This window comes from Nelumbo nucifera, chromosome 1, assembly GCF_055504915.1.
Source record: "Nelumbo nucifera cultivar China Antique chromosome 1, China Antique-T2T, whole genome shotgun sequence".
NCBI lineage: Eukaryota > Viridiplantae > Streptophyta > Magnoliopsida > Proteales > Nelumbonaceae > Nelumbo > Nelumbo nucifera.
Genome location: NC_142649.1, coordinates 65,841,645 through 65,913,733, shown reverse-complemented (window position 1 = coordinate 65,913,733; position 72,089 = coordinate 65,841,645). Strand labels below are relative to the sequence as shown.

At 39.0% G+C, this 72,089-nt stretch overlaps 4 protein-coding genes and 1 non-coding gene across 6 annotated transcripts; 2 read left to right on the top strand and 3 right to left on the bottom strand.

Moving 5' to 3' along the window:
* Positions 1-16,904: 16,904 nt before the first annotated feature.
* Positions 16,905-19,212, top strand: LOC104594195 (uncharacterized). Its single transcript, XM_010254381.3, has 2 exons — positions 16,905-18,435; positions 18,746-19,212. Exons 1-2 carry the CDS (start codon positions 17,128-17,130, stop codon positions 18,806-18,808), a joined length of 1,371 nt encoding a protein of 456 aa, XP_010252683.1. The 5' UTR covers positions 16,905-17,127; the 3' UTR covers positions 18,809-19,212.
* Positions 19,213-35,755: 16,543 nt separating this feature from the next.
* On the bottom strand, positions 35,756-35,836 carry TRNAL-CAG (transfer RNA leucine (anticodon CAG)). Its single transcript has one exon. It is a non-coding gene; the product is annotated as a tRNA-Leu (tRNA).
* An 8,429-nt stretch (positions 35,837-44,265) lies between these two features.
* On the top strand, positions 44,266-46,711 carry LOC104594197 (Calcium-dependent lipid-binding (CaLB domain) family protein). Its single transcript, XM_010254384.3, has 2 exons — positions 44,266-44,709; positions 44,847-46,711. Exon 2 carries the CDS (start codon positions 45,156-45,158, stop codon positions 46,461-46,463), a length of 1,308 nt encoding a protein of 435 aa, XP_010252686.1. The 5' UTR covers positions 44,266-44,709; positions 44,847-45,155; the 3' UTR covers positions 46,464-46,711.
* A 131-nt stretch (positions 46,712-46,842) lies between these two features.
* On the bottom strand, positions 46,843-52,442 carry TRN1 (tornado 1). Its single transcript, XM_010254382.3, has 3 exons — positions 50,423-52,442; positions 48,970-50,213; positions 46,843-48,398 (listed from the first exon to the last, which is right to left on the bottom strand). The coding sequence occupies exons 1-3, from the start codon at positions 51,921-51,923 to the stop codon at positions 46,983-46,985; spliced, it is 4,161 nt and encodes a 1,386-aa protein (XP_010252684.1). The 5' UTR covers positions 51,924-52,442; the 3' UTR covers positions 46,843-46,982.
* Positions 52,443-54,936: 2,494 nt separating this feature from the next.
* LOC104594198 (RNA-binding (RRM/RBD/RNP motifs) family protein) lies at positions 54,937-61,726 on the bottom strand. 2 transcript variants are annotated; one of them, XM_010254385.3, is made up of 5 exons: positions 61,421-61,726; positions 61,162-61,282; positions 60,716-60,941; positions 59,182-60,379; positions 54,937-55,500 (listed from the first exon to the last, which is right to left on the bottom strand). In XM_010254385.3, the coding sequence occupies exons 3-5, from the start codon at positions 60,935-60,937 to the stop codon at positions 55,487-55,489; spliced, it is 1,434 nt and encodes a 477-aa protein (XP_010252687.1). In that variant the 5' UTR covers positions 60,938-60,941; positions 61,162-61,282; positions 61,421-61,726; the 3' UTR covers positions 54,937-55,486. The 2 variants fall into 2 exon arrangements, with proteins under 2 accessions (XP_010252687.1, XP_088755904.1); XM_088899778.1 differs by having other exon boundaries at positions 58,660-60,379; positions 61,421-61,719.
* Positions 61,727-72,089: the final 10,363 nt, after the last annotated feature.

The following is a 72,089-nucleotide window of genomic DNA, read 5'->3' as shown; positions in this document are numbered from 1 at the left end:
CACCTGAGCATCACTTAGCTGGTCAATCACCATGACATCCAGAACACAAGGAGTAAAAGGAGGAATGTCAGAGAGATAAGGGCCCGCCTCCCACGCAGGCTCAGGGATAGTATAATACGGCTCAGCAAGCATCGGGTCCACCTCACCTTCCAGGTCAACAAGGGGGGGGGGGGGGGGGGGGGGGGGGGGGCGGACGAGGAAGCACCCCACGATAGCCTACGCTTAGCTCGACGCTTTTTGTGAACAAATCTCTGCTCAACAGACATCGTGGACGCCAAGCTCGCCATACCTAGAAAAGTGAAAAAGCACCAATTATCAAAACAAGGGGAAAGTTTAAATAGACAAGCGACCTGAACTAAATGTACTATAAGTGGTGAAGCATCTGACCCACCTATTCGGCTCAGGCCTGCTTGCGTAAACATCGGTTTGACTAGAAAATCCTCAATTTAACATGTTCACGGATGAGACACTGAACGACAGCCCACAGCTTATCATCCTTTCACTCAAGAACATTTTGAGGACAGTTGTACCAAGCGGTACTACAGCCCCAACCTCGTGCCTTCTCAAGAAAAAGGAAATGATTCCTCCAATTCCTAACCTTATTTGGGAAGTTAAACATTTTCTTCCCACTACAAAAGGGGAATTAAAAATAGAAGGTACCCGAAACCTGCTTCATATGCACTAAAGCCAAGAGGGCTTCAATGCTCAAAGGAAAACCGCAGTGATGAAACAAACTGATTATCCCAACCAGTGCCCTAACCTCGTTAGGGGCGAGCAGGCCCAGGGACACCCAATACCGCATTAGGATAAAAATGATGAAGGGATGAAGGGGAAAATGAAGGCTAGCCGCCAAAGGCTCTTCGTAGACACATAAACTTTCTGGGCCATTCTCTCAAGGATAATGACCAGGACCAGGCATAATCCATTGGTACTCATCTAGGATCTCGTTTCTATGACACGACTCTACCACCACATCCCCTGACAACTTGGTTCCCCCAAAATAAGTTGTCATAGCCTCGACTTCCTCCCTTCCACCGATCATCGCCCCATCATAGAAAACCTCGAAGGAATTCTCATCGGAGGAGCTAGATTTGAATCATATTCAGATCTGAACTCTCTGACTGGGTAGGATTAAGACCATATCCTATCTGCTAATCCATCTCAGAATTCGCCCCTTTAATTAACTAAATGAATAGCCCAGTTCGAAATGGGCTTTAGGTCCATCAAGCTTATGTGCTCACTTAAGCTTCCTAACTGCTGCCCAGTTGGGCTTCCTTGTATGGCATGGGACCCAAGCATTGATCTACACATCAGCCACATGGGTTCGGCCCAGCCTTTGTTACAAGGCCTGGCCAAATACACTGTTAAAGACAGTGCACCCCTGAAACCCATCGAATGGGCTCTATGGGCCCAACACTTACCCTAAGTGGTCCTTGGGCCAAGCCACCTTGTAACGCCCAGGGACTGTGGACAGATGCAATATTAGCCCATCTGGTATTATCCTCAATGGTCTTACACTTAACCTCTCAGCCCATAATGATCATACACTGCCCGACAAGAGATGACCTCTCCCTCGGTTGCAAGGAACAGTGTTGCACTCTTCACTTATATGGATCCCGGGAATTAAAACCCTTTTGCAAACATTTGAGAAACTATAATATATATACTTTTATATCTCATATAAAATATACTTTGCAAAACAAATCTCAACGGTTGAAATCGGCTGCCGGCAATCTTGGTTTCCATCAGTGAGAGTGCATCCCCGATCATTACCTTTGTCCGACAAAGGGGCTGATCCTGTCACTATGATCACCCACTTAGATGAATTCTTGTACTTTCCCAACATACCCAGGTTTTGACCCCCGCTAAGGATCTCATTGATTGGTATATCAAAGACAGCCCAATCCGACACCTAGTGCAGTATCTTTATCAAGTCTAGGGGTCGGGTGTAACTTTCCAGTTTTGCCCATCAATCTCCAAGGTCCAGGGCAATACTGGAAATCTGGTCCAGTTCAAAGATTCAATTAACCCTACACTGTATGTGCCTAGGGTCTCACCCTGGCAGCTGAGACAGGCCACCCCAACTGACTTGGTGGCACCACAGTGTCAACCTTGTCAGGATAGGTCTCCCCAGACCGACCCACTGGCTGTGAACATTCTAAACTAACACAAGTCTCATTAAGTGTCCAGTTTAAAGGTATTACACAGAAACAAACCAAGGGAACATGAATCAAATATGCACTTTTATTCATTTACAATAAACTCATAAAGTACATCATTCTGATTGAAGTTAAGGGCATAGAAAACTATCTAACACCTCCTCCGGGGTCAAAGGCTCCTCATCCACATGCGTGACGATCTCAAGCAGAACTTTGCGTGTTGTGATGGAGTTGACATCGAGATCAGGGTATAGGGACTTCAGATAACGGTGACATAGCTTGAATCCCCTTTTCATCGAAGGGATACCATCTAATGCCTTCTGATTCCCGTATGTCGGGGACTGTAAGTAAGAATTAACAACCTTCTCCCTAGCTCACTCAGCTCCTGGGCACACTTCGACCGTGACTGGGTCAACTTGCGCTGGGACTGGGTCAACTTGCGCTGGGACTGGGTCAACTTGCACTGTAGACCCAGGTTCGCATTGTATAGGCATTGGCGTTCCAAACACTCCCCCTTTGAATCAATCCTAAGTTTCTGCACCTCAACGTTGAGCAGACTAATATTAGCCTGCATGCTAGCCTTTTCTTTCTGCCCAGAGTGAGCTCGGTCCAGCAGGACCTGACTATAAATGTTCGCCTGCAAAAATAAAAAACAAAGTAAGATGTTACACAAAAATAAATCAAGAAGTTTTTAGCAGAGAAAGAAACAAACCTAGATGATACACTAGGCCAACAAGGCCCTAGTCTCGATGAGGTCCGTTTCGCTGAACCGCTGCATGTCCTCAGGAAGAAGTATGCCCCTATCCAACCAAAGAGCATTATGAGCATCGCTCGACCGATCGATCACATTCACATCAAGGATGCTAGGGATAAACGGAGGGATATCGAGCATGTAAGGGCCGGCCTCCGCTCCTCCTAGGCGACTTGCGACTCTGGCAGGTGTTGCTTAGTGTACATCAGGTCCCCTTTCTCCTCCAGGTCGACAACTAGAGGGGTCCCAGACAAAGAAACCTTTCCCCTGGATGAACTACGCTTAGCTCGATGCTTCTTGCAGGAAGACCTCAGTTGACATCATAGAAGACAAGTTCGTCGTACCTGCAAGCAAAGACAGAACATCAGTAACCAAGTTAACAGAAAATGGGGAATAAGTAAATGCACAACCTGAAGAAAACATGCAACATGCGACCTGATAACCGACCCACCTATACGACTCAGTCCCGCCTCACAAGCATCAGCTCATCCATAAACTCTCCAACCTTAACACGCTCTTGGGCGATCTGCTAGATAGCAGCCTATAGCTCGACATCCTTGCACTCAATAACTTTCTAGGGACTACTGTACCAGGCGGTGTTGACATCCCAACCGCCATCCTTCTCAAAGAAAAAGAACCTCTACTTCCAGCCCCTAACCTTGTTAGGAAAATTAAAAATCTTCCTCCCGCTACGGAAAGGAAGGTGAAAACAAAATGGGCTAGAAATTCTTTTCATCTACACCAAAGCCGAGAAGGCCTCGAGACTCAAAGGGAAGCCCCGGTGGTGTCATAAGCAGATCAACCCAACCAGTGTCCTAACCCCGTTTGGGGCGAGCTGACCCAGTGACAACGGCTCCTCTTAGACACACAACCCTTCCTCGCCGTGATCCCAAGGATAGTAACTAGTAGGAGGCTCAATCCAATGATACTCATTGGAAACCTCGTATCTCTAACATAGTTCAACTATCTCCTCCCCAGACAGCTAGTTGGGTTGGCTCGAGTGCATCTATCACAACCTCTACTTCCTCCCTCTTGCCCCCTAGGGCCCCACCATAAAAGGACTCATATGAACCTTCGCCAGATGAGCTAGATTCCTCATCCGACCTACCACCGAATATCCTATCTTCGTTAAAACTATGGGACATGAAGAAAAGACAAAAAAATACTCACCCGGAAACCAGATACGACAGCAGCAGTGCTCGAGGTAAGAAGAAAGAATAGCTCGCTACCAAGAAACAAAGCTTGCCTCAGTAGTTCGGTGCTGGAAACCAACTAGGAGAACACATTCTTCCTCCGGGAAAGTCTAAAAACAATGAATATGTGGACCTCATCAGAGGCCCCCATATTTATAGCTCGTGAGAAGCGGAATCGACTGCTCAGATGGGAACTGCAGCTAGCAGAGGCTCGCAGCCAGGAATCCAATGACACAAGTGCTGGACAGCCTGGCAACAGTTCGAAAACAAGTGCACCAATTTGAAAATTCAAAAACTAGTGTGCACGCTCAACTTGAATTTAGGTGCACATTTAAATTCAAATTGCCCGCCACGAACACCGCGTGCACGAAGCTACCTGCTCTAGAAGATTCTAGAAGAAGCGGCTTGAACCAAGCCCAAACCGGGTGAACTGAACCACCAACAAAAGCAATCTGAACTTCCAACAAAGGCGAGCAAAGGCCCCAGAAGTTCCTACTCTCTTCGTTCACTAAGTAGCAGCTCGAGATTGCAGGGCAATTGATGAGGTGCATTTTGGTCACCCTACACAACTACCAACATGTGGATGTTGTTAACAACACAACGTCCAAGTCAGCAAGACAACTTGACAAGTCAACACGTGGCAACCAACATTAGGTGAGCGGCTGAGCTGGGGTGAGCTCGGCCCGCCGACAACACAACTTGTCTAAAACCATTTCGTGCACCGTGCCCACACGAGTACTGTTACCACGACCATCGGAACAGCTTGCTGAACTGTACGCCACAAGACCCGCGGGCGACCTGTAACCACCATGCGAATCTAGCAACCGACGCTCTAGCATGCCTCAAACTGCAGAAATAGCTCTGCAGAAGACTCAGAGACGTTTCCTGATGGCACCTGAACCTCAGATAGCTATAAAAAGACTCCAAATCTACCCTAAAAGGTATGTACACTGAAGCACTTAAACTCTCTCACAAATTTTCACAAAATCCCCATTCTGACTTAAGCATCAGAGTGTTGTCCTGGGTAAAATCTACCCAGACATTCTAATCTTTCTTTCTTTACAGATCTTTCCAGCTCGGACGCACAGATACCAACTCGGCACTATCAGATCAGAACTTTGTTCTCGTCCAATCATTGAACACGACGGAGCGAGCAGATCGCGCATCATCATCATCCATTACTCGTTCTTTCTACACGAAAATGAATAAATGAATAAATAAAAAATCTGATGATCTGATTCACAAAAGAACATCGGTTCCTTCGATCCTTGGTTACATTGTTACCTTGGCTGTTCATGTTTAACAGCCTGTGCTGTTTCCAAGACTCCATCTTTGATACTTTAATCCATAAAACTATGCCTCCAGTGCTGTCACTGTTGTACAGTATGAAATTTATATGGACCATCGTGTCATGCGCGCAGGAGAGTGCTGTGGACAAACTGTTAAATGTACAGCCAAATATTTCCCCCTGAATTCTAAACTGTAATCTGCCTTTAAAATCAGGCACCTGGTCTCCTAACACCTGCAAAATCTTGGGCGTTCACCTACAAAAAAGACCCATAATTATAGAAAAAATCTGTTACAACTTTGATGGCATGCCACCCCAATAATAAATGGCATACACACGAAATAAAAAATCAGCTGGAGTTGGAGTGTGACAAATACACCTGCGACTGTGGTCATAGATACTACCAACATAATTATCATTGACAGTGATTCAAAGCTTGTTATTGATTGACTGAAAAACATCAATGTCCCCATGTGAAATTTTTAAGACTATCATCTGGTCTTTTTATAATTCATGTCAAAGCTTTGTGAAATTTTAAGCTCGATTGGCACGAAAAATGGGTAGTCCTAAGACAAGATGCAGCTTCGCAAGCATCCTGTCTTAAGGGTACACCTACATGCATTTAAGTGGGGTCAATTGATCCTTAATGAAGATCAAGGAAGAGGCACAAGTTAATGAATTATCTCAAGCTTTTCAACCCACTTTCCCATTGATCCCAATAAAATTTTTTAGCAAATATATACATATATTATGGAACTTCAAATTATCATGTGACCCATTAGAAAAAAAAAAAATTCTAGACTAGCTACGCCCTAATATTTTACATTAGAATGATCGTCAGGGCCCACCATTGATGATGATGATTAGACAAAGAATCAACTTAAAAATCTTATCTAAGATATGTGCGTCGGAAACAAACATATGGATGGTTGTCAAAAGTTCCATTATAATAGCTCTAACAATAATGCATGAATAGATCTGATCATTCTGATCTTTTATACTTTTCTTTTAGGTAGGATCCATCTAATGATGGACCCTGATCTTCTAGCGTCTTCCAACTAATAAGTTTTGAGAGCACTAGCTCTCCTATATATATGTATTGCTACACCAAGGCCATTCCATAACACTGTCAACTCGAACAATCAGTTCATGTGTAAAATTCTAATAAAAATAAAAGGAAGTTTTATTTTCAGGAGAGTGAAGAAGCAAGCAAGAAAATGTCTTTAGACCCATCAATGCTAAGCAGTAATACTACACTTGTTGCAAAAAAGATTGCATAAGAGAAAAAGAGGAAAAGGCAAATCAGAAGGAGAGAGAAAACAAAAGAAAAGTTTTTCTTTGGCAGAGGGTGGGGCCAATTTTGTTTCCTCTTGGCTCTTGCTCTCCATTATTTTAATTTCTTTGAGCTTTCTCTATCAATAATAGAGGCTAGGGAGGAAAATTACCTTCACTATTTGTCTTGTCATCTTTCGTTTTTCTTTTGGTTTCCCTTGTCACTCAAACTAAAGAAAGTCACTTTTTAGACTTTGGACTCATTTTTTCCATTTTATTTGCAACCAAACAGAATATTATTATGAAAGAAATACTATACATTGCTCTGAGTAGTATGAACTAGAGAAAATAAGAGAGAATCTAGAATTAATACACGGAAAGAGAAAAGGAGAGCATTCTATTTATAGATGGTGATCTCTCTTTAGAAGTTTAGCAGTTTAAATGATATATCAGAAACGATCGAGAGATGCTTTTAATATGGATGTGCTATGAGATGTTGTGGGGGGCTGATTGGGTCTCCAAGTTTGGAGAGTCTTTCTTGAACAATATATTTTTTTCCTAACACCTTTCAATATGATTTGTGTCCCCACATCTCACCATGGTGGGCCCTAATTTTATAGTGAGATGCGAAGACATAGATCATGTTAGGAGTTGGAAAAGAATTTTATTATAAACAGACCTGAACTCTTTTTTCTTTGTAGTTTGCTATTAATATCATCTCTGCTGCTGACTGCAGGGGCAAGGCTTCACCGGTAGATGTTGCTTTTCTTCGATCTTTGACACAAAAATGAAAAAGTGTTGAATTAGTTGGGGCTACCATTACCAAGCGTAATGCACTGGACGTGTTCATTATAGTTGGCCAATTTTTTGTACCCTCTCGGTTGATCCAATCCAACTAAATAAAATTTGAAGATTCCCCAATTCCCCATCAACCAAATGCTAAATGTTGTTCTCTCTCTCTTCGTGCAATGGAAATGTCAAAATCATCATAGGAATTGACGGTTCAACCGTTGGAATCAATCTGATCAAATCAATGATTTTTGGCCAAATCCCAAGCCAAAGATGAAATGAAATCGATTGTCTAAATGATTTTCGAGTCAATCGGTCCGACCGTCCGGTTTTAAAAATCTAGTTCTGACTCAAGCTGTGGTGACTTCCACGTCCTTGTATACCCCCAACTCCCCAAGATTTGGAATTCCTTTGTCCATCAAAGTAAAAAATTGGTTAAGTTGGGGATTTTGTCAAATTCTTTTCCTGATGGCTGTTGGTTGGTCAGCTGTGAGAGCACCGCCTTCTGGCTTCTCTCTTTTTTCATTATTTTATTACTTTTATTTATTTATACTCACTAACTTCTCTCCATTACTATATGTGCATGAGCATGAATGGGTTTTCAGTTTGTTCCATCCGGCCACCATGCATTTCTGAAATCTCTTCTGCATCTGGATAGATCTACACGTCAATTACTTCTTATTTTCAAAATAGCTACTATTATTAATCTTTATTTTTTAACTTAAATCAAACATGATCACCACCATTGATTATTGTTATTATTATTATTATTTTTGTTGAGTGTTTATCAATTTAATCTCATCAACTCTTTAACATGAAAATTAATTAATTTTCTCAAATATGACCATTACGCGTTTTAATCTAACCTTCTTAGTTCATGCGATTAACATTAAAATAATGAACTTAATTACGAAATCCCAGAGGATCCAGAACAAATCTTCTTCAAAGAATCGAAGGAAAAGGATCAAAATAAAAGGACAAATCCTTTGAGTCTTTGACATACACACGTGTGTGTGAGTCAATTATGACAAAGAGCCCCCCATCTTTCCTTCAGGCGCCCACATGGTTGTTAAATCTCAAACCCTTTTTCTCTATTACTGATTTAATATTTAATATTTAATCGTCAGTATCTATTTGGCTTCTCTGAAATCTGTGAACGAGATAAACATTTAAAAAAAAAAAAAGAGCATGCGCTTCGTGTATTATCATTAGCCTCACCTTCACAAATCACAAGCGCAGTACTCCTAACCATAAACCACCTAATCCTAGTGTATTATATTAAGGTTTTGTTTATCTACGTAAATATAGTTATTTGGATAAGTTTTTTTTATTTATTCGGATAAATGTATTTATTCATGTTCTTTTATTTCTTATATAAATAAGGTAATACTATTTTAGTCATAAAAATTCATTATTAGAAAGGGTATTTTTGTCCCATTTAAGTGTTATCAACTTTCCCCCTAGGTGGGAAAGTTATTTATCCACCTAGGAAATGAGTATCACTTACCCGGGTATGTAGATACCCAGGAAAATAAATCTACCCTTGGTCCCCACATAAATCTGAAAAAAGAACATGAGATTCTTGGTTAATGGAAACCAAAACCCCATTGACCAACTTTCCCCCTCTCAAAATGCGAAGAAAGAACATCCCTTAAATGCTAAGCTAAGCATAATCTTATTTTAATCAAAATTTCAAGAGTAATAGGTGGCGTTTGCAAGTGTTTTCCCCATGGTTTTCAAAACCAGACCGGACCAGATGGTCGGACTGGAAAAACCAAGAATTGGTTAGATGATCGGTTTCGCTTTACCCCAAAACCGTTATTTCCCAAAAAACCGTTGATTTGGTCAACAAATCACTGACCTGAGTAGTCAAACCATTCGAACTGTTCAATGGTTTGGCTGGTTTTTATTTTTTTGTCAGAACGGGCCATTCGTTCAGTTTGAACGGTTGGACCATTTTACCTAGGAACCAGACCCCTAACTGGTTCGTTGTCCAATTCGGTTTTAAAAACCTTGATTTTCCTAGAATCTTTTAGGCTTTTACAAGTTTGAAAGACCAAAAATCGATCTTTTTTATTTGGTAATAAAAAAACTGGAAAGATGAGAAGATACATGTATGTATGAAAAGACCTTAAAAGGTCGAAAACACCTATTTTGAAAATTTTCAAATGAAATCTTGTGATAGATAACTTTTAAACGCATTTTTAAAAGCCCATTAGATTCAACCGTTGATCAAATGGTCTTTGTCTTTAAAAAAGACCCCCAAAATTTAATGTCTTTTAACTATTTTCTATTTTTTTTTTCTCTTTCTTCTAATAATATATCATATCATCGTCACAAATATAGAGTTGAGCTTGCCATGATGGACACGGCACGGCTACCCGTCAGTCGGGTCTAATCTCTGCACTCATTGGAGCCTTTAATTTGTTAAACCTTTGTTGTTTTGTCTCAGAATGATTTCACCATTAAAAAAAAATAAAAAGAAAGCTAAACCAAGTAAAGAAAGCAAACTGTATGTAATAGAGACGACCAGGCTGCTACATCCTTTATATTTTAGGATTTCTTTTTCTAGCTGATATCAGCGACAATGAACATATTTTATGCATAAAATTAAATAATTATTAAAATTTAAAGTTAATGTCATATCTTGCTGCTTCTAAGTTCTAACTTGCTAATATATTGTTGATTCTTCATTTTAAAAATGAAAAAAAAAAAGATAGAATTCTTCGAATAATTACTTCCCCTAGATTAAAATAAAATTAAAAATCAATATTTGAAAACGTAACGGACTTGAATATGACTGAAGTATCGTTATCACAATAGAGAAGTGATGAGGAAGCACACCACGTGGACAGAAACCTACTAATCTAGAAATTTTAAGTCAATAATCCGTCTGCAGACGCAATTTTCTTGCTTAGGTTATCCCAGCTAGCTTTGAAAACTACAAGCTGGAAGCCCGAATAAGAATATTAATGCAGCCCCAGTTTATTGTATTCGGGGTGCATATCTACGTGCCCGTCGCTTTTGATTTTGACCATTAATCAGGTTAATCTCATTTGTCCCGTCACACTTTGGCAGTTTGCATTCACTTTCACCCCCATGAAATATCAAATATCTCCTCCATTAACGTAACAACACCCAATGAATTGGGTGATTATATTCCATTAACTTGGTCGGCCGCCCCTCCTTTGCATCATAGGTAATTTGTATCATATTACCTATGTAATCATGAAGGATATAAGTGGAAGTGTTTTTATATGGTATTGAAAATTGGTCTTTTTTTTTATGAGTGTGTGGAAAGATTAAAAAAAGACTGAAAATGTCAAATTTTAGGAAGCTTTAAATGAGGTATTTTAGTTTTTCTGTATGTTAATTAGAAATTCTATTTTGTTATATACATATATATATATATATATGTATAATAAGGAAGTCTAGAAAGTTTTTTCTTTTTTTGAAATTTAAAATTTTTTAATTCATGTCATTTTTTAAACTACCAATTACAAACTCTACTTTTCTCAAAAAAATCTTCCTAAAATCTCTCCCTCTTCTAAATAATATAATATCCTAAAATTTCTCCTAAACAATCTCCCCCACTATCCCCAACTTTTTCCTAAGCTATCTCTAATTTAGTACAGAATTTCTCTCCTAAATTATCTCTAATTCTTATTTATCTCCTCCCCCACTTTTTATCTACATCTATCTAAAAAAGTTTGAATTAAAAAATTTAAGAATTGTTTAAATATTTTCATAAAATTATATAATAACATTAAAATATTTATTAAAACGACAAAAATAATTATAATTGATTTAATAATATTCATATTATTAATAATTATATATTTTTACAAAGTTCATCACAAAATTATGTACAAACAATATTAATTATGATTTTCTGGATTATTCAATCTAAATGTTATTCAAATAATAAAACTCTAACATTAAAAATAAAATATTTTTTAAATATTTCAATAACAAAATGTTAAGATTAGTATTTTAAATCAATTAATAATATATTTTAAATAGTTACTATATAACTTTCAATTACAATAAATGGATTAAGATTTTAAATATTTAGTCAAATAACTAAATATTTTAAATAACCAAAATATTTAACATAACTAGATTTTAAATAGTTAAAATAAAAAAATTATGTATTAATAGTACTATAATTTTATGGATTATTAAATTCTACAAGTAATTAATATTTAACATTTAAATAATGATATTGTTTCAATAATTAAATAATATTATAAATAACTAATTTCATTTATAAGAATTAATAATTCTAGACAATAACTTTCAAAAAATATTGTTTATTAATAATAATTTTAAAAACCTAATCTTTATTTATTATATATTTACCTATACTAAAATTAATATTTATTGTATTTCAGTAAATATTTATTGTTTTTTTGTGATAAATATATTTTCAATAATTATGTATAAATATATTTTTTTATTTTTTTATTTAATAGAAAATTTTCAATAATTATTAGAGTTTAAACTACTGTTACTTAGATTTTTAAATATAATTTATTATGTATTTTCACTATAAATTTTTAATAATTATTGGAGATTAAACTATTGTTCATGGGTTGGTTCAGTTTAGTTGTAGGTTGTTTGACCAACCAAATCAACTTGGTCAGATTGGAGGATTAGTCACTTAGGTTATATCAGTTTGGGTCAATTTTTGGTTTGGTCAATCGGTTTAAAATTTTAAACTTAAAAAATTAAATTTAAAAATTAAGTTTAAATTTTAAAAATTTATAATGGCATTATTTAAAAATTAAATTTATGATATAAACTATTTTAGCCTAGGAAATATTAGAATTTTCCTACTTTCTAGTATTAAAAAAATATATTTAAAATATAAAATATTAATATATATCTATGGTCAGGTCATTCGATTTTAGTTAGTTTACAAATGGCCAAAGTAAAACTAATCCAACCCAGTTAGGTTGGGAAATTGTTGAACTAAAGCCGACTGGAATTACTAAATATAGGGTTGGTCAGTTTCATTAGTTTGATTCGAAATAGCAATGAGGCGAGGCAGGGACAAGGAGCCTCTCCCCATCCCCATCCCCATGAAAATCCCCAACCATGTCCTCGTCCCCATCCCCGCTAATTGGGACAAAGTCATCCCCATCCCCATCTCCATGGGGTCCCCACTCCCTATGATTCTTTATAATGTCAACCATTATGTTTTTGTTCTTTTATTTTTGTTTAAAAAATAAAAATAAAATAATTAAAATTTATAATCCTATTAGAAAAGATTCAAACATATTCAATCATATTTTTAAAAATATTAACATATAGACTATGTGTACATATATACATATATATAAACGTATGCGTACATATATATTAGCGGGGATCCCATGGGGCGGGGTCAGGGTCCACGCAGGGTAAGGAGTGCTCTCCCCATCCCTACACGTCGCCATCACCGTCCCCACAGGGGGGAAAATCATCCCCATCCTTGCCCCATTTGGGGCAGATCCCCATGGGGATTAGAGAAATGGAAAAAATTGCCATCCCTAAGTTAGATAAACAACCCTATCTAAAATTAATTATTGTTATTTTTGTATTATAAAAAAATTATTAAAAGTAGTATATAAAATATAGATGATTATTAATTATTATATAAAACAATTGTGTACTCTTACATGTTTTTATTGTTTATCTTACGGGTCCCCGTTAGTGTTTTTTTAAAATACATGAATTAAGAACAATAGTGAAATCTCAAATTGGCAAGAGTCACAACGAGAGATCAAATATGAGAGCGACCACTTTGTGTAAAAAATGTAGCTCAGGCCAGCATTGGATAATGGCTTTTTAATCCAATTTCATAATGTTTAACACTAAATCAGTTTAGTTGGTGTGTCTCATCAAATTTGTTTAACAAAACCCTAATCACTAGCTGGGCATTGGGCACTTTGAGTTGTTTCTAGGGATGAACAAACAAGTAGATTCGGTTCTACCTAGAACTGAATGAAACCAACCTTGAACCAGTCTTTAATCAGCCCTATCCAATTTGTTATTAGGTAGGATCTAAGTCCAAATTTTTGGAATTGATGATACCTACCTTGGCCGGTTCCAGGTTTAGAGGTTTACCCCTACTTGAACCTATCCAAAGAATTGGCCTACAAACTAAATTTTTCTTGAAATAAATCCCAAAATATGTTGATGATATAAAAATTTGAACCCAAACACTCATAATTATAAAAGAACATAGTCTCACTTTATCATTGATTCACTTAAGTGGTTTAATCATTCTTCTTCAATTAGATATTTGATTTTATATAATAAGTAATATAAAAGATAATATATACGTAATATATTATGATAAAATCTACAAATTAAATTACTTAATTTAATCAACAAAAGTAATATAAGCAAAAGACATGCTCTATTTTTTTAATAAAACAATAAAAACAAATTCCACGAATAAAATCCTGCGAAAGCCAAAACGAACCCTAAGACCCCGATCAAAACGGAAAGGCATGATGCTTACCCTGGTTAAGAAGAGAGGAGGGTTTGTCGTTTTATGACTTGCTGCTGCCCGTAATGCCTAGTGTTTAAGTGTTGTTCAGATGTTCTTCTTTCACTTATCAGTAATCACCACACTTGTTATTGAACGAGATAGTTTGGACTTGGGAGGCGTGCGTGGAAATAGTGAAGTCGTGTGGGTCAGACTTATGTAAGATGTCATTATATTAGAATCCCTTTTAAGAGGAAGGAGATTTAACAGAACAACAAACTAAGGCATCACCACCGACACACCCCTGCACATAAATGGATTTTGCAAATTGTCCTATGATCCTTGTCGCACAGATGAGTCTATTCTATTTCTGCTTTTACCGTCTTTGTGGGTCGGGTAGAACTTAGAAGATGCTCCATCTGGACTCTAAATGGCCCATATGTTGGCCACTTTTTTAACTTTTAAACCCGGGATGATGATTACCAAATACCAAATACCAACACAATGTGCAAGTGTTCGCACGCTTCAAGCCAAAACAGTGACAGATAGAAACCCTTTTTGTTGGGAGAGACCCCTCACCCCTTGTTTTTGGTCTTTAGCTTTAGGGCTATATTTTTACAACCCTGGTTAACCACATCAACTTGGCCATTACCATTCTTTATCTATGCTTACGTCGCTGCCTGTGACACGTGTCAAAACACAAGTGCATAGATGGCAGTATATATGGATGCCTTCTCCTAAGGATGGCAATTTTCCTCACTGGCGCCCTGCCCTGTCTTGCCTTTTCCTAAGAAAAGAGTTGGTTTTCCCTATTCTTAGATGAGGATTGAGGACAATGAGGAAAATATTTTTGTCCCAAATCGGAGATGTGGCTGACGGGGTTTGTATATAGTTCTCTAAACCCACTCTAAATCGATGTTAAATTAACAAAATATTAGGGATGTAAATGAATCGGATTGGATTTGAATCAAGGTATATTCAAATACAATTAAACATTGTTCATGTCAGATCTGGTCCAATTCGAAGATTCGATCGAATCTGATAGGATTCGATCTTTGGACCTTTGGATCTTTGGGTTTTATAGTGAGACCGAGATTCCTCTGAAATCCACCCCACAAACATTTGAGACCCTCTGCATTCTCGTCCATCAAGCCAAACTGACCTCTACCTAGTTCCTTTCCGAACGTGTAATGAGCTTTAACACTTATGAACAAGGGAACGAGGAGAAGACTTTACTGGCGCGGTGGCCGGTGGCTGAGGCCAGCGACTTTCGGGTGATGGGTGGGTCTGCAGGGTAGGAATTTTGGGTTAACAATAGACCCTCTGCATTCTCGTCCATCAAATCAAACCGGCGCTCGGACAGGCAATCTGAAAGGATCAGATTTCTAAAGTAGAGAAAAGAAGGGGGAGGGTGGCAGAGATCTACACCTGCCTACGCACGCTCCACCGTTTGGTAGTCTTCGTAGCCCACCTAGACAAGCTATGGTTTTCCTCTGTTTTTCAGTTAGGATTTTCAACTTGATTTATTACCCGTAATAATACTCTTCTTTTGATGTTTCATGGGATCATCAGCTTATTTTTTTTATTTGATTGTTTGACTCATTTCATGGCTATCGTTAATGAGCATTTTAGAGATGCTATTAAGTGCCTGTAATTGAACCAAAAGGAGTTCTCAATTACATGATAGAATTGATAATTCAGCAGAAATAAGAAAAAAACGAAAAATATCAACAAAGAAAATTATAGACCTTTAAGGGCCTTGAATTTGGGTTGCTGAACGTGTTTAAAAGTAATGAAAAGTGAATGTTTTATTTTGAAAATTTGAAGAAAAATAAAAGATAAAATAATATTTTTTTGTCTTTGAACATTAAAATAAGATAGTCAATTATCAAAACAGTAAAAATAACATTAATCAATTTACAAACAATAAAGGTACACTTGGTGAATTAGCTAATTAAGAAATTTACCCTATTTATCACATACTCCAATCATTCATCCTTGATTACTATTGATGATTTCAATGTGAAAGCTATTGTTGGCCCTCCAATTAACCCACCCGGCACCCACCATGGTTTCGATACTTTGATCTTATAAGTTACCTTCTCAGCTGATCAATCCATACATACATGTTTTAATTTGTTTATCCAAAAGAGGTGAGAACGCTACTAAAAAGCTAGTTTGTGCAGCTCTTCGATCCAAGAGTAGCATGGAGTCTGTTGCATTCTGAACCGGGACAGCAGTCAACAGACGGGTTACCGTTTACCCAACGAGGGCGCTCTCAGCTCTCTTAGGTCTTAGGTGTGGCCGTGTGGATGGTGGTATCGGGTACTCGGGTCAAAAGTTCTCGTCCCGAAAAACACGTGAGGCGTACGTACTGTTGTATGGCATTTGACGTCCGTGCGAATCTCTCTATACTGCGAATTTCGAGGGCATTTTTTTATCCAACGGTTTATACCCGAGGAAGACTTATCTGCACAGTTGAAACCGTCTGATCTACGCGCTAGGCCAGCAAATCCCAGTCCATCAGGCTCGTACTCTTAGGCACCACGTGTATTTCTTCGAGTTCAACCAGACTCGGCCGAGACCGGATCTATTCCTCACTCCTCACGCCTCACAGGCGCCTCACATGCACATCCTATCATGCATTTAAAAACATCTACCGTAGTTATTAGTTATTATTTACGGGAGATGTTTACAATGCATGATGGATGTGCCTGGCGCCTATTTGTGAGGAGCAGATGCCGTCACGACTCGGTCATAACACCGAATCTTTCCTCATCAGCACTCAGCAGCTGTAAATAAAATCTCAAATTAAAATACCTTATTTTCTGACAATCTTTAACAGATAACAGAGGACATTTTTGTAACTTCACTAGTAAAATTCGCGAAGGGCGAAGCCGACAAGTTGAGTGGAGAGGGGTCCCACGTTCCATCAGAGCCACCAGATTAAAATCACCAATTCCCTCTGTCACTCACTCAAAAACCTGACTCTTCACAGCTTTCCCTTCTTTTTACAGAAAACCACCACCATTATCTCATCTTTCGAGCAGCTCTTCTTTCCATTGATTTTAACCAGAAAAAAAAAAAAGGAAAAAAGAAACCATGAACTTCTCTTGAAATCCATTCACAAGCTTGAAATCCTTCATTTGCATAAGCATTAACCTGAAATTGCTGGTTCAAACGTTATCCCTGCTGCCATGGTTTCGTTAGGTGATTCCCGCTCCAGCCAACTTCCTGCTACGCGGACTCACTGCTCTTCCTCTACTTCTTCTCAGTCTTCATCTAAAGTTCAGAGGCCCTTAGGTCGATCCATGCGAACATTTCGGTCCAATTTATTCCAGAAAGAAAACACCTGCTCATTTCCAGGTCCGGACACCGATAAATCTTCCGACATCTCGGAAAACTTAACGGAATCCATCATCGATTTCAGACTTAGAGAGCTTGTATTGGAGAACAACAAACCAGTCAAGTCCCCAGTTCCTGACTCCGATTTACTTGAACTATCTCAAGCTTTCAGTGATTTCTCGGCCTGTAGTAGCGACATTTCAGGGGAGCTGCAAAGGTTGGCTTCTCTTCCATCATCTGAAGAACAACACAACTGCGAATCCTCTGATCTGGAGCCTGAGCCATGGTTAGGATTTCTGCAGCGGGAGAATCTCTCATCGGAGATCTTCGAGAACATTTCTCCGGAAAATCTCGAACCAGCGGTGAAGATCTGCGTGGACGGTCTTCAATCGCCGTCAGTTGCCGTAAAACGCTCAGCCGCAGCGAAATTGCGCCTCTTGGCGAAGAATAGATCCGAAAACCGAGCACTGATCGGTGAATCCGGCGCCATCCCAGCATTGATACCTCTCCTTCGCTGTACCGATCCCTGGACACAAGAGCACGCGGTAACTGCTTTGTTAAACCTCTCTCTCCACGAAGGGAACAAGTCCCCCATCACGAATGCCGGAGCCATAAAGCCTCTCGTTTACGTTTTGAAAACCGGTACAGAGGTGTCGAAGCAGAACGCCGCATGTGCTCTACTCAGCCTCTCGTTAATCGAAGACAACAAGGTTTCAATCGGTGCTTGCGGAGCGATCCCGCCGCTGGTCTCTTTGCTCCTGAGCGGATCAAATCGAGGGAAGAAAGACGCACTTACGACGCTCTACAAGCTCTGTTCTATGAAACAGAACAAAGAGAGGGCCGTTAATGCAGGAGCCGTGAAACCGCTGGTGGACTTGATTTCAGAGCAGGGGAGCGGTTTGACGGAGAAGGCGATGGTGGTTCTGAGCAGCTTAGCTGCAATTCCAGAGGGAAGAACTGCCATAGTCGAAGAAGGAGGGATTGCAGTTTTGGTTGAAGCGATCGAAGACGGGTCGGTGAAAGGGAAAGAGTTTGCGGTACTGACGCTTCTGCAACTATGCGCGGATAGTGTACGGAACAGAGGATTGTTGGTGAGAGAAGGTGGGATCCCGCCGCTTGTTGCGCTCTCTCAGACGGGCACGGCTCGAGCGAAGCAGAAGGTATTTTCCGTTCATCATTGCCCTTTTAAGCTTTAATCTTTATGGTGTTCCCATCACTCGCTCGACATTGTGAGTCACTGAGTTGTGACTCGTGTTCCGGTCTCTGAGAGGAAAATGAAGAACCTCTCTCTACTAACTGACCTCTAATGGCCTGGCGTGCTTTGCATTATCTCTACGGCGGGATATTGATGGATGCAGAAAGCGTCTGATTGTGGTTGTGGTAGAGATGAGGCGAAGCATGAAGTATTCTGGATCATGAATCACTCTTTATCATAGTTGGATTTTAATATTTAATCTACTGTTTGGACAGGCCGAAACGCTGCTCGGGTACTTGAGAGAGCCCAGGCAAGAGGCATCGTCGTCGAGTCCTTGACTTATTTACAGAGGTAATGCATTACCCAGCTAGTGTTTTATTTTTTTTGGTTGATTTTTGTTCTTTGTATATGATCGAGTGGTTTTAAATTTTAATGGGCTTGTACAGTGTGCCAGAGGGAGAGAGAGAGAGAGAGAGAGAGAGAGAGAGATGGAAGTTGGACATTATTGTAGCAGAAAGAAACTGACATTAGGTTTAGAAATATGGTCGCTTTAGGAGTTTTGTGGTGATTTTGGGGATTTGGGTTATGATCCTGTGTTTTGTTTAGGTGATCCAAATTCTGTTTGAACAGATTACTGATGTGAGGGCGTGGGGGGAGGTAGAGCCTAGAGAGGGCTTGAACTGAACTGCATCTGTAATATTTCATGTAGTAATTAATAACTGTATTGTTGTTTCTCAATCAATCCAGTGGCATTGGGTTTTTGGTGTTGCCAGAACATCTTTTCCGGTCCCAGTTTGTGGGGCTAGAGATTATTTTCATTTTCATTTTTCACAGCCTTGTCCTTGCTTCACATTCATCTCCAAGTCCTCGACGGAAACACGATTAAAGTGGAAGGTACGATTGAAAAAGGTCCCGAACTCCATTGTCAATTGGAGCTTAAGAGGATCCTAATTACTTGAAAATAACTAGCTGCGTTGGAGACGAGCATTTATCAGGATGACTAACAACTGGTTTGAATGAGGGAGTAGGAGGAGAAAGCTTTTCTCTGGTGGGGGACGCCAAGGAATAGTTTTGTTGGCCCTATCCATTCAATTCTGTCCAATCCTACAATGGCCAACCCGAAAAGTCATTTTCTGTATACTTTTTTTAACTTTCTCCTTTTCTTTTAAATCTAATGCTGGGATGAGCCGTGAGCGCACACAAAGTTGTGTATGGGTTTCAAATTTTCTTACTTGACGGATGAAGATGATTTTGTTTGTCGTTACTAACAGACAACAGTCCATTCCATTGGCTGGCACGGTAAATATATTTATGGGATATCTTGTTGTAGCGCTTTGAGCCTTGTATACTTGCGCTTTCGCCTTCTCATTTCTGATTCTCAACCACTCCGTTGCTGCGGGCTTGTTCTATGTTTCTATTACCATTATTATTATAAACGAACAGAAAATTGATCAGATTAGTTGATTATTAAAATTCAGCTTTTGGTTTGGGTGTCGGTTGTTAGATGAGATATGTGCCATGAGAACAAAGCATTACATGATCTCATTGCAAAAGCTAACCCAAAGCCTTCTTTCAATCCATAAGCCCAGATTGGCCGAAGCAAAAATATCGTGCCTGGTCCATTTACCTATTATTTTAGTTTCAGAGTATTGTGAAAGGTTTTGTCTGTTTCAAAATGCTTTCAATTTAATTTAAAAATAAAAAACTCGTTTACTCGACATTTGTAACTTGAAAGCATAATTTCACCAGACTTGAAGTTCCTGTTAAGATTTCAACAAACGAACAATTTCTAGATTTTCTAGATGTTCCGACAGCGTTCAGAAAGAGGAAAAAAAAAGGTATTTATGCTTTTAAACGCGGACAACCAAAATGAAATTACTCTATTTCACTATTTTGCACAAGGTCCCCGAATGAATGTTTTTGACTGGTAAGTCCTAAAAGTGGATCGAGTATCAAATTGCCAGCAAAAAAGGTAAGAAAAGAAAGTTACTAAAAATTAAATGGTAAAAAAGTTTACGACTGAGTACGTTTTTTTACCTGTTGATCTGAATGGTCTTGGTTAGACCGTGAATGTGAATTCTTCATATGGTGACATCAGCCCATCAAAAAAAATATCTTCGTAGGGTCTGTAATAGAGTCCACTCTGTTCAGAACTCTGGATAGATGCTGGGCAGTTCTCATCCCCGTTTTTTTGTTTCTACAGATAATCTTATCTGTTGTAATTTTCCAAATTTTTTGTAGTTTGAATTCAAATGTAACAACTTCAACATTGTATATACATGTTCCATAGCAGTAAACATTCAAGTTACTTAATTCGTCTTTTACACAAGAGCCTTTTATGGTTTAGAGCAGTCAAGGTTGCACAGTCATGTCGTTCGGTCACTGTTCAACAACAACTGGGTTCTCTTCAACTCAGCCAGTGAATACTATTTCACTCTCCAACTTTGTGAATCTAGTCACGGTTCGACTGGATTGCACTAATTATCTTTTGTGGTCTGTACAAGTAGTTCCACAAACTCCTTATTATGTTGACGGTTCATTCCCCTGCCCATCACAGTATCTTGAGGAATCCTCCTCTATACGCAACATGGCAAGAACAAGACCAACTAACCTTGAGCTGGTTGTTATCCTCTATGACAGCCAGTTCTTGCCCAGGTGTTGGGATGCAACACCTCTTTTTCCTTTCACTAGCAAGGCTAGAATACATGATCTAAAACTTGAATTAGATCATGTGACCAAAGGTGAGCTAAATGCTAATGATTATATCCAGAAGATCAAAGGACTTGTTGATTCTCTTGCTGCATCCAATTATAATATGTCTAATTCAGATTTGACTCATTATTTACTTGGTGGTTTGCCATCTGATTATGATTTCACTCTTACAGAGGTACAAAGTCTTCTCCTGGCCTATGAAAAGCGGTTAGAGAAGCACCGCATTACTCATTCCTTAGAAATGGGCTCTGCTAATCTAGCAAAGAAGACTAAGGATACCTCTTCTAATACCAATACTGTTTCCCACTCTCATGCATCTGACTCTCGAAGGTTTCAGCCAAGACAACAGGATTACAATGGCAAGAAGAGCCACCCACCTTCTAATAATACTAGTTATAGAAAAAAGGACAACAATGTTGTATGTCAGTTATGCGGTTACGTCGGACATATTGCTGCTACTTGTCGTAAATACCTTGCTCTCACTAGTCGTTCGCATAAAAAATCAGTAGGTTCCGCCTACACTGCATCCAATTCTCGACATCAGGATGTCAACTGGTACTTGGACTCAGGGGCCACACACCATCTCACCTCTGATCTCAGCAATCTCTCAGTTCATGACGAATACACCGGTGAGGATCAGATCTCTATCGGTAATGGTGCAGGTTTGAGAATATCTCATAGTTTCTCTTCAGTTATTCATTCCTCTACTGGCTCCTTTGTATTAAGTAACATATTACAAATGCCTCACATCACTAAAAATTTACTCTCTGTCAGTCAGTTTTGTAAAGAAAACGATGCCATTTTCTTATTTGATTCTCATGGTTTCTATGTGAAGGACAAACTGACAAGGAAAACTCTATTCTAAGGGCCAATTAAAGGTGGATTATATCAGCTGCAAGTAGATTCTTGCTCCAAACCTTCAACACCATCTGCATTTGTAGGAAAGTGCACATCTTCTATTTGGCATTCTTGTCTGGGCCATCTCAATACCAAAGTTACCAAACATGCGCTCTAATAATCAGCTTCCAGTCTCAAAATAAAGCTCTAGCATTTTGCCGAGCGTGTCCAGTTGGGAAGAGCCATCACCTTCCATTTTTTCCTAGTCAGTCTATTAGCACTTCACCACTTGTCCTTCAGTTCTAGGATTTCGGTATTACTTGCATTTTATTGATTCTTATAGTAAATATATTTGGATCTTTCCTTTGCACTCTAAATCTAAAGTACCCTCCTTATTTAATGCATTCAAGCAAAATGTGGAAAATCTGTTGGGTGCCAAAATTAAAATACTACAAACCGCTGGGGGTTTTGAGTACTCCCCCCTGCGTTCTTTCTTTCGTGAAGAAGGAATCACACATTGAAAATCATGCCCTCATGTTCATGAACAAAATGGCTCCTTTGAACGCAAGCACAGACACATTATAGAGACAGGCCTAACACTAATGGCTCATGCTTCCATGCCTACAAATCGGTGGTTCGATGCCTTTGAACCAGCAGTTTATCTTATAAATCGGCTTCCTTCACCAGTAATTCAAATGCAAAGTCCTTTGCAATGGCTCTTTGGCACACCTCCAGACTACCAATTCTCAAAGTGTTCGGGTGCACTTGCTATCCTCACTTACGTCCTTACAATTCAAACAAGCTACAACCATGCTCCACACGTTGTGTATTCATGGGTTATAGTGGCTAGCACAAAGGTTACATGTGTCTTCATCTGCCCATAGGCCGGATTTACATAACCAAGAATGCTACCTGATGTAACCGTTTCTGGTCATGTATCATTTTTCTTTGGTTAAGTACCTCGTCAGCTCGTCTACTCCCAAGTGGCCTGTGACTTAGGGGCTGAAGTGGAGCTCCCAAGTGTAGCGCAACCCAGCTGCTCCCTGTGAAGTGCTACATGGTGGCGAGCTACCTGTGAAGTGTTGCATGATGGTGAGCTGCCTAGTGGCGAGCTTCCTGCTGCATGGTGGCGAGCTGCCTGTAAGTGGTGAGTTGCATGGAAGTGGTGAGCTACCTGTAGCGAGCTGCCAGGTGTCAGGTGTCATGTTGTCATTGGAGGGCCAAATCCGCCCTCATCATTTGCCCCCCACTCCCGAGCTGAAGATAACTCGGTGAAGGGGGTAGATTTCTCCTGTCGGCCCGTAATTCGACGAGCTCGTAAGCGCTGATTCAATTTCTTATGCTCTGGGAGCAACTCGCAGTCCACTCCTAGATTTTGCCCATGCCAAAGAGGCGATTGTGTCTTAAGTGGTGCCGAGGTTTCTGCCAGTTCAATACTTTATCCCTTAGGTGCTGCGAGCGACTTATAGTCTACTCTCTTTGATTTTAACCATGCCGAAGAGGCGACTGGGTCTTGAGCAGTATTGTGGCCCTTAGGCTTTGGGAGCGACTCATAGTCCACTCCTGAACTTTGCCCATACCGAAGAGACGACTAGGTTTTAAGCAGTATCGAGCTGCTTGTGGGGTGCTGGGCTGAGCAGGTGCTGAACTGCCCATGAGGTGCTGGGCTGATCAGGTGTCGAGCTGCTTGTGAGGTGCTGGGCTGATCAGGTGTCAAGCTGCCTGTGAGGTGCTGGGCTGATCAGGTGCCAGGCTGCCTGTGAGGTGCTGGGTTGATCAGGTGTTGGGTTGCCTGTGAGGTGCTGGGCTAATCAGGTGCCGAGTTGCCTGTGAGGTGCTGGGCTGATAAGATGCCGAGCTGCGTGTGAGGTGCTGGGCTGATCAGGTGTCGAGCTACCTTTGAGTTTGGTATTTTAGCCCTTAGGGTTTGGGAGTGACTCGTAGTCCACTCCTGAACTTTGCCCATGCCGACGAGGCAGCTGGGTCTTGTGCAGTATTGCAGCCCTTAGGCTTTGGGAGCGACTCATAGTCCACTCCTGAAGTTTGCCCATGCCGAAGAGGCGACTGGGTCTTATGTAGTAGTATAACCCTTAGGCTTTGGGAGCGACTCGTAGTCCACTCCTGAACTTTGCCCATGCCGAAGAGGCGAATGGGTCTTATGCAGTATTGCAGCCCTTAGGCTTTGGGAGCGACTCATAGTCCACTCCTGAACTTTGCCCAATGCTGAAGAGGCGACTGGGTCTTATGCAGCAATACAACGCTTATGCTTTGGGAGCAACTCATAGTCCACTCCTGAACTTTGCCCATGCCGAAGAGGCGAATGGATTTTATGCAGCAATACAACCCTTAGGCTTTGCGAGTGACTCATAGTCCACTCTTGAACTTTGCCCATGCCGAAGAGGTGAATGGATCTTATGCAATATTTCATCCCTTAGGCTTTGGGAGCGACTCATAGTCCACTCCTGAACTTTTTCCACGCCGAAGAGGCAACTGGGTCTTATGCAGGTGCCGAGGTCAATTGTTAGCTTGGCCTTTGGTCTTCTGTGGGTGAGGAAGTCTTTTATCAGTTCGTCAGTTTGCGCCTGGGTCAAACCGCCAGGTCGGCGCCCGCGCCAGGTCATGCTAGGTCGGTGCGTGTGCCTAGTTTCCAAGCCGCGCCAATCTGCTGGGTGGGTGTCTTAGAGCTACTTAGTCTGTTAGCTCCCTGCATAGTCTTTGAGTTCATAAAAAATGGAAACTATAAAGCGAGAGCTTCAGTTTCTAAAAAGTGAGGGCTTAGCTTTCTAGGAGAAGAGGACTTAGCTTTTTGTAGGCTGAGAACTTAGCTTTTTGTAGCGTGTTCCCACAGATGGCGCCAATTGATGTAACTGTTTCTAGTCATGTATCATTTTTCTTTGGCTAAGTACCTCGTCAGCTCGTCTTCTCCCAAGTGGCATGTGACTCAGGGGCTGAAGTGGAGCTCCCTAGCGTAGCGCAACCCAGCTGCTCCCTACTGGAGATGATCTGGCTACCAGCAGCGACGAGAACTAAACTGGCTACTCCCTGCCGGCGATGATCTGCTCATCATTGTAGGCGGCGGGAGCTAAGGGACCTGTGAGAACTAAATCAGAGAACTCGGGGGTGTTTACGCAGCGAGGTCACTCCGATGGCTAAGTCAACACTTAGTAGTGAGCTGAAAATGATATTAAAGAATGGGAGAGCTAGAGTAGCGGGGTTACCATATCTCCTTTTCATCATACCTTCGCCCCTGGGGGGTGAAGTCTTTATATACTGGAGTCCTCGTGGGTTTGGTGGAGCAGTTCCTGGATTCCCGCTGTGATGGGACCTGCTTTCGTGTTAGGTAGGGATAATGCCACCAACCGGTAAGGTTGCCCATCTCCGCCTGAATCGGGGAGTGGGTGAGCTAATATAGCCGTTACAAGTCACAATCCCGTAAATTGTGAGGTACGGGGGTGAGCTCCTCGGGGTTGTCATGTGGTGGTCGGTCTGACTAGGAGGCGAGCTGCCCATAAGTGGCGAGCTACCTGTGTAGTGCCGAGTTGTCTAGGTTGCTAGGCTACATGATGGCGAGCTGCCTGTGAAGTGCTGCGTGGTGGCGAGCTGCCTGTGAAGTGTTGCATGATGGCGAGCTACCTAGTGGCGAGCTGCCTACTGCATGGTGGCAAGCTGTCTGCTGCATGGTGGTGAGTTGTCTGTGGCGAGCTACCTGTAACGAGCTGCCTGGAAGTTTAGCACTTAGTTGTCATGAGGCTGCACCTAGTTGTCACGAGGTGCCAGGTGTCACATTGTCATTGGAGGGCCAAATCCGCCCTCATCACTACCTTTAATGAATCCAACTTCCCCTTTGCTGATCACCTATCTCCTTCTCCACAACCCTCTACCTTACAAAGTGGTGTTGTCGGTGCCCCACCTATTGTGCTTCCCTATCCAACACCTATTACTACATAACTCTCAACCCAACCTACTTCTCATATTCCCTCAGAACCATTACCTAGCCCGTCCCCCACTTTCACTGCACCTCCAGTTGAGTCTGCTTTATCCCCTGGCCCTCCCAATACATCCCGTCATCCCATGGTCACTCAATCTCGTAGTGGCATCATTCGACCTAATCCCAAGTATGCTCTCCTTGCTAGCCCCCTATGTGAAACTGAACCTACATCCTACACTCAAGCCTCTAAAGACACTCGATGGGTTCTTGCAATGGGTGATGAATTTTGCGCCCTTCAAGAGAATCACACTTGGACCCTTGTGCCATCGCCACGTGACAAAAACCTAATTGGCAATAAGTGGGTTTTTAAGATTAAAAGAAAACCCAATGGAACTATTGAGCGCTTCAAAGCGTGCCTTGTAGCTCAGTCCCGTGGTAAAGCCTACTACTATTCGGACTGTCCCCTCTCTTGTTGTGTCATCCAACTGGTTCATTCGCCAATTGGAAGTAAACAATGCTTTCCTCCATGGAATTCTTCAAGAGGAAGTCTTCATGAAGCAATCTACTGGTTTTACAGATCCTCGGCATCCCACATATGTTTGTTAGCTAAATCGCTCTCTTTATGGGCTTAAATAGGCCCCACGGGCCTGGTTCACACACTTACGAGATTATCTCCTTTCTTTGGGCTTTGTTGAGTCCAAGGTGGACTCCTCTCTCTTCTTTTATCGCTCAAGAAGTGTTGTTACACTACTGCTTGTCTATGTCGTTGATATCTTGTTTACGGGTTCCAGCTCCACTACTATTTCTACTCTTGTTTAGCAATTATCTACCCAGTTTGCACTCAAAGACTTGGGTCCTGCACATTACTTTTTGGGTTTAGAAGTCCCTAGAACTAGTGCTGGTGTTCACATCTACCAACACAAGTATATTAAGGATTTGTTACAACGGACTCAGTTGCATGAAGCTAAACTAGTTTCATCTCCCATGGCAGCATCAACTCGGCTCACTCCATCCTCGGGCACTCCATTACCAGACCCTACAGAGTTTTGGAGTATTATTGGTGCCTTGCAATATGTAACACTCACCCGACCAGACGTAGCTTACTCTGTCAACAAGATGTGTTAGTTTCTTAAAGCACCTACAGATGAACATTGGAACACTGCAAAATGCATTTTGTGTTACCTTAAAGGGACTATCACTCATGGCCTCCTTTATCGTCCATGTTCTCACATTCTCATTACCTTCTTAGACGCTGACTAGGCCGGTTGTCCTATCGATCACTGTTCATAAGGTGGTCAATGTGTTTTCTTAGGCTCCAACCTCATCTCCTGGTCTTCTAAAAAGCAATCGACAGTGTTAAGGTCCTCCACTGAGTCTGAGTACAGGAGCTTAGCTACCACCACTACTGAAGTTACTTGGCTTCGCATGTTGCTTCAAGAGCTGGGTGTTCCTCTCTCCTCTCCTCCCACCATATGGATAGACAATCTCAGTGCCAAATTCCTTGCTTTGAATCTGATTCATCACTTCCGCAACAAACATATCGAACTAGACATTCACTTTGTTCGAGAAAAGCTTGCCCATAAAGTAATTGACATTTAGTTTGTTCCTACTCGCAATCAATTAGTGGATATCCTCACCAAGCCACTGCCATCACCTCGCTTCATTGAGCTTCATCTAGAACTCTGGATAGATGTTAGGTAGTTCTCATCCCTATTTTCTTGCTTCTACAGATAATCTTATCTGTTGTAATCTCCTATCTTTTTGTAGTTTGAATTCAAATGTAACAACCTCAACATTGTATATAAATATACCATAGCAGTCGAACATTCAAGCTGCTTAATTCGTCTTTCACACAAGAGCCTTTAAGTCTGCTTCATCTTGTACCGGTCTTTAGCGCAAGTGGTTTCGTTTGCGTGCACGCTCACAAAAATATTCAAAGCTGTTTTATGCCATGTTTGGAAGTGTTTATGTTAAAAATAAGTTTTTATTCAAATAAGCACTTATTTGGATTTGGCACCCAATTTTTTTAAGTCTTATTGTTTTAAAAAATAAGCACTTATTTTATATCAGACATTTGGTGGTCTTTTTTCCAATAAGCACTTAAATAAGCAATTGTGATTCTTTTGTCCTTCATTTTCTTTTAAATTTTCAAAATATTCAATCCAAACTAAATGAGTAAAAGTACTTTGATAGACAGTGCTTTTATAAAAGTAATTTTACTAAAGTGCTTTCACAAAAGTACTTTGGTAAAAGTACTTCCGTAAAAAAAAGTCCTCTTATAAAAGTACTTTCATAAAAGTACTTTTATAAAAGTGATTTCATGTAAAAGTACTTTCATATAAAAGTCCTTTCATGTAAAAGTACTTTCATATAAAAATCCTTTCATGTAAAAGTACTTTCATATAAAAATGCTTTCATGTAAAAGTACTTTCCTTAAAGTGTTTTCATATAAAAGTACTTTCATAAAAAGTACTTTTATAATTTTACATGAAAGCACTTTTATAAAAGTACTTTTACATAAAATCACTTTTCAAAAAAGATCTTTTATAAAAGTACTTTCACAAAAATGCTTTTATAAAAGTACTTTCTAAAAAGTGCTTTCGTAAAAATATTTTACTTTTGCAAAAGTACTTTTCATAAAATTACTTTTATAAAAGTGCTTTTGTAAAATTGTTTTTGTAAAAGGGTATAATTGGTATTATAAAAATTCATCCGAGATAATTATGGGAGAAAAATTTGAATAAGTGCTTATTGTATGAATACTTAAAAATACTGAAAATTTGGGCTTAAAAAATAAGCTCTTATTTTTAAACTTATTTCCCAAACACCAATAAAAGTTTAATGGTGTGGTCCCTGTCCAAATAAACACTTATTTTTAGGCACTCCCAAATATAACCTTAGTCTTGGGCTGACCTTACTCTTAGTCATATTGGACTCACCTTGAGCCAATGGGCCGGGCTTATATTCAACCATTCCTGTCCAAGAGAGAAGAGTCAGCCTGATTGGTTGTGGTCGTGTGGATGAGATTCATGGAAATGATGTGGTTAGTGGTTACTACGGTGATCCAATTAGGTTATAGGCGGACCCTCAACCATGGGTGACTCGTGGTCGTACAGTACAGGGATTACATTGTTACCTGTTGCCTGCCGCAAAGTTCAAAAGAGTCCAAAACCTGACAATTATTATATATAGCTTGCCCAATTGCCCGTTTGTTCTTGGACAGTTGGGCAGAGCCGTGGAAGATCACAAATTCACAATACTAAGCCATGTAAATCGTCAGCCTCCACCCGACCTACTAGAAATTTTTACGGATGCAAATGGATTGGATCAGATTCGAATTAGGTTATATTTAAATCGGATTTTCAGATATGATCTGATTTGATTTATTTTTTTTTTAAATTAATTAATTATTAAGAGAAAAATAAAATATATTAATTTAAAAAAAATATAAATATTTTTTAATTATTTTCATTATATATACATGTTTTTTATAAAAAAATAAATAATATGATAAATTTATAAAAATATATCAAAAATATATTTATAAATAAATAAATAATATATGGATCGGATCCATTTGCTCCCCTAGAAATTCCTAATTCGAAATTGGATTTGATCATCATAGAACTATTTTCATATCATCCTCACAGCCCCTTATTGGGCATATATCTCCCTAGAAATAAAAACATATAAGTATAGAGATATTCCTAATGCATGGCTACAAAGGAATGTGAAGATGGTTCTATGAGGACCAAATCCAAATTATCAGAATTAGAGATAAATTCAGCCATTTCCTACCCTTTACCCAAAATGATATCCCCCGCCCCATACACACACTTTGTTAAACCTCTACATTATCTATTTAGAAATCTTATTAAACAACCTAAGGAACTGATAGGTAGGTGGGACCACGTAGGCTTTTTTTGTGGAATCTCTTCCCTAGACCTAGACGACTACCATAAGTCTCTAACCAACTAGTTTGTAAGTATTGAAGGTTTGACTTTAAAATAAGGGAATTTGAAATCTAAACTAGGTCGACGATTCTTTTGGTGAGTATCCACCAAGTCAATAATTGTGCAATTTTGTGCCCAGCATTATCAATTATAAGTTTTGAGACCAATTATGCTGCATTTTGAATATTAGTTACATGTTAAATCAAAATTTAAAGTCCAACATTATCAGTTTTGAGCCCAGCATTATCAATTATGCTGCATTTTGAGCTCCTTGGAATTATCATACGGTGGTCGAGCTACTTGTGAAGTGCCGAGCTGTTTGGGTGGCGAGTTGCCTAGTGGCAAACTGCCTATGAGGAGTCAAGCTGCTTGGTGGCGAGCTGTCTGTAAGGTGCCAGGCTGCATGGTGGCGAGCTGCCTACTGCCTGCGAGTGCTGCATGGTGACAGGCTGCCTACTGCCTGCGAGTGCTGCATGGTGGCGAGCTGCCTGGTGTAGTTAGCACTTAGTTGTCATGAGGCTGCACCTATTTGTCACGAGGTGCCAGGTGTCACATTGTCATTGGAGGGCCAAATCCGCCCTCATCAAGTTTAATCTTGCTTTTCTGTCATGCATTTAAATTCGAATATGAACATCCTTGCATTCTCCGGCATTTTGAGAGGTTGGTGCTTCTTCTCTCTTTAGACCAGCCAGTTGAGTCCGAAGGTGTGGGTTCTGATAGAAAGGGGGTGAGGGAGTTATCTCTCATCCTTTTGCTTGGACATCTACATCAAAAGGGGATTGGTCTGGAAGTGAAGGTAGAGGCATTATTGTTCCTTTCGAGTGGCTGGAGGACCCAGATTTTTAGATTTGAATCCAAAGTGAAGAAGGGAATCTAGTATCCACACTGACCAGAGAGAGGGGTGCCTAACCCCTTCCCTCTCTCCCCCTCAAGTTGCTCAGATGAGACTCATCCAGGCCAGAAAGCACAAAGTCACCAATATCCAGCTAATTTTGAAAAATGAAACTCCAGGAGGCCCATCACGGTGGTGACACCATCCGATCAGCCATGAAGTGAATTGTCGGTTTTTTCGATGTTCACAACAATGCAAAGCCGGATTTATAGAATCTTGTTCTTGATTTTTCTTAAGCCCTGAGGGCAAAGATACCATTCATCATTGGTAGAAATGAAGTCTGGCACAACAGATCAGGTCATGAAGCGTTCTTTCTTAGTAGCAAGTTTTGCAAATTTGTGAGCTACCGAGTTAAAGTAATTTATAGAGAGTTGAATAGAATTACCTAGAAGAAAAACTGAGAAAGTTTTGTGTAGTCCCACAATTGGGTATTGAATGCGCCAAGGGAAGAGAAATCTCCTCCAACACAAATTGAGTGATCAATGTTGCATCACCTTATAGGAGAAATTTATCAAAGTCAAAAGTTTGGACCAAGTAGAAGGTAAAAGGGCTTCTCTGAAAGCTTCAACTTCATTATTCCTTGAAAGGTTAGAAGTTAGAACCTAAATCTTGTAAAACAAACTTGAAATTTCAAATTTTGCATGCAAAAGGTAAATAACTTGTATCCATACACTTGGATCAATTAGTAATATGTGTGTTGCACATGGCAATTTCAGATAACATTAATAATTTCTATATTAGAACCATTTAAAAGGATAAATAATCAAAGTATTTTGTGCTGGTGGATTTAGATTTTATATTTCATTTTCATTATTAAGAAAAATACTTCTTATCTATCATATTTATTTTTTGTTTAATATGATAAATATATAATATTAGAGATGTACATAAATTTAGAGAATTTTTTTTGTGTTTTCTATATTTTTATTTCAATTTTATTTTTGAATTTTTATTATATAATTATGACATCATGTTCTAGCATATTTGACTTGAAAAAAGCAATCTAATTTTTGGACAACTTTAAATTTTGTATTCTATTTAGATAATTAATTCTAAAAATAATTCTTGTTATCACACTTAATTTTGTCTGATATGATAAGTTCATAACATCTAGGATGTGTCAAATTTTTTTATAAAATTTATGTATTTTTTTGTGTTTCTGTATACTTTTTAAACTTTTATTATTTAATTATGACAGCATCGGTTAACCCATTTACTTAAACTATTGAACTATTATGGTGCAATCCAAGTAGGTTGGGCTGAATTGAATCTTAACCTAGACCCTATGCATTGGACCTAAGGCTTCAGACTGAAGTCAAGCTTGATTTGTCCAACTTGGGCCCAAATTGCATTGAAATTTGATGCACTTGGGTTAGTCTTGGACTTGGTTTTGTCAATTAGCCCCATGACAAAATTTGACATAAAATATATGTGTATAATTGCATGTACATGCATGTATGCAAATATATGTATTTATGATTGTATGCATATAATTAGGCTTGACTTTAGCTACCTAAGGGCTCAAATGTTTTTATGTTTTTTTTTACAAAATTACTATTTTTTAATAATTTTTGTGTATCTATCTTTTTTAAAATTTTTATTATTTATTTACTATATCATGGGTTGATCTATTTGACCTAAAATGTTGAACTATTGACCTACCACTTGAATAGGAAAATGGTTTTGTTTTTGGGTCAATTTTATATCGTGTATTTCATTTCCATCAAATAAAAATACTTTTATTTAACATTGTTATTGTTGTTTTATATGATAAATAGATAATATTAGAGATGTGCCTAAAATTTGTCACAAAATTTTTATAACTTTTATAATACTAGTAAGCATGCATGTGGACATTCTAGATGATGATAATGATTAGTAATAATGTATCAAAAACATTGTATTAATATGTAATTTTACTTTTTTATTTTTATTATTAATAGGGTGCAGATTGCAAAATCTAAATTTGATTACATAAAAAACCTCATCCAAATATTATCAGATCGAGTTTTGAAGCTTCAAGTATCATTGATAGGCTACCTACTTGGCTAGATTCTTTTTCTAATAATGTTTTATATTTTTTTGTGTAACTTTTTTGTCCATTTATCAAAGAAATGTAAGATTTAAATAAAGATAATTGAATGAGGTGAATGATGTTCTTCAACATGATGTGTGCCAAGTCGAATACACAACAGATAGCCTTGCCAATTGAACAAGGTCAAGGTGGAAGGACGAGGTCGTGCACTATAGTATGCAAGCATAGAGAGAATTAGAGGCACGAGGAATTTATCTCTAGGTAGGCACTTTGATGCTCAAGTCAGTAATAAAGAAAGAGAGATCAGTTGGGCTGAGCAGGTAGAGAGTTGGTCTAAGTTGAAGAGAGTAATGTATGCTAGATCCCAAAGTGCTTACCTTGAGAGGGAAATGCCTTTATACAGACTGAACACCCATGTTGTAGTCGGATGAGGTCCGTGAGGTTGTCGGGATGAGATCACCTCCTCGAGATTCTCGGGAGGTCCCACTTTTCTTGGCAGGTCACATCTCCTCATCTATGCGAGCCTTTGCTTCCTCGCGAGGTCTCTTCGTGACGCGATTATGGTGATGTGTGCCGACGTGGTCCGAAGTCACTGGCCGCGAAGGCAGATCACGTGGCAACTTTGGCTAGCTAAGGTATTACCCAAACAATGAAAAAGTAGTAGTAAGGGTGCTAATGGACTGATTTTGGACTAGACCCCGTCTACTCCAAAATCAATTTGGATAGATTGAACGGATCAACAAGACATATTGGTTGGACTAATCCAATCCAAAATATTTATTAGAATGGATTGAACCTGGTCCGTCAGTAATAAATTTATATTGGATTGGGTTGGATTAAGCCAATAGCTGGCCCATTGATATAAGATAGGAATATAGGTGTCAATGGACCGGGTTTGGGTTGAAACCAATCTAAATTAAAATGAATTTGAATAGATTGGATGGTCCAGACATTGAATTAGACCGATCCAAAATGGTCCAAAATATTTATTAGATTGGATTGGACCTGATCCATTTGTAATTGACTCATGTTGGACAGGATTGGATTGGACCAAATCCAGTCCAATTGACACCCCTAAGTAGTAGTTCAATTTACAATTTAAACCTCACAATTAAATACAAACTAAATTCAAAATTGAGTATTTTAGTTAAAAGAATGTTCCATAATCCTATCCATATTTTTAACAGTAGTGTAAATATAGAATTATAGATGTGTTCATTTTTTTCTATAATTATTTTTATAGTTCTATGTGTAAAAATAATTCTAATATGTCACACTTACTTCTTGTTTAGTATTATAATTATATGATATTATACATGTGCCTGAATGTTCTTTTGCAAAATTTATTCATTTTGTATTTTTTATATTTTATTAATTTTTATTTATTTATTTATGACATTAAACGCTAACTAATTTGATCCAAAAGTTGAACTCTATTGAATTTTAATGATAAGGGTTGAATTACTAGTTTTAAATTTTTATTATTTAACTATAACAACATTGGTTAATTCACTTGATGCGGATAATTAAACTATTTACTTGCCACTCAAACAAAAGGGTGGTTTGTTTAATTATTTTCCATGTTGATTTTGAACATAGGTTTTACATTATTAAAAATATTGAATATATATTTAATTTATAGAATTTATTGGCGAGAAACAAAAATACTTCAAATAAGGTATCTAAGGAGAGAGAGAATTAGAGCTAATAGCTTAATGAGAAGGAATTTAATGAATTGACAATTAATAGTACTTTAATTACATTATTTACCCATAGTTAAAGAGGAACTAAATTTATAAATGGGGGTGTTTTAGTCAAGAAAATTCATAAAGCTCATTTATTTAATGTTCCTTAAATATAAGATTTAATGAAAGGAAATGGGAGTTAATACCTTAAATATACAACTTAGGCCATGTTTGAGAGTGCTTTTGTTAAAAGTAAGTGCTTATTTGAATAAGCACTTGTTTGCATTTGGCACCCAATTTTTTCAAGTGCTTATTTAAAAAAAAACACTTATTTCATATTGGGCATTTGAGAGTCTTTTTCTCCAATAAACACTTAAATAAGCATTTGTGACTATTTTGTCCTTCATTTTCTTTCAAATTTTCAAAATATATCCTTATGAAATTACTTTTATAAAAACACTTCTATGAAAGTACTATTATGAAAGCACTTTTATAAAAGTAATTTTATGAAAAGTACTTTTACACGAAAGCACTTTTATAAACATACTTTTACGAAAGCACATAAAAGCACTTCCACAAAAATACTTTTACTAAAATATTTTATGAAAGCACTTTTACAAAAGTACTTTTATGGAAGTATTTTTGTAAAAGTACTTTTGTGAAAGTGCTTTTATAAAATTCAACTAGGGATAGTTTTATAAGTGGTATTTTAAAATTCAACTAGGGATAATTTTGGAAGGAAAAAAATTGAATAAGTACTTATTATATAAGCACTTAAAAAATAAACTTATTTTTCAAATAAACACTTATTTCTAAGCACTCCCAAAGATGGCCTTAATGATATGAATTTAGTGAAACTAGTAATTTAAATTATGTTTTTTGCCCTCATATTAAAGGGAGATCAAGTTTAAAAAAGAAGAATATTTTAAATTTTTAATTGAAAAAAAAAATTCTAAAATCTGAACCTCATTCACACTTTTAATAGTAGTATAGACTACAATAAATTTATAACAAGAAAGAATGCATTGGAAGAAGATCAAGACAACTTGAACTGTATTAGTGTTTTAATTATTTTAATAAAACCAAACCTTCTACCAAAAAAGCGGAAAACAAATAACAAAACGGTCCAAACCTGACATATCTGCTCACCGTTGAAGTGCCGAGTTTGATATTTATGGTTATATGGTTCAATTAAAAAAAATCGAACAGGTAAAAAGATGGCACTTCGCATGAAATGCAATCCTGTCAAGAATGGGATTCGAACCCATGCCCTTTCGGACTAGTACCTGAAACTAGCGCCTTAGACCAACTCGGCCATCTTGACTTTTGATTACAAAAGTATAATAAAATTTTTAAATAAGATAAATACTTTACTGGAGATGATCAAATATCCATTTTAACCTTATATATTACAGTTTTTGTTTGTGAGTATTATTGGAAAACAAAATGTGTACTTTAGGCTGTATTTGGTTGCAACGCAATTTTATTTGCATTAGTACAAATGCATGAGAGTGCAAATGAAAAGAAATGCAAATTCTTATTTAATTTTGTTTTGGGTTTTACTTTGTTCTGCTTCCATGTAGTAATTTACTTTAGTTATACTGCAATCAAACAAAATAAGCTAAAATTTGAAACAAAAATAAGTTAGAATTTACACTCAAATATTTGTACTACCATGATTTTGTATTAGTGCAAATTTATTTACATTGCAACCAAACCCAACTGAACACAAAATCTTTTCTTAAAGTTAAAAGATTCTTCTTAAGAGATAAGAATTAAGATGAAAGGAACAGGTCTTAAGATTGTGAGTTGCAACTTAAGACTGAAAAATAATGTCCAAATTTATACTCATCTCGGTAATCCAAACTCAATATGATTGAATCCATTACGGATCACCCTTACCCTTATCCAATGCAACAAGACCCAGCTGGATACGATTTGAAGTGGTTTGAACATTGTGTTTCACTAAAAAGTCATGGGCTCAAGTTTCAATGTTCAAATAAATTATTCGGAGAAGTACAATGCAGCCCATTGCAGAATTCTGAAATTACAGCTCCCCATAGTCTATTAATCGCCCCCCCCCTATAAATCGCATCATGCCCGTGGATTTGACATCAATCTACGATCAGATTCATCCCACCTGTACGGTGGGACTAAGAATTCTGAGGAGGGCTAAACAGTCATTCTCCCAAAATTATTCTTGTGTTCATGATATATAACATCAAATTTATTTTTAATTCATTTTATTAATAATATATGATTTGACTATCTAACCAATCGGGTGGAATTTATCAAAATTCACAATCGAGGGGTTTGATTGGTTAAAACCCTTCTGTTATACAGCATAGATTTTCTGGTGATATGTTATATTTTGATTATTTTGAATTCAATATTTAATGCTATTCGATATCCGATTGTAATTCAAATTCAATTTGAAGGATAAGTTTCAACTTAAATCCAAATATAAATTAGGCATAAAAATTTAAAAATTCCAAATATAAACAAATCAAAATTGGTTTTACCAATATGTGTTTAATCTGACTCATTTTCAGCCTTAGTTACAACTTTGGCACGCCTCACTCAAAACTTTTTTATGGTCCAGGCTCGGACTTCTTCTGGGCTCTTGATTGGACCTAGGCCTGAAAATTCTGCTTGACCTCAGCCCATGTTGGGCTTACGTTGAGACACCAAGAAACCCAAGTCTAAACCAACCCAACTTGAGTTTTCTCAACATTGTATGATATCCCCATTTTCTTGATAGTGGGATATATTTATCCCATATTCCCATGTATACACATTCATTATGCATTTATGCCATGTATGTTATTTATTTATAGCAAGGTTTAAAGTATAGATACATCCAAATATATTGGCAGAAGTGCATTGATACTTTTCTTTTTTTCAAAATTTCATTTTACACATTTTATATTGGTTAATTAATAAAAATATTGGTTTCTTGAAAACACCTTTAATTAGGTGTATCGAAAACCCAAAGATATAATATGATATGCCTGATCCAGTGTGTATTATATCAATACTTTGAACGTTCATTTGTAGTATTATGGATACTAGTACATAGCAGTGTCAATGGGTCAGTTCTACCCAATTGACCAATCTGAATGAAACCGATTATATTGGTTCTAATTCTGTGATTTTGTCTTGTTGGTTTTGGTTCTTTCTTTTTTCATATCGTTGTGGATCCATACCGATTATGTTTTTAATAATATATAAAAGTTTTCTAATTTTTTTGTAATTTTTATTATATTTCATGTCTAAAATGCTAAATTTGATATTTAATAAATAAGACAAATTTTGTTAAAAACACTTTCTTTATTAATATATACATAATTTACTATTTTATTGCCATTTTTTATTAAAGTTATATCATCAAAGTTCAAGGTTTAAGTTATTACTTAAATAATTATAGCTATTAGTGTAATCAGATCTGGTCAGACCTGATCATCCTGATAATTAATCGAGATGATTATGGGTCTATGATTTTGTCTCAATCAATAATCGGTTTAGGATGGAGACACCCTGTTCTGACTTTTGACCCATTCACAACCCTACTAGTATATGTACAATATGTATATGTTTAACTATACGTGATGAGGGTGGATTTAGCCCTCCAATGATATTGTGACACATGGCACAGGTGCGACCTGGCGGCTTGGCCCAGGCACGACTTAGCAGCCTGGCACAGGCGTCGATCTGGCGACCTGGCACATGCGCCGACCTGGCAACTTGCAAGACGTGCTCGCTGACAAATTTGACATGCATATCCAAACACTCCCACGATCCTTGGAAGTTGGTCCACGTGCCGAACGATCTAGAGGGTGGTCAACGTGCATGGTGGTTACCTTAGGGAATCTCGGACCACTTAGACGACTTCTCGAAAATCTCAGATATGGTGCATGATGCCCAAGCCAAACAATGCCTATATAAAGGCACCAACCCCAATGACATAAGGGGGGGCAAGTAAGCATATTCTATCTCTCATACTTTATGATTTTTTAGCTTTGCAATCTACTATGAGAGTACTGACTTAAGCATCGGAGCGACCTCACCGGGTTAGCCACCCCGGGTCCTCTGACATTGATTCCTTACAGGTCTCTAAAGAATTACGAAGCTCAACAATCAATCCAGTTCGCCACTAGTCAGCTCGGCACCTAGCCTGCCCCAGCTCGGCCTGGTTAGCTTGGCACCTAGTCCACCTCCCAACTCGGCATCCAGGTCATTTAGCAAAAGTTAACTTCGGCCTCTGAGTCATCGACCACTTAGAAGGAGACCAAATGACGAGGTACTTAGCACAAAAAATTGATCCATCAATATGTATCTATGTATTAGATATTTATATATATTTTTATTTTACTTCATATTAAGTTAAAAATGCATGAACAAAAGTCTAAATAAAAATATAAAAATGCAGGATATGAGTATGATGGATTTCAAGCCTGACCAACCTGCCAAGGCACAACCAAACTTGCTCAAGCCCAATTTGAGTTATATTGGATTTCACTGAAGTTGGGCTTGGGTTGGAAAACTTGGTGTTTGACCTCATTTGGGAAGAGCCCAAGCCCAGGTTCTTATGTTGGAGTTGGGCCCAGGTTGGTTTCCAAATTTAAAAAGTTTTATATTTTCAGATCCTAAATCAGGTCAACATTTTCGTTTTAGAAAACAAAATCTTTTGGAACTTGGGCATCTTTAATATGTAAATATGAATATTTTTAGATATAAATATTAAAATAAAAATTTTCAAATTTTCGGTCTCGTATTTTTGAAAACCAGTAAATATAATATCAATATGATGGAAAGTGGCACTGAACATAACGGAATGGTCAAACAGGACTCATGCAGCCTCACTTCATATGGTTGGGACAAGGCTTAGATGAGGATGGCAATGCAGTATTAACATATTATATGATTTTTCTTAATATTTATTTGTTTTTTTCTAAAATTTAAAATGTACATTTTTTTTGAGTAACTTAGGCTCAGTTTAGAAAAAGTACAAATAAAAATATATACAGTGTAAATACATAAAAAATATAAGGTTTTGCACTCTATATATTTGTATTTGTACTCCTTCCAAACTAAGCATTAGGTTGCTGTGTTTGGAAATGATGCAAATGGAGTGTAATTCTGGTTCAGGGTAAATTTGCATTCTGGTTCACTTTTGCCTGTGTTTGGTAACATTACATTTATGCATTGACAAATGACAGATCAATGCATATTTACATTGATAATAAAATGTAAAAGTACATCAATAAAAAAGAAGTAAATTTGCATTCAAGTGAGTCTTTGATAAAAAAAGCATATGCTTTATTAAAATTGATATTTGCATCCATTACAACTAAAAGTCTGTTTGGTAAGAAATTAAATATGTCAGTGCAAAACTAACCCAACTTTGCAATTTATATAAACCGTTTTATACTCTATATATTTGCATTCACACTTATTTTCATCATTTCCAAACGCAGCCTTAAAAACAAAAGTACATTTACTCAATAATTTTTTTCACAACACAAAAAAAAAACTTTGTTTTCTATCAAATTAATGTTAAATCATGTTTTACCACTGCATATTCCTCTCTCTCTCTCATTTGAATGGGCCCAGTCAGAAGACTTGAGGAATAGTATAACTTGGGACAACCAGAGATGCAGCCCTACTCATTGATGCAATTATTTGGTTGCCCATGCTAAACTTTTTCTGGTTTTGCTTATAATGATGGGCCAGATATTATATACCATGTCAGCTCCATGTATATGTGGGTCTCACTTGTCAAACTGAGTTGGTGTATCATGATTGGTCCAATATACTAATTTCAATAGGGACTTATGAGAGAAAAAGGCTCATGGTGAATGAAAAATGGGGCTCTAGCACCTATGATCATGGATTTGAGGGCCCATTCATTATGGGTCAGGTTTTTCTTTTTAGTGTTTTACTAAGGGGAACTGATTAAAGCACATCCCACAGTTGATAAAAACCATACATCCCTAATGCTCCCCTTCTCCCTTTCCATTGTATATGTAATGATAAAATTAAATAAGGGTATTTGTTTGTCCAAATTCAAATTGGAATCCAATCCAATCAAGAATCCGAATTTGACCTTTATAATATGATTGAACATTGATTATAAAGGTTTATATCTGCAAAAAAAAAATTATATATATAGTTGGTTTGAATTTTGTATGTTTACTAAAAAGTCAAAAATCAATCACAGAAAGAAGTTATTTTCAATCCATCTTAGTCATGATATATAATATCAGTCATTTTTAGTTAGTTAAATGTGTTTATATCTGCAAAAAAAAATTATATATATAGTTGGTTTGAATTTTGTATGTTTACTAAAAAGTCAAAAATCAATCACAGAAAGAAGTTATTTTCAATCCATCTTAGTCATGATATATAATATCAGTCATTTTTAGTTAGTTAAATTTATTGATGATATATTAACACTTTGTTCATTTTTAGTTTAATTCATTAATGAAAGATAGGTTCCGAATCTGAATATTAACAAATCAAATTTGAATTCAAGTATATCTGATTCAATCAATTTTGTTCACAGTGCTACTTAAGAATCCAAGGAAGGTGACTCCTATGGTTACAAGCAAGAGGGGTCAATCTATATAGGTTTACCAACTTGGAAATGATAGTTTTGAGCCTTTTTAAGAATTCACTAAGAGTGGTTGTTTTTAAGCGTTTATTGGAATAAAAATTTATTTAAGGCCAGTTCAACTATATATGTATGCATGCATGTATGTATGTATGTATGTATGCATGTATGTATGTATGTATGTATGTATTTATGTATGTATGTATGTATGTATGTATGTATGTATGTATGTATGTATGTATGTATGTATGTATGTATGTATGTATGTATGTATGTATGTATGTATGTATGTATGTATGTATGTATGTATGTATGTATGTATGTATGTATGTATGTGGGTGTTTACGATCCGATTCGGTGTAGCTTGGAGAAGATCTCAGACCAAACCATCAGTAAATTATGGTTTGAGAAATTTCTAAATCAAACCAAACTGTTTTAGTATGGAAACCAAACCAAACTAAACCATTTTATTATGGTTTGGTGCAGTTTCTAATATGGTTTGGAGACTTTGGACCATTGTATGGTTCTTTTGGGCTTAACCCAATTAGAAAGCCCAAATAGCTCCCCTAAAAATTAAAACTTAAAACTTTTATTTATTATTTTATTATAAAATAGAGAATTCATTATATATTTATAATTTTATGCATTCCATTTAGATATATTATATATAATGTTTATATATCATATATTCATATTATATATATGTATATAAAATTTTGGTTTATGGTTTGGTTTGGTTTATAAAATTCAATAAACCAAACTGAAACTGTAAATCGCAATTTAGAAAATTCTCAAACCGAACCAAACCATTTATAGATATAAATCAAACCAAACCACAAATTCGGTTTTGCAGTTTGAACCGTATAATAAACCCCTAGAAATAAACCCATTTTGAATAATTAAACATTTATTGAAAAAGCACTTATAGCTTTCTTACCCGTTTTAGCCCGTCACATTATTTTTAAAATACCTGAAAGAAACAATTTTCATCAAACACTTAGTAAGTGCTTATCATTTAAGCTTAAACACTGTTTGGGAGTTAGAACTTTATTTATAGCTTACCAACTGCTTAAAATTTCATTAATGGCTGGCTAACTAGTTCCATCCATGTATATGTATATATATAATAAAATTATAGAAAATAATATATAATAAAAATATTATAATTGTTAATTATTATAATTTTTAATTTTTAAATATAAAATAAAAAAATTATATATAATTTTTATTTTTATAAAATATTTTTTTAAATATTTTTATAAAATATAAAATAAACCGATCCAAGTCAAACTTGAACTCAAGGTTCTGACTCTAACCAAGCTCGAATTCGAGCTTGAACCTTGTAAAATAGTCTCGAACCAAATTCGAGCATGATAATATTCAGCTCCAATCGACTCGAATCCACCCCTACTTGATGCTTTGGATAAGGGACTAACATTCTATCCTTTTTCTAAATTAAAATATCAATATATTAAGGAATGAGGACCCAACCCTATCTAGTATCTAAGCATTTACGAAATAATCAAAGGACAATTAACACCACCTACGCCAGACAGGAGTCAGCAGGGGCGGCCAATGAATATGAGTGGGCGGCTGCACCCTGCACGTGAATTAACAAAAGGTAAAAGGGTCCTACGGTTACTGTTATCCCACTCTGGATTCCATCTCTACCTTTTTCGTTTTAATCTTTTATCACCTCCCCTCTTCTCTACTCTCTGTTTCTCTCTTCTTTTGCCATATAAAAAATGGAGTAATGTTCGCTTTCGCTTGAAAGTGTGAAGTGTAAACAACGAGATTGTGCAACTCTTTGGGTACCTCGCCACCTGTTTAGCATATTCGGACTCGTGATACTACATGCTACAAAATTAGGGGTTTTCAGTCCACGGTGAGGTACTGAGGTACTGTTCTACTTAGATGACCAGTCTTTTTTTTTTTATACATTTGAGAGAAATAACAAAAAAAAAAAAAAAACTCTGAAGAAAAACAAAATGACCAGTCTCTATTACCTAGCCTTGATCATTCTACAGGGTGCAAAAGCCAGAAAGACAGGAGGTAATGCGGGTGACAGAGTTCCAGAGCTTGCAGGAGGTAATGCGGTCAAAATTCTTCACAAGTGCTAATAATTCTACAGTTTAGTGCTCAATTGCACCATTCTGCAGTAATACGGTCGAGCTTTCTTTATGTAATTTTATTTCTTTTAATACCAAAACCACCAGCACCAAAGCATGAATTAAATTCTTCCCTGGGCAAGTCAATCCATCTCTATCAACTTCATCTTTTTTTTTATGATTTTTTTGGCCAGGTGTAGGGTTGAAAAATGGAGACGGGCCATTGGGTAGGAGGATCTTCCCACCAAAAGTCTAGTTGGGAGTTTGGAGTCTTAAATATTGTCATAAAAATACTTAAAGCTCACTCTGTTCTTGACCCATCAATTGATTTGAAGTTTTGAAGTAAGAGCCAACGACTCCACCTGAATGTTGCTTCCAGTTTCTACCGTTTTAACATTAAAATAAATGCAATGCAAGACTTTGGGAGAAGCATAAGGAATAGAGCAGATAAGAGAGAGAGAGAGAGAGAGAGAGAGAGAGAGAGAGTGCTCTTCCTCTTTTAACTCAAGTGGAAGCTTGGATTGTTACCAAAGTGTTTGATAAAATCAGCATGTGAACATGCTACATTTTTAGTTTCTTTGTAATCTATGGTCTAATAGAAGTAAAGGACATTCTGAACTCTGAAGAATTAAAATGGCAATTTAAGGATCTACCCATTTCTTGGTTATAATTTCTATTAAAACCCAAAAGAAGACAAATAATTTAAGCCTTATCAGAGACAAAATTCAGGAAAAAGAGAGTGCTCTAGTTTTTTTTGGTGGGGGTTCATAATGTGGTTTTTGACCCTCATAGGAGACAGATCATTATTGGATTGATGGGCCACGTATACAAGTTTTTAGGTCTCATCAGCGCTCAGTCTCCTCATATTCATCAGATTTTAAAGTAAATGAAATATAAATTAATTCCAAAACAGAGAATGCAGAAACTAGCGACCAATAAACTATATATCTGGGTAGATTTGTTGGACTTCTTGGACTTTCTAGACTGCAGAGAGAACAAGACAACAGTTATATCCGCAAATTCAAGGATAATTTTTCTTATCTGCAGCAGCAAGAGGACACGCCCTTTAATATATAAAATTCAGTAAAATATCCAATAAATGCGTTCACACTACATACACAAAAACAGAGGTTTCAGACAGGCTTCAACAGTTCAAACTCTGGGAGTTTAGCTGAGAACTTGATAATATTCCTCTTCTGTGGATTTGCAGGTATAATTAGGGAAGGGAGAATTTTCATATTCTTAGCTAGGACTTCTCGGTTCACGAGCTGCGTCCTCGACAGATCTAGATAAGCTGCTACGGAAACTACACAGGAATCAGTTTGACTTCTGAGCAGAGGCAACTAGGCAAGAAAAAAGAAAAAGAAAAAAACCATCTCTTTCTCCCTCGACTTTTTTCCCCTTCAGCTTTAAATCTCTGTTCATTTTTGTTACTCGACAAGATTTTAACTTCATGGGTTTTGCATATAGATCACGGTGAGTCCACCTGGGTTACTGTGATTTCTCTTTCCCCTGTTTCACTCCCTTGGATACGGTGATATTTCTTTAAAGAAAGTTATATTAGCTTTATCGGATTCTGTTTATTACTGTTGATGGCGTTTGCTTATTTTTAGGTTTGGTGCCTGGGTCTGAACTCTGAAGTAATTGACCTGAAAGTTCTCATTTTTGGTGTTTCTGCCTTCTGGGTTTTGAGAATCTGTCTTTCGTTCTTCCTGCTAGGGTTCAAGACATTAGTCTTGGTTTGACTGTAATTGTGGGTTGTAGTTCTACTACCAAGAGTTAGTGATCTCTAAATTCTAAGTCAGTTTGATTTGCATTTCTTTTCCTTAAATTTTGAGAACCAGTTTTTTTTTTCTTCCCTTCTTTTTCTGCCAATCCAAGTTTCTTTTGCTTACGGCTTGCTTGAGTGTTGATTGTTGGTTATGATCATGGATTCTCACCAACCAGTTGTGTCTCTGTCCAAGAGCTCCTCTGTTGGTGCCGAGCCAGAGAGCCAGAGATCCGGTTTTGCCTCTCAGACGTGTGATGGTTTCACCGGAAAAATTGGCGTCCATGGAAAGGAAGGTGCAGTTGCTAACTCGGAAGACTTCATTGGCGTTCTTGAAGTCTATATACACCAGGCTAGGGATATCCACAACATCTGCATATACCATAAACAAGATGTATACGCCAAGCTCTGCCTGACAAGCAATCCTGAAACTACCGTTTCAACTCAGATCATTAACGGCGGAGGAAAGAATCCAGTCTTCAAAGAGAATCTTCGACTCAAAGTTCGAACTGTAGAGTCCTCCCTCAAATGTGAGATATGGATGCTGAGCAGGGTAAAAAATTATCTTGAAGACCAGCTGCTTGGGTTTGTACTGGTGCCTCTATCGGATGTCCTCATCGGCAATGGAAAGTTGGCACAAGAGTTTTCACTCTCCTCGACGGATCTCTTCCATTCTCCAGCAGGGTTTGTGCAATTGTCACTCTCCTACAGTGGATTTTCACCAGAAGTCGTGGCTATTCCTGCTCCACAAACATCTCTGACTGCACCTACACCTGTGCAAGATTCAGCGGAGTCTGTCCCCAGTGACCTAGATAAGATTGAGTTCCCAGATCCAAAAATTGTGAATGAAAACAATCTCATGGTTTCGGAATACTTTGGGATCTCATGTACCACTTTGGACCCTCAGAGCTCTGAGAGTTTCAGCACCTCAGACACCGAAAATAACCTCAGTTCTGACATAAGTATTCATGTTGTGGAAAGCTTCTCAGCGGGTAGTGTCGGTTCTGTTGAAATCCAGAAGAAGGATACTCCCCCAAGCAGTGTTTCAACAAACGGATCTCCTTCTGCTTCGATTCCTGCAAGCTCGACATCATTCTGTGATACCCCAGGGACCTCAAAATCTCCAAACCAGGACCTGACTTCACCTCTCAAGGAAAAAGGAGCAGATGTTGCTGAGGCAGAGAGTGATTCGTCAGCTGGGACTCCAAGTAATTCAGTTACACAACCTCTTTTGAATATAAAAATTGAACCAGAGCAAACAGTGGTGCAACAGGATATAGTAGACATGTACATGAAGAGCATGCAGCAATTTACTGAGTCTTTGGCGAAGATGAAGCTTCCAATGGACATGGAAAACGGAACCACCAATTCTGGGAATGCCAATTCTAGCTCTGATCCGAAATTCCCGTCACCGAAGACCACTGGCTCTAGAGTGTTTTATGGGAGTAGAGCTTTCTTCTGAATTTTAGCTTGACATGTTGTGAGGATACACGGATGGCTTTAGGTTTTAGAATCAAACAGTTGTTAGTGCTATACTTAAAATAGTGGGTCTTTTCTTTTTGAATGTTGGGGTGCTCTTGATGTTGTGAAAACATGACTTGATGTGTTAGTGTTTGTCCATTTCATTGCAACTGCAGTCACCATGTACGCGTCATTCCATCTCTTATTTTTTTCTTTTCTATGGTATATTAGCTGGTTTCTTTTCTGTTATATTACTACTATTTATGTGGGGTTAAGTATTGACTTGGGTTTTGGGAAAATTCTAACTTGAATAATTTGTATTGAAGACAATTTAAGCTAAACCACCAGAACCAGGTTACCAGATATAATCAAGTTCTGTATTCAAATCAATATGTAAGATGTATTGAGCTATTCTTCATATATAAGATAATAACATCATTGTCAGAGAGCAAGTTTCATACAGATGAGGAATAATAATCTACTTCTCATGATTTAGCCTTCATCTCAGTTTTGCACAGTTTCAAACAGGTACTTCAATCACTTCATTTACCCTTGTCTCTCTATGCCTCCTACAAATCCATGCAATCTGGCCATCATCTATATATCTTACCCTCCAGAGGCCAAACTTCTCTGCAATCTGCTTTCCTGTTGAGCACCTCTGATCCCTTAGGAAATCCACAAGCCATTGCTGGGCGGTTCTTAAATCTTGTCGAATGTCCCTGGAACTTTCCCCACCCAATGACCTGGATCTGCTTCTATTTCTAATTCCCTCCACTCGTCCAATAGCTGTAGCCCCCACAAAACCTGCAGCCATCATACCTCCTGCCCCATAAATAGATGATGAATCAACAAGATGTGCAATTTCTCTGCTCAAATCTGGTATCATTTCTCCCATTCCCGCTGCTAGATGGGCTCCTATCTTGAGTGCGAAAGTAAGCAGTTTCATGAACTGCTTCATGTATGGGGCCAAGCACATCACTGCTCTGTTGTCAATTTGCATCAGTTCACAACCCATCTGATCTTCAACCACATGCATTTCCCCCTGGAATTCACATAACATGTGCAGTTTGAGTGCTGTCATTCCAGAAATCACATTGGTAATCAATCTCTTTGAATGGTTTTCTGTTTTGACAACGTAGAACATGTGGGGTACTTTTCTTTCTTCTAGTTGAACACTGTAGTTTATCAGGTAGTTCACCCTGTGATGGAGCTGCATCAAGAGCCTGTGTTCATAATATCTTAGTCCTTGGATCTCTTGCTTCAAGTCTCTAATTTCCCGTTCAATTATCTTCAGCCTCTGCAAAACAGCTTCAACTCCCTTAGCGATGCCATCAAATGTTGGTTCTACTCTGCTGTTAGGTTCATCACCAACTACTGGATGGTCTGGCCTATCTGCTTTGTTTTCTGTTGGAACTGCCAGTTCCATAGCTAGATGGTAGAGGTCATTATATCGTCTATGCAGAACTTCTCGGAAATCATCATCTGATAGGAGGTCTCTAGCAAAATCAAATCCAGCTCTTAAAATGGGCCTGCCCCCATCTGCTACTGGAACCCAGGTGTGCTGGTAATCATACATGCTATCTGCAGGGACTGATAGGAGAGTTTGTTTCAATTGTTGCAAAGACACAAATTGACTTTTTCTGTATCTGGGGGGTGTTAGGTTTTTCACACATTCTGGACGGAGAATATTCTCAGTCAAGGTGACACCTTGGCAGAGGCTCTGGATTGCTGGAATTATGAGCTGCCTGAAAAGTCTAAGAGTTTCTGTGAGGTTCTTAGTGGAGCAGGCAAGGATATCAATGTAGTGACACAGCTGCCCTCCAAGTTCCACTCTTATGTGGATACCGTTGATGATTATTGAGATTAAGTATTTTTCAAGACTGTAAGTTGCTCCATGCTGAGTACCTGACTTGAAAATTTTGTTGTGCAGGTGCACCTGGGTTCACAAATAAATAAGATTAACCGCAAACAAGACTGTTGATTATATACATATTGAAATAATGTTGTACAGAGCTGACAGATATGAGAAAATGAAAGGCTTTCAAATTGGTTATAATGTAAGGTAACTAGAATCATTTGAAAGGGTACTAATGTGAAGATAAGGAATTTCCTTTAAAACTAAGGTAATTTTGTATTTGTATATCATTAAATTGGATCGCCTTGTGAGAGAACTGGGAAAAATATCAAATCAACAGAAATATGCCAATGACATAGCCACTTTTTAGCAGGGATATGATCTTTATGAATAAGGTTGGAGTCTTGAACATAGCATGCAAGCTGAAGTGTTAATGAAATGCTTTGACAAAATAAATCTAAGATAAAGAAGAAATTCTCTCTCAAATGAAATGTTATACTATAAATACTTTTTCTTTTTGAAATGTTTTATTTTCATAATTTGTTTATCTTATTTGATTGGTTTGCTTAATTTTTTTGGCGGTAATTTTACAGTTTTACTCAAACATATTATACGTCTGAATTTGAAACAAGAAATAAGCATCAGATTTTACCTGTAACCGTGGAAAGAAGCCAGGTGTAAGAAACATGTGACTTGAATCATCACACTCAAGATGTCGCCCTGCATAAAAACAATCTGATGTGCTTATCTGCCATTTCTGTGTACGTCCCCTACCTTCTTCAAGAATACATGGGATTAGAAGTAGAGAATTGGGATTCCCAGGATCTTGTTCATAACATAGTTCAAGCTTCAGCATCATCATAACTAGATCACTCGCCTCCAAATTTTCAAAAACCTTGGTACCCATTCCTGGAATGTGACTCTGTAAAGCTCCTTTAAGGATCTTTTCCAGTTCTTTCCTGCTTATGAATCCATTCTTCTCTGTTGAGCTCTGCCTTCCAGCATCTAATTTTATCAATTGGCCAATCACCTCCCCGCAGAACCACTCACAATCTAAGATCAGAAAACCTAGATCGTCGAAAAAGATAACCTCTCCCATGTGATGAAGAGACCTTGCAATAGCCCGCCTTCTTTTGTCCACCTTCTGCAAGTTGTTGTACCTTGATCGGACTCTTAAAGCAGGGACCTTTACCTGACACAGCTCACAGAATTCCTTCCACTTCATCGCTGGCCTGTTGTAGTTCTCTGTCCTCCAGTCTGATAGAATTTTAATCAGATCATTGCAAAGGTCATAAACTTGAGGTACTCTCTGGAGAATTGTCTTGCTAGTTTTTCGAATGTGGTGAGTGAGTTTATTCACAGAGCTAGATGATCTTGCATCAACTGTGAATACTGTTGGATAGAACTCAATAAAACCTTGGAATTTATCTCTGAGTCTCTGTATTGAATGTATGATAACTGGCAAGGTTTCTGATTGTTGGGAAATTTTATCAAAGTGGGTGAGGACCACAGTCACATTTGGCAGAAAGGATTGTAAACCAGCTCTTTTTGAGTTTGAAACAATAAACCTGAGCCAGTACAGGAGGTCCTCTTCTATCTCTCCTGCACTTTTTTGTTCCCTATTGTTGGGCTTCCGAAACAAACTAGATATGATAAGAAAGAATGATGCACTCCTTTGCCCTGGAAACATGAGATCATGAAGGGCATAGAACTCTTGCTGACCTGCTAGGTTCCAGACTGAAATCTTTGTATCCTCATCTTTGAATGTTTTGATCTTGATTCCTACTGTTCTCACAGCTTGCTCAACTGGGCTTAGTATTGTTCTGACCTGGTTCAAATAAGGAAGCTTTGAGGAAGAAAAGTTCTGTGATATGGAATTGCAAAGTGTGGTTTTCCCTGCAAGCAAGACTTTATAAGTTTGATGTTCTTTTTATCTATTTTTAGATTAAAAAATTATGAATAAAATTAATTATTAATAGAAATTGCAAGACAAACCGGCTATTCAATAGAGATAAATTTTATCAACTACTTTTAATCAGTATAAAGCAGCTAATTCAACATTGATTTAAGGTGTGAATGAAATCCAACCTTAGAAATTAACTTACCTGCAAATTCTTGCCCACAAAAGAAGACCCTACAACTCCTTGATACCGTTAATGGCATGTCCTTGAGCAAATCTGTTTCTGGTTCCATCCTCCCATTCTGGCCTAGTTTCTGGTAGATCTCTTCTGTCTTCCCAGAATTATGCAAAGGTGTCCTGTTGAGATCGATTTCTTCTAGCCAAGGATTAACCTGCAATGTCTCCATTATTGCCTGCAAAACCAATTCTCCTTCAACACCTTTACAACCCTGCAATGACAAGCATCGCAGAGTAGCATTCCTTTCCAAGCTCTTGAAAATTTTGATGATGTCTTCCTGCTTTAAGCTCTCATCATCATAAATTCCAAACTGGACCAGGCTCTGGTTGGTCATCAACAACTGCAAGATGGCCATTATTCCATCACGACCTATTCTTGTTTTCCCTCCTCCAAAAGTTACAGATTTCAGAGTTGTGTTTGCTTGGCATTGCAGAGATGAGAACCTGGTCAATGGGCAAAGTAAATGCTCTACTCCTATGCCGCCAAACCAGTTCCCATGAAGGTATAAGCTTTCTAGGCAATGATTCTTGAAGAGACCTGCTCCAACATACATGACTCCCTTGTCTTTGAGGCAAGTTTTAGACAAACTCACCTCTTCGAGGCTGTTGTTTTGTTCTAAAACCCACCGAAACTCCTTTGCCCACCTAGATTTTAGCCGAATCCCAGTCATATCGAGGGACCTGACTGTTGTGTTGCACCCTAGTGCACAAGCAACTCTGCAAGCACTTGAAAGATCTAGCCTGTAAATTCTAAGTGCACTGTTTTCAGGCACAAATTCGACCACCTTGGAAGTTTTTTCTCCACTCCAAATATGTACTTCCATGCTCCTGTTCCTTGCTAGTACTGCAGAGATGAGTGGAGTTGCTGTAATTGGGTTTGAATCAAGAATTATCAATAGCTTCAAGGTGGAATTCACCTCAATCATATTTGAGAGTTCTTCAGCTCCTTTTGACCCGATTGAATCCTCCCATATCTGCAACTCTTCTAAGCTCTCATTCAGCTTCAAAGCAGAAGCAAGCAACTCAGCCCCAGCAGAGCCAATACCTGACTCAGAGAATATTACTTCTTTGATTCCTTCATTTTTCTTCAGCATTTCTGATAACTCCAATAAACACTCTCTGCTAAATCTGTTTCTCCGGAAAACAGTTAGCTTTATATTGGAGTTCTTCTCGAGCAAAGCATGGAGGTTCCTTAGTTGATGCATCTCCCATTCGACTCCATGGAACTCCAAGTTGCGCAGAAATATTTGGGTTTTCTTCGCCACTCCAAGTACTTTCAGGAGGTCAGAGAAGTATGTTAGACTGTTGATGTCTGCTGAGATGCTTATGTTCATGGAGTTCTCTGTTTCTTGATAGCAGTTTGAATTGGGTTGAGAAAGAAAGAATGAAATGCTATGCAGATTTACAGTTTCTGACATGATTGTTTGCATAGCCCATTGGAGATCGTGTAGGTTTTGGATGGATGCCATGATTCGGTTGATAAATCTTTACTAGACTGGAGAATGGAGAGTATTTCTTTACAGAAGGGAGACTGATGGACTAGAACTCAAGGATTAAGGATCCATGAACTATCTAGTGCTTTATGGACGAATTTATTTTGATGTCTAACTACCCAATTGAGTAGAATGGCTTAAAATGACCCTTACATCTTGAAACTGACAATGGTAATCCTGAATGGACTTAGCTCTGGTATCTGATCTCCATTTCTGTCTTTTGAGAGGAATACTTTCCTTCATTCCGAAGTGAAGGCCTATGCTATGCTTCTTGTTATACTTGAATTGGCACTTCATACTTGTGTAAAACTCTACATACCAAATGAGATATAGAGGAGGCATAAGGCCCCATGTTGGCCAAGAAAAAAAATGGCTATTTAAACGGAAGGATGAAACTCACTGAACAGCTAGATTTTGGTGCAATTACTTGCCAATGGTTTATTTGATGTTTAGTTGATACACAGGATCATTTGAACGCACTAAGCTGGAAAGACGATAAGTTGGACAACAATATGATAATGGAGCCTGTTCCTTTATTACTTTTGGGTTGTTGAACTTTGGAAGAAATTCCTCCTCCCTACTTTCTCCGTTGGAACTTTGAACTTTGGCAGGAACAATCGATATACAGAATCTAATATAAAGCAGAAAAAGCAAACTAGTGCAGGTGACGAAATCACTAAATGGTTTGTCTTTATGGGTTGTCAATTGTGCAACTGAGCTTATTAAATGAACTAAATAAGAGCACCAGAATGTTCTTTCCTCCTAATCTAAGCATACCCATTCATTTGGGCCATTGGGTTAATAGTTTCCCTTTCCCATGTTTGGTGCATCATTTGAATGCTGTAGTTCAAATCATATTGGGTGATCCTACTACTACTACTACTACAAACTCAACTCTTCACACATTTGCTATTTGATGAATGTTTGTGATTATATAACGGGCTTGATCTTTCTTATCATTTCATCAGAAAGATGAGGAAATCTGGCGGTCAAGATGCATCCGGTGAGTGTGAATCATAACTGGGTCAAGCGGAAATTCCAAATGATAAAGATTCGGTTGCTTCCAACTGCAGTGTAATGGAGTTTATTCGAGTAGGGTGACCAGAGTCCCATGGTTACTTCGTCACTTGAAATTGGTATATGCTCCTTTGCGTCAAGAACCGAGATCCTTAATAATCAAAATTAAATTGAAATTTACATTGGGGAATCGAACTTTTTGTGCAGATTTTCCTCAATTACAAATTTATGTGGGTTCTCCATTCAACCTAATTGTTTTTTGACAGACCTGCCCTTCGTATTTTCTTATGGTTGATTAAAAGCATCGAAACCAAGAAAAGCCAATGAAGAAAAATGGTAGATAGAACTTTTCTTTTAAAAGTCTCCTTCCTCCTTTATTTATTTATTTATTTGTTTCTCTTTCTCTTAGGATTAATACGAGTGATCATGGGCTGGGCCCGGACCCAAACCGGCCTGAACTACAAGTATAGGCCCAGGCCAGGTTTCAGGTCCATTACTTTATATATATATATATATATATAAGGGCCAGACTAGCCCAGAAATGTTCGGGCTGGGGCAGGCTATAAATGATTTGACCCGAATTAACATTTTACACTGCTTTTGTGCTTCAGGATCAGGCTTTGGGCCGGGACCATTAAAAATTGGCAAAAGCCCAACCCAAGCCCACACAAGTTGCACGGAGCTGGGGAGGGGAGTCAGAACTCAGCAGTCCGGACTCCGGAGTGGGTAATCAGCCCATAAACTAGGCACCCGTGCACTCCTCTAATTGACCAAACTGTCGTTGCTTCTTCATTCATTGCCCCCCTTTCTTGCAGATGAAATGAAGTTAGGCTGTGTTTGGTTTAACAGAGCCCTTCCCACTTCCCAGCACTGCGGAGTTCAGCATTTGTCTTAGGCTGTATTTGGTTTAACAGAAAATAATTGAGAAACAGAATTTGAGGGAAAATCATTAAGAAAGAGAGAGCTTGACAGAAAATAATAACCGTACTAGCTTAGGCTGTGTTTGGGTTAACAGAAAATAATAAGGAACAGAAAAATTAATAAGAAATTTCACAAAAAAATATAACTTCCTCTTAACATATCCATTAGTAAGGTGCTCAAAAGGATGCAGGTCACAACCGAATCATTGCTGGGTCAACCACAAGTCAAATTCCACAAAATGGGATACCCCATTGACACAGAGCCAAGAGTCAATCCTTAGTAGGCCTACACAACAAATACACAATATTCTGACCCACACGGCCGGGGAGAAGAGATGGGGTACTTTCGGATTCCATATGAAAAGAAGCTCATAATTAAGTGCCCATTCATCCACATTCCACACCCCACAGTGACGTGACAATGGACCACTTAACCCCTGTTGCTTTACTTAAGGTTACCGAACGCTGTGTTTGGTTTGAAATTTGAAAGGAAAGGTAGGGAAGCCTTTTTCTTTCAAACCAAACACAGCCTAAGGTTAAAACCCATGATAACCCTTACAGATCCTCAATTATGGAAGATAAAAATTCCAATGTTCAATAGAGCAAAATAAAAATGAACAAGGGGAGAGGGAGGGGGTTCCAATCAGATGACTGCGACCTTCTTAACGTTGGATCAATTGAATAATGGTGGATATTTACTCCACGTCTCTTTTCCTCACGCCCATTTTTTATTTGTAGATATAATTGCCACCAGGTGACTTCAAAACAATATATTTAAGCTCCCAGCAGAACATTTCAAGGTCTCAACCTATTCACCTTTGGATATGTGAAAGGAACACAAGATTTTAGATTACAACTCTACAGCTTAGTACTGACCTAGGAAAATTATCAGAACAACAATATTTCAATTAAGACAGTTCAAGTCATCAAAAGCCAAAAGGTGCTCAAGCAAAAAGCAAAATACAATAATTGAGTGGCAGTTTTGCATTTTCATTGCCCCAAACTAGTGAAGATTAAATTTATTGTAGAAAGAAGTTCAATGTATCCCATAGAAATGAATCAGAATATTTCGTAACTTATTCTTTGGGACCCAGATGGGTAACCCTCAAAAGTTTCACACTAGTAATCACCCAGAACCTCTGGTACAATCTGAAAAAGACAAAACCCAAAAAAAAAAAAATGAAAGAAAACATACCTGACAAGAACCGGCAACTTTGCCTGAGACATTACAGGGGGGAAAGAAATTAAAAAGAAAAAGAGTCTGTCTTTGTGTATCGCCAAAGAAGAACGATACATTGATTGGAATCACTCTTTTCTGAATATATCCCGCAAGCTGATTTTACATCTCAATCAAACCCAAATAAGAAATCCTAAATTAATTAAAAAACCTCAAATTTTTCAATCCTTACACAAAATTCCTTGTAACTGCTCTTTCTGAATTCAGCGTCTTCAAAATAGCCACTCCAGTTAGCTCTAGATAATCAATTTCTTTTTAGCTTAAATATATTAATGAGGGGGATGTACGAAATTCACAGTCGTTTACTTGGTTCACTGGATTACCTTCACCTACAATATCCTCGTGATATCGAAATAATGATCCTCCTACGCAGCAATTCCTGAAGCAAGAAACACCCAATAATGAGTAAATATCACAATATACCATAGCATAATGGTTACTAAAACCAGAGCAATTAATTAGTAATTACTCGGCATAAAACAAAAGGAGTATGTAACCTTTACACATCCCACTTCCTGACTTTCTAGAACCAAATCCTTTTTACAGTTTAACCTGGCAACTGAAATGGTAAGACAATGTTTTGCAATCAATATTATCAAAATCTTAATTGATTTGAATCATGAATCCCATGGGTTTTGAATTGAATCTTGTGTCTAAATCCTTTTCTTAGGATTTTTGCTTGAATCCTACAATTGACTCATAAATCTTACAATTTATACGATTCTTGTGATTCACTGCAATTCAAATAAATTCGACAAAGAATCAGTTTTCTACTTTATTTTTTTTTTCTGTTTATATTTAATTTTGTCAAGAGAGAGTTGTTTTAAAGCCCTTACTACAAAATGAGTTTATTTTCCATCATATGTAGGTTAAAGCACCATTATATGTGAATTATTTGACTTACAAGTCAAATTTGGTTATATCATCTTAATCTTCTATATAAGTGGTAAATTCTATTTATAATAAGATTCATGATTTGATTCAATTTGACTATCTTAATCTTCTATATAAGTGGTAAATTCTATTTACAATAAGAGTCATGATTTGATTCAATTTAACTATCTCTATCATTTACAATACAATAATGATTTTTGGAACAATGTCTGCAATCAATTCAAGCACAGGCTGAGCTGCCTAAAGAGAAAGAACAATAATCAGGTTGAACAAACTAGTGCACCATTTGTAACATGGAGACTTGAGCAAGAGGTCACCAAACTAAAACGTAAGAGGTCACCATTTGTAACATGGAACCATAGTTCTATGATTCCATCCAATGTTTTAAAATGCAAATGCATGATGCAAGGCACTCCACTACCTGGAGGTGTGAGACAGAGTTCAGAACGCAAGAGGCATAAGCCTCCTTAAGAGGAGGGGGATGAAGAGGGAGAAGGAGGAGGGGGAGGAGGCCCACTTTCTTTCCCCTTATCTTTCCTTCCCTTTTCTTTTTTTTTTTCCATCTCTTTCTTTCTTTCTTTTCCTTTCATTTCCTTTATTTTCTTTTTCCTTTCTTGTTTTCTTTTTTTTTTTCTGTCTTTCAGTATGAGGTATACACCTCTTGCACCTGAGGCATATGCCTCAGAGGTATCAACACCTCTGGCATATTCCTCAGGGCATTTTGGCAGTGCTTCGCCTGGAGGCACGAGGCATACGCCGCACTTGCCTTTTGAAACACTGATTCCATCTCAGCAAGAATAATTCTAGGATACTAGTGCAACTATACAGTCTAGCATCTCATATAGTTGCTACCAAGTTCTGTCTTTTGTTTGTTTGCCTTCCTTATAATGAGATTAAGTCTGAGGGTGACCACTTCTATAAAAAACATATACAGTACCTAGCCTGCTCCTCCAAAGACCCAGATAAGGCAGATAACTGGATCCAACATTGGGTAATGGCTTTTTTTAAGACTGACAAGGCATTTCTAGTGCTACAAGCCTACAATAACTTCAACATAAGCCTCTATCAGGAAAGAACATGCACTTATCAGTTTGTGTGGTGCAGGCAAGGAAGTAAGATAAGAGGGTACTGACTACGGAGAAAGAACTCTTAGTTCTTTTGAGCTTCTTAAATTTATTATCTAATTTGTTTGTCGTAAAAATAGGGTTTTATGTCTTCTAGAGAAGTAGAAATATATTGTAACTAGTAAAAATATAAATTGCTACATGCAGTAACTTCCAGACATACTATTTATAGTAATTCCCCTAATTGCAATTTATAGTAAAATCATGATTTGCTATTTTTTAATATTTTCTGGTGTCTCTAAAATAAGTTAATTTTAATAGGACAGTTTGTTAGAGTTTTTTTTTTGGAAAGGGTAAGGTAATTTTATTCAAACAAAGAGAACATACAAACAGAGCTCAGGCCAATGAAAGCAGCCTGGGAACAACACAAGTTACAAGCTCCAACAGGACTGAGACCGAAATAAAAGAGGCATGAAGTAGTTAAAAGTGGTTTTGATTCAGTTTCCAAGTTGAAATTAGAATCTGCAAAAAGGAAATCTTACCCCACTTAATTTATAAAAAGAGTCATTGATTGTGATTGGAATTTGAGTGGAATTGATGGAATAAAAGTTTGCTTCTAAGTTGCCTGTGGATAACAGTGTGATCTTATTCTTTCTATCTCTTTTCCATTGAGATATAAATCTCTTCCCTTTATAATTCAGATCCTTGATTCTGCTTTTTCTTCCCAAAATGTTCATCCTAGTAGGACTTTCTCCTTACTACTCCTTATATCCTACTTAATTAGTCCATTGAGAGTTCAGTTTAAAAGATTTTGCTTGATAGAAATCAGTTTAAAAGATCTCTAGAAGTTCATTATTTCTTCTCCTCTTTTCTATTCAGATCCACCTCCTCATAATTCAGACCCTTAATTCTCCTTTTTCCTCCCACAACGTTCACCCTAGTACGATTTTCTCATTACCATCCCACTTCATTGTGGGTCCAGTTTAAAAAGAGTTTACTTGATAAATATCAGGAATACCAGAAGAGTAATCACCACCTTATATTTTAATTCTCTTTGGACTGCAAGATGCACAGACTAAGAAAATGTCCTTTTAGGCTTTTCCTATATAACATCTGACGGAGTTAATTATTTTGGTCAACATGGGTTCATATTTGGGGTCCAATAATTGTCATTTGTCAGTTCAAGCCAAAAAGTTAAGTAACATCTGTTTAATTAGAAACCAATTCAGGACTGTGTCTATGCCAATATTACCCAATTTTTCCCGTCTTTATTTCCAAAAGTAAAAATGTAGAGAAGATGAATAATGAAACATCATAAAAGTAAAGCATAACTTACAAACACACAGCAAAGAAATCAGTACGTATTTTGGAAGACATTTGCGCTTAAAAATGAAGTCTGATGAAAAGTAACACACCACGAGCCATGGTTTAGTGGCATACAAGTGGCGCTTAGGATCATTAATCCACTCCACGAGCCATGGTTTAGTGGCATACAAGTGGCGCTTGGGTATGACATATTACACATTACAGGGGGATTAAGGGGTTGGGACAGAGAAGGGGTACATGTGAGGTTAACTAACCTTACCACGGAAAGCCTCCACTCATGTGGGTTTGATCCTGAACCTCCATATGCGGAGGGTTTCTGAGTGACCATCTCAGCTACTGGGTCATCTGCACAACCTGGGTTCGCATGACCTTGAAAGAGCTCCAGTTCAAGTGTATAATCATCTCATCCAATTTAGCTCTTTTTCTTCTTTCATTTGGTAATTGTTGGAATGGAAGCATGGATGATGGATTCCAACCTTAGTTGCTTATTAATGGGCTTTAGGATTGTAAATATGGCCACAGTATGTGCTCCAAAAATAATATTGATTGGATGGTTTCAATTACCATGATGTTTTTGTTACATGCAATACCAAGGGGTGACCAAAGAATGTCCAGTTTAATAACCTTGCCCTATATGCATGAGGTAGGAAACTTAGAATTATTTTGTGTTTAATAATAACAAAATATCCTCAATTCATGTCTATGTCTTCAGTGTAGACAAAACTAAAACAGATCATAAGAACACATCATCAAGCCAAAGATATCTCATCTCGTACCTCTATTTGATTGTCTATTGGCAACACTATAACCACCAACATAACCCACAGAACTTTTAGCTGTAACATCTGAAGCTGCACTGCCGAGACCATACCCAAATGAGCCAGACTCCTCTAGCTCTGAAGTTGCAGACCGCCAAGTAGGGTCACCATAAACTGAACCACCACCATAGAAGTCTCCATAAGCTCCATCATAACCACCACTTGATGCAGCATATGATGACGCTGTAGCAGCATTAGTTCCACTGTTTCTTCCATACCCTCCTCCACCCAACCCATAACTGCTATCACCACTTCCATAACCAAGATTCCCGCTGGCAAAGCCAGAAGAACTCCCTCCACTTTGAGCCGAAATAGGAGAAGAACCCCAATTTGCTGCACTATTGCCAAAAGCACCTCCAATAGTCCCACTACCAGAGCCCATGTAAGCACTAGAACTTGTAGAGTTTGAGACATAACCAAGCCCCCCATTTCCCCACACATTCCGGCTACTTGAGCTTAAAAGAGAACCGCTCCCTCCATTACTTCCATTGTACCCAATAGGACTACCAAACCTACTTGTGTTCCCACTGTAGTAAGGGCTCAATCCCCGTCCATAACCTATATTAGTACCAAAGCTTGCCCCATAACTTGGGCTCAGTCCTGGCTCAAAATTCATGCCGCCCATTCCATAACCAGGAGGACCAAATGATGGATATCCACTCCGACTACCAGCAACTGGACTAAATCTACCATCCATTCTAACTCCATAGCCTCCAACTGAACTCGGATTATATCCTTGAGTATAGCCATTAAGAAAGCTATTGACCCTGCTCAGGCCATAATTATATCCACCTAAGGGGCTCCTGCTGGGCCCTGGAGATAACTCTTTAGGGACAGCCCTCTTGACCTCAACCATTTTACCATTCAGTTCATGGAATGTTTTAACTAACACTTTCTCTACTGCATCTTCTGAATCATAAGTGATAAATCCAAAGCCCCTTGGCCTTTGAGTGTTGTGATCATACATTACCACAACATCTGTGATTGTCCCAAACTGCTCAAAGTACTTCTTGAAGTCACTCTCGGTGACTGTGGATGCTAAACCTCCTACAAATATCTTTTTAGTGCGGGCAGGACCCGGTGATCCATGAATGCTAGCATTGTTTCTATTCAGAATGTGCTGATCATCCCTTGGAACAGCCTTCTTCGCTTCAACCTGAGAATTCAGAATCAAAAAATGAAAACTACCCGTGAGATATACCAAGAATTTTAAAGCCCGAGAAAGGATCAGATGCTTTAATTCCAGGTAAGACATTGAAAGCTTGAAACAGAAGAAATGTTCTCATATATATTCATAAATGTGTGTGCGGGAGGATGAATCCTCAACTGAAATTTATGGAATTCGGAATCAGATTAAGGAATCGAATTCTTAGAATTAAACTTTTGAAATGAAAATGCCAGAGATATAATAAGTTACCGGTTATTCCCAAATTGCAATTCTTCTTTTTTCTATAAAAATCAAAACGCGATTGATTTCCAACAATCTACTTACCGTTCTACCATCTATAGTATGCTTCTCCATAACAACTCTTTCTGCCACAGTTGGGTCGGCAAAGACAACAAAGCCAAAACCACGGGCACGACCTGTGGTCCTATCCTTCATGATCACAGCTTCCACTACTTCTCCATAAGATTTGAAATACTCCTTGAGACGATCTTCATTTGTGTCCCAGGAGATTCCACCTATGAAGAGTTTTCCGAGATCCGATTCCATTTTTCTACAATCACATACCAGATTATCTTATCAATTCTGTTTCTACACCCAACCAAAAAGATTAGCAATACACAAATGAAATATGGACATCAGATCCAACTAGTAACAGATAATTCAGGAAGAGATAAATCAAAAACCACAAAATTTAATTTATTTTGAACAAAGAAATCCAACCGACTAGATTAAAATGCAGATAAAAATGAATGAAACAAGAAGACGCGTACCTTATCCAAGGAATTACCCAGAGAGCGGCAAATAGTATATCAGATATCAAATGGGTACTCTCAAATTCAATTCAGTAATATCGGATCCTTCATGGATCGAATAGCCCAAAATCCAATATTCCTGAAAAATCCAGCAAATAAAATTAACAGAAAAAAAAAGGAAATGAAATCCAATAAGATCAGAAATAAAACCTCGTTGAACGAAGATCAAGAGATAAATAGAAGAAAGATGCGGAGCAAAACAAACTCTAAATCTCACCGGTTAGGAAAAAAAAATCGGATGTGAAAAATCCGAGCAATCTAAGATCTGAGAGGAGGCATAATAAGAACAGAGGGCGTGTTCATCCTCCTCGAAAAGGCCCCCCTTTTGCCTTACTCTTTCTTTCTTCTTCCAATTCCGTTCGATACAATGAAATTTTACACTAAATACAGAAAAGAAAGGAGATGTATATGGTTGGGTTTCGAATCTGAGAAGTTGTAAATTGTAATATAAATAGAGAGGAGAGGGAGGAAGACGTTTGCGATCTTCTGGTGTGTAAGAAATGGAGATGATGGATGACGATGATTTTGAGTGAGATTTCAAAATAAAGTGTCTTTTTTCTTCATTTTTTTTTTTTCTTTTTCTCATTTTCCTCTCTTTTTTGTCTTTTTAGTTTTTGGACTACCAAATAAAACAACTTAGATTCCTGATGCACGGAAGCGATTGTTTGATGTTTTTCTCTCGTCCATTCGTCCACATTTCTTCTATACGTAAGTTCCAGTATCCAGTATCCATTGCTAGGACACAAAGCACAGTGTAAATTCTGAATACGTGTCACATTTAGAAAGGTTGTGAGTTGTGGACTCAAATCCAAAGCTTATTTTATTTTGGTAGATAAGTTACTTTGTTCCATCGGATTAACATTTTCCAACCGTGGGATTTATGGAATTTTTTATAAAAAAAAATCGTGAATATATACGAGAATTTTTCTTATCAAAACTCTAAACTCCACAGTAGAAATCAATGATCGAGATCATCTCCTTGGTAGAGATCCTCCATTGTTGGTGGGCCCTGTTTAATGTTTTGATATTGATATGCAAACGTTTTACCATGCAACTGACAGATAAGAATGCGCATTTTTGTGTTAATAAATATACACATCAAATGCTCAAGTGGCATTCATATTCTGATATTCAAGGTTTAGTTTAGGGCCCACAGTGCACAGCATTAGGCAATGGCTTTTGATTTGGATATATCTCCTAAGTGATAGCTGGCTTTGCTGCTAATACCCACCTCAACCGTATAATTTTGTAGATTCCCATTTGTTTTCTTACTACCGGTGGATCGTATGGACGTACGTACCTAGCAACCATGTGTGATAGTGTGATACTTCTAAACTGCCAGCCTATATCATGTGTATGACAGGACCACAAAATAAGCAATAAGCGTGGTCAATGGTAACAGACTTACAGTGTTGATTGTAAGCCCACGTATATCTCTTAAAAAAGGTTCCAATCTAGTGGTTCTAAAACAAGGGTAACAGTTTCCCCTCTATTGATATTGGTAGTTGGCAATGGACAATAGTGACTACTGACCGTATAAATCAAACCCCGTGACTACAAACATTTTTTTTAATCGGTTTCTCAAATCGGATTTCAGACTCAGAACCGCCTTAAAAAATAAGAAAAAAGAAAGAGAAAAAATATTATTTGATATAATAGAACGAGAAGTAATTTATCTTTTCAAATATAACATTTATTAATCTACTTTTATTTTGTTACTTTTGGATCATTTATTTAAACACCCCCTATAATTTAGCATATTTGTTAAACCCTACCATCTAATTTGTCTTTTATAAACCACCCCTTAATTGTCAACGACGTGAAACTAGAGGGGGTGTATAAGTAAATGACCCTTGATTGACCTTGATTTTTCCCGGTTTAGTGGGTAATTCGGTTCGGCAAAGCCGGGTGGTTCTGCTGCCGCATGCCATATTTCTTTTGCTAACGACGTATGTTAAATAACGGTTTTTTTTGGGCTAAGTACGTGGAAGTGGAATGGAATGGACAACATAGTATTTCGAATGCTTTCTACCACCACCAACACAACACAACACCACGTGCTTGCTTAATCGTAATGCATAGTTAGCGGGGACTCGTGTGATGCACGGAAAAAGCCGAAAAAGTTAATAATTTTATTTATTATTAATTAATATTAAATTAATAATCAAAATTTGTTGCTAATTAATTAAAAATATTCAAAATTATTGTTAATATCTAAAATTTTAATAATTATATTTTTATTTAATATTGATTTACAGAAAATAATAATTATTAATTTAATATAAATAAATATTTTAATAAATTTAGTTTTATTAATAATTTATAGTAATTTTAATAATTGTTATCATTTTTATTATTTTTAAATGAAATTTTGATTAATTTTAAATAAAAAATAATTTCAATAGCTAATATTTTTATTAATTTCACTAATAATTAACAACTATATATGAAGACAACGGAGTGGGCTCAGGGCGAGGCCTGCAAATTTATAGATCTAATCAGGTTAGGTTAAGTTATAAATGATTTCTTACTTTTTTATTATTAATTATTAAAATATTGTAACTATTAAATTACTGTATTTATTTAAAATACAGCAATTTTTTGGAAATTATCATATTTTCAGAAATATTGCTAAAACTAATTAAATGTATTTTGCTGGTAATTAAGTAGAACTTTTTGGTAATTAAATGTAATTTTCTACTATTTCTTGGTTAAAACTAATTAAATGTAATTTTCTACTATTTATAACTTAAATTATAACTACAATTAATTATAGCTTAAAAATAATTATTGTTAATTATATTACTATTTATAATTAAAATACATTATTATTTCATTATTATTCTATATTTTTTGCAATAAAATACAATTAATTTATTTTTTTAATTATTTTAGTATTTTAATTAAGTTTTAGGTTTTTCAAATTTTTTGGATTTTTAATTAATTTTTGGTATTTTTTAATTATTATTTAATATTTTTTGTATATAAAAATTTTCAATATTTTTAATATTTATTTGTACATATTAGTCACTACAAAATTAATATATATAGATAGATAAATAGATAGGTAGATAGATAGATAGATATTGCCGCTAAAAAGGGCATATTCATCATTTGACATGATATTGCCGCTAAGAAGGGCAAAATCGTCATTTGGCATCATTAATCGCCACTGTGGAACAGTACGGGTGGAAACTGGAAACTGAGCCGGGTAAATCACATGCACGAATAAAGACAAACGATTTTAATGTGGGAGTGGGACGATGATGCCTTGTAAATGTGTCAGTGTGTGTGTGTGAGAGAAGCACCAGATCATTGATCTTATCCAATAAAATAATAGCAGTATTAGGTATTACATTAGCTGTCCATGATAACAGAGAATAGAATTGAATGATTTAGATGGAACGTGCTCATCACCATGAATTCAGGTATCTTCACATCGAGTTCACATCTCCTCGTCACAAGGGGCCGTCTTACAGCACATTCCCACCGTTTATTAGGAACATCTCCTGATAGTATCAAAACTGATGATATCATCATTGGGAGATATTCTTAATACATGGCGGAGGATGTATTATGGGACATTGTGGGGCGACCCTTTGTGGGAAGGAGATGTAAACTCATGAGTAAGATAGGAGATCGGATCTTTCATATGGGTTGGGGGATGGGCATCCTCACCCCATTATGTAGCCCCTTGGAGCTGGAAAAAAAGAAAAAAAACTATGCTAATAGCAGTGTAAAGTTAAGTAATTGCGATTAAGATTATTGTTAATTATTCTTATGGATAAAGCATCATCTTTTCTTAAATATTATTTGTCTCTCTTTCCACAAGAATCAAGAACAAATGGCCAGCTGGTCAAGACTGAAAAATCTTATATGCCTCCCATTCCCACCCACTCCACCACTACCTTCCCCTACCTCATAATTTCCACCTTTTTTCCTGTTAGGCCGTGCCTTATGCCTTGTTTTGGAAGAAACAGATGAGAGAACATACATACAGAAAGTTAATGGAAAGTTGTTAATAAATTTTGTAAAGTTCCTTTCAATTTCTGTCTCATTTTCTACGAAGCCAAACAATATAACCTTGCTTATGTTTGGTCCTTTTGAGTTACTTTTCAAAGGGGTGTCAATTGGACCGGATTTGGTCCAATTTGATCAGTCCAATGTGAACCCATTATAAATGGATCAGGTCCAATCAAGTCTAATAAATATTTTGGACCGGTCAAATTTAATGTCTGAACCATCAGACTGCGCCACGTCTCCTGGCTGACGGCACAGTCCCTGCTAATTCAACAGACTACACCCACGTCTCTCGACAGATGGTGGCGTGCCTGTCCTCCCAGGACGTGTGACTCATCTGATTGGGGAGTACCCTGCAACGGTTACCTACGCAGACCTGGCAGATAACGGCTGTGACAGAAGCCTAGTGACGGTTACACCCGATTTGACAAGAACGCCTATATAAGAGCCCCTTAGTCGAAGGGGAGGGAATCTGATATGATTTTGGATCTTGAATCATCTTACCTTACTCAAGCTTGCTCTCAAGCTAATCTGGAGCACTTAGTGATCTAGCGTGACCTACACTCTTAGCCTCTTTACACTCTTTACTATTTTCCCCAGCGTTCTAACTTAAGCATCGGAGTATTCCTACCAGGCAAGTCCCCCGGGAATTCTTCACCGTCTTCTTCTCAGGTGCCGTCCGTTGCCAGATAGGAGCCAGTCAGCAGCCAGCTAGGAGTGCCCGGATTGCGCAGCATCATTTGGCGTCGTCTGTGGGAAACGCTTCAAAAAGCCTTCCTCTAAGCTTCTACAGTTTCCTTTTGAAAACTCAGCATTCATGGCCTCCTCCAGCAACGCCGTACGTGGTGCTAGCCAAAACGCTTCTAGGGAGCAACCCCAACTTCCCACTGTCTGTATTGGACAGTTCACCGTCCCCCTCTCCGTGGACGGGATTTCCAGTCTGAACGTGCCTCTCACAGTGGCACCCGTGGACGCTCCACTCCCTTCCACGGTGGGAACAACCTTTGCTGAACCTTCGGTTGTGCCCCTAGTGGCCAACCCAAATCAGCTGGAAGACTTAATGCAATGCATGCGAGCCATGCAAGCTCAAATGCAACAATTCCAACAGTTTCAACTTTACCAACAACAAATGCTGCATCATGTCTCCCAGTACCAGTACCAGCAGCAGTTTCCCTCCTTGCCTCAGGCCCAGCCGCCGCTTCCCCCTCGGCACCCGGCCACAAAGAAGACCAAGCCCTCCCGCCGGAGCGAACGACCTCGCCAGGGAGAGACCTCCCAGGCCTAGGATCCCGCCAAGAGCCAAGCCTCTTCCCATGGTAGGAAGGAGAGGCCAGCCACCCCCGCCTCGCAGCCTGTGGGCAGGTTAGGGGCCTCCCAGCCAATCAAGCCCGCCTCGCCCCAGCATTCACAGTTCGAGCTCCAGCTCACAGAGAACCCATTTGAGGTCCTAGCCGCAGACTACAGGCAGGGCCCTTCAGTTCAGAGCCACCACCAGCATTACGAGCCCATCGATCTCGGCGACACTGAAGCATTGAGCACCAACGTCGAGCCAACAAAGCAGCAGCGAAGATGCCAGCGAGCTCGCCGGACTGCTACCCGGCTCTCCCGAGCTTAAAGGAAAAGAGGAGGTAAGCTCAGGTGAAGTGAAAGCTACCCCTCTCCTCTCAGTTTCTTCCCCACTGTCTCCAGAACTCCTTGTTGTCCCCATGCCAAGGGACTTCAAGCTCCCTCCCCTGGACAAGTATGGTGGATCCTTCGAACCGAATGATCATGTGGACGCCTTTCAGTCCCAGATGCACCTAGCAAGAGCCAGCGAGTCCTGCATGTGCGTGGCCTTTTCCACCATCTTCAAAGGGGTAGCCCGCACCAAGTACCGAAACCTCACGCCCGGTTCGATAAGAAGTTGGGCGCAGTTCGTGCATGTTTTCACCTCCCACTTCGTCACCAGCAAGAGGTGCCCGAGAACTCAAGAAAGCCTCCTCGGCATAGTTCAAAAGGAAGGGGAGTCCATTCGGAGTTACATCAAGCAATTCAATGACGCTTGTTTGCAGATACCCGATCTGGATCCCGCAGTTCGCCTCACCGCAGCCAAGCGAGGTATCACCCACAAAGAGTTCAAGTGGCACATAGTTGTCAATCTGCCCAAAACCATGACCGAGTTCCTCAAGCTCGTGGATCGGTTCATAAGGACGGAGGAGGAGATCAACCAGAAGGGCGAGCATGCCCTTGATAAGAGAAAGAGGGAACTAGAGCCCCCAGCTCAGGGCGACAAGAAGAAGAAGAAGGACCAAGCTCGGGGGGCAAGCCGGTTCAGCCCTTCTGAGCTCCGGCAGCAGAAAGGGACTACACGCCCCTCAACACAAAGCGGGCCAAGATCCTCATGGCGATCAAGGACGATCCATATGTGAAGTGGCCATCTCGGCTGAAGGCCGACCCCAATGCTAGAAATAAAAATCTGTATTGTAGTTTTCATAAAGATCACGGTCATAGGACCGAAAGTTGTAAAAACCTTCGCAATGAGATAGAAGAACTCATCCGTCGTGGATATCTGAGAAATTTTGTACAAAATAACAGTAATAATAATAAAGCAGGTCGGTAAGGAAAGCAGAGTAGAGACGCTCCCGAGTCCAGCAAGCAAGTGGAACAGCCGCAGAAGCAGCCCCCCGAAGAGAGACCGGTTCGGGAGATCATCCACGTCATAGTTGGAGGTTCGATTGTGGCGGTTTGCACCTCAGTCGCAGCTCGCGCATCAGCTCGCGAGGCCGCCAGGGAAGAGCAGAACCCCCCAAAGCGGCCAAGAATGGAAGACCCCATCTTCTTCACAGAAGACAATGCACGTGGGGTACACTACCCCCATGATGACGCACTCGTCATAAAGATGAAGATCAACGACTTCGAAGTCAGGCACATCCTCGTTGACTCAGGCAGCTCAATGGACATCCTCTTTAAAGCAGCCTTCGACCAACTTCAGCTCCAAGAGAGCGACCTGAAACCCGCGAACACTCCCCTGGTAGGCTTCAGCAGAGAGGAAGTCAGGCCCCTGGAAAGGATTACAGTACCCGTGGAGGTCGACACTTGGCCTAGCATAGTGAGGCTCAACCACGATTTCTTAGTGGTCGCAACCCCCTCCCCGTATAATGCCATAGTAGGTCGGCCGATTACCCATGCCTTACAGGTTGTGGTGTCCACTTACTACTTGGCCATGAAGTTCCCCACGGACTTCGGAATCGGGATAGCGCAAGGTGACCAGCTTGAGTCTCGCAAGTGCTACGTCGCCGCCCTCAAAGGGAAAGCCAAGGTGGCCGATGACCTCGAGCTGGAGCGACCTACGGAGTAGAGCAAGGAGTGAGCTGCGCCCATGAAGCGACTGTCTCCATCCCAGCCTCGATGGAGGACCCAGCCCGAACGCTTCAGATCGGTGCTTCCCTTGAGGAGCCTCTGCAATCTAAACTAGAACGCTTTTTACTTGAAAATTTAGATGTTTTTGCATGGTCAGCGGCAGAAATGCCCGGCATAGACCCTAGCATTATAACTCATAAGCTTAATACTGATCTTGTAGTTAGGCCCATTAGGCAGAAGAAATGCAACCTAGCCCCCAAGCGAAGGAGGGCAGTCGACGAGGAGGTCGGGAAGCTCCTTGCAACCGATTTCATCAGGGAAGTCCATTACCCGAGCTGGGTGGCCAACCCCGTTTTGGTGAAAAAGGCTAATGGTAAATGACGCATGTGCGTCGACTACACCGACCTGAACCGAGCTTGCCCAAAGGACTGCTTCCCACTTCCCAGATCAGGATGAACCCGGTAGATGAAGAAAAGACTGCCTTCATAACCGAGCTTGGCTTGTACTACTACAAGGTCATGCCCTTTGGGCTAAAAAATGCCGGTTCAACCTTTCAAAAACTTGTAAATAAACTGTTTGAGCCATTGATTGGCCAAAAAGTAGAATGTTATGTAGATGACATGGTTGTCAAAACCCAGTTTTCATGCGACTTAATACAAGACTTGCATTTAGTCTTTGAAATTCTGCGTAGATTTAATATGAAGTTGAACCCGAATAAGTGTGTATTTGGCATCACCTCGGGTAAATTTATGGGATACATTGTAAATCGGCGTGGCATTGAGGCCAACTCGGACAAAATAAAGGCCATCCTAGACATGAGACCACCCCGGAAAATGAAGGAGGTTCAGATGTTGAATGGCAGAATAGCCGCTCTAAGTCACTTCATGTCCGAGTCGGCAGATCGCTGCCTACTTTTCTTCAAGGCAATTAAAAGCAAAGGGTTGAATGGACCCAAGATTGTCAGCTCACGTTTGACGAGCTCAAAAAGTACCTCGCTAGCATACTGGTCTTAACCCGGCCCGAAGAGGGCAATGTTTTAGAGTTGTACCTCTCGCCAAGTGACAAAGTGGTCAGCTCGGTACTAATAAAAGAAGTAGATCGGGTCCAACGACCTATGTACTATGTTAGTAAAGTCTTGCATGGAGCAGAGACAAGATATCCGCAGATAGAAAAACTGGCCTATGCACTAGTTATTGCAGCCCGAAAGCCCCGTTCGTACTTTCAAGCTCATACTGTTATCGTCCTCACCAACAAACCTCTGAGGCAAGTCCTACTCAAGCCCGAGGTCTCTGGTCGACTAACGAAGTGGGCCCTTAAGCTCAGTGAGTACGACCTCCAATACAAGCCGCAAACTGCTATTAAGGCCCAAGCCTTAGCAGACTTCGTCGCGGAGTGCACTTTCAGCTCCGAAGTCCCCAGGCTGGTTGAGCATGAGGCCCCCAGTTCGGGCGAGCCTGGAGCTCCTAGGCCGGTTGATTCTGAGCACCGTGAGGTAGTAGCAGCCAGTGCGGCATCTCTCCTAGTTAGGCCAAGCGCGAACTGGGATGAGGAGCCCTGGATCCTCCACGTAGATGGCTCCTCGAACCAGCAGGGCAGCGGAGGCGAAATAGTTCCGCACGACCCAAGTGGCACAAAACTGGAGTACGCACTACGCTTCGAGCTCGCGGCATCCAACAATGAAACAGAGTACGAAGCATTGATAGCCGGGCTCGCTCTATCCAAAGAAGTGAAAGCCAAGCATATCATCATCTACAGTGATTCCCAGCTCGTGGTCAATCAGGTCATAGGCGAATATGAAGCTCGCGAATCGACTATGATTGCCTACTTAGCCAAAGTAAGAGAGACTCTGCTCGACTTCCAGTCACACTTCATCAGGCAAGTCCCGAGGTCGGAGAACGCTGAGGCCGACACCCTGTCCCGGTTAGCCAGCACCAGTGAAAACACCATGAGAACCGTGTACATAGAGAGCCTGCCTCGGCCTAGCATTCTCGGGGGGGCAGAGGAGGTCGCTCCTGTCGTTCAAGAAGAGCCGAGCTGGATTGACCCGCTTGCGAGCTTCCTGCTACACGGGACCCTCCCTGCAAATCGCAATGCCGCCAGAAGGGTAGAGTGTCAGGCGGCCAAATACGTCATGATAGACGAACGGTTGTACCAAAGATCCTACACGCTCCCCTACCCGCGCTGCTTGCGACCTTCCGAAGCTAAGCTCGTACTCCACGACACTCATGAGAGCCTATGCGGCGGACACTTGGGGGGCAGGGCCCTTGCCTAAAAAGCACTACGACAAGGGTACTACTGGCCAACAATGAAAGCATACGCTATTGAGCTCGTCAGAAAGTGTGACAAGTGCCAGAAAAATGCCAATATCCACCATCAGCCCACTACCGACCACAAGTATCTCACCAGCCCGTGTCCTTTTGCACAATGGGGCATTGATATACTTGGACCGTTTCCATCAGCGACATGCTAGAGGAAGTTTCTAGTGGTAGCAGTGGATTATTTCACCAAGAGGGTAGAAGCTGAACCCCTTGTAACGAACATAGCCCGAAACGTCTAGAACTTCTTTTGGAAGAACATAGTGTGTTGCTTCGGGTTACTTCAGGTACTGATTTCTGATAATGGTATGCAGTTCGATGATATTAAATTCCAGAACTGGTGCCAAGACATTGGGATCCGACAGAACTTCACTTCAGTCGCACACCCTCAAGCAAACGGTCAAGCAGAGGTCACGAACAGAGCTATCCTCCGCGAACTGAAGGCATGGTTAGACCGAGCTAAAGGACTATGGGAAGACGAGCTACCCAATGTTCTATGGGCCTACCGAACCACAGAGAAGACCACCACAGGAGAGACCCCCTTCAACCTCACCTACGGCACCGAAGTAGTCATCCCAGCTAAGATCGAGGTTCCCTCGCTACGACTGGAAGCGTATGACAACAAGGCAAATGAAGATGAGCTACGTACCAACCTCGACCTACTCGATGAATTACCAGCAAAGAGTAGCTCGGTACTATAACGCCAGGGTCAAGAAGCGGAACCTCCGCATCGGCGACCTGGTCCTTCGTAAAATTATGGTACTTGAGCCCGGAGTTGGCAAGCTCGGACCGAATTGGGAAGGACCCTACCGAATGAAATGGGTGCTCGGGGAAGGAACATACGGGCTCGAAACCCTTGAAGGGAAACAAGTACCTCGGGCATGGAATATTGTCAACTTAAGGCAGTATTATCTGTAACTATTGAGTAGACCACTAGTCACTCCCAGAGCCTAAGGGCCAAAATGCCGAGCTAACACGACCTCGGCACAATAAGACCCAGTCGCCTCTATGGCATGGGCGAACTACTGAGTAGACCACGAGTCACTCTCAGAGCCTAAGGGCCAAAATGCCAACCTAACACGACCTCGGTGCAATAAGACCCAGTCGCCTCCATGGCATGGGCGAACTCCAAGAGTGGACTATAAGTCGCTCCCTAAGCCTAAGGGCTAAAACACCGAGCTAACTAAGACCTCGACACTGTGGAAGACTTAG

What these genes read in the sequence shown, in the direction of transcription:
- LOC104594195 (XM_010254381.3), top strand. Translation starts at nt 17,128, where the DNA reads ATGGTTTCGTTAGGTGATTCCCGCTCCAGCCAACTTCCTGCTACGCGG. An exon ending in CGGCTCGAGCGAAGCAGAAG is followed by an intron (nt 18,436 to 18,745) that starts GTATTTTCCGTT and finishes CTGTTTGGACAG; the next exon opens with GCCGAAACGCTGCTCGGGTA.
- LOC104594197 (XM_010254384.3), top strand. Translation starts at nt 45,156, where the DNA reads ATGATCATGGATTCTCACCAACCAGTTGTGTCTCTGTCCAAGAGCTCC.
- TRN1 (XM_010254382.3), bottom strand. Translation starts at nt 51,923, where the DNA reads ATGGCATCCATCCAAAACCTACACGATCTCCAATGGGCTATGCAAACA. An exon ending in TTGTGGGCAAGAATTTGCAG is followed by an intron (nt 50,214 to 50,422) that starts GTAAGTTAATTT and finishes TCTTGCTTGCAG; the next exon opens with GGAAAACCACACTTTGCAAT. An exon ending in GCTTCTTTCCACGGTTACAG is followed by an intron (nt 48,399 to 48,969) that starts GTAAAATCTGAT and finishes TTGTGAACCCAG; the next exon opens with GTGCACCTGCACAACAAAAT.
- LOC104594198 (XM_010254385.3), bottom strand. Translation starts at nt 60,937, where the DNA reads ATGGAATCGGATCTCGGAAAACTCTTCATAGGTGGAATCTCCTGGGAC. An exon ending in ATACTATAGATGGTAGAACG is followed by an intron (nt 60,380 to 60,715) that starts GTAAGTAGATTG and finishes CTGAATTCTCAG; the next exon opens with GTTGAAGCGAAGAAGGCTGT.